Source organism: Hyla sarda, chromosome 1, assembly GCF_029499605.1.
Source record: "Hyla sarda isolate aHylSar1 chromosome 1, aHylSar1.hap1, whole genome shotgun sequence".
In the NCBI taxonomy this organism is placed as follows: domain Eukaryota; kingdom Metazoa; phylum Chordata; class Amphibia; order Anura; family Hylidae; genus Hyla; species Hyla sarda.
The window spans coordinates 326,762,237-326,834,325 of record NC_079189.1 but is presented as its reverse complement, the minus strand read 5'-3'; the positions used below and the strand labels follow the sequence as shown (position 1 = coordinate 326,834,325).

At 45.1% G+C, this 72,089-nt stretch overlaps 1 protein-coding gene across 1 annotated transcript; it reads left to right on the top strand.

The window, feature by feature from the left end:
- Window positions 1-16,696: 16,696 nt before the first annotated feature.
- On the top strand, window positions 16,697-36,619 carry LOC130273088 (thioredoxin-like). The gene is made up of 5 exons (XM_056519321.1): window positions 16,697-16,986; window positions 31,154-31,258; window positions 34,212-34,271; window positions 34,687-34,752; window positions 36,359-36,619. The coding sequence occupies exons 1-5, from the start codon at window positions 16,963-16,965 to the stop codon at window positions 36,425-36,427; spliced, it is 324 nt and encodes a 107-aa protein (XP_056375296.1). The 5' UTR covers window positions 16,697-16,962; the 3' UTR covers window positions 36,428-36,619.
- The last annotated feature ends 35,470 nt before the right edge of the window (window positions 36,620-72,089 follow it).

Genomic DNA, 72,089 nt, shown 5'->3' with positions numbered 1-72,089 from the left:
CCTCAGACCCTGATACAGGCGGTACCTATTCAGGGACCTGAGGCTCGAGAGCTGGCGGAAGAACCCCGCAACCCGCTTCTTGAATATCTCCCACCACTCTGACTTACTACTACAAAGGTCCATTAAAGGTAACTGACTCTGAAGAAAATCCTCAAAGGACTGTCTTATCTCCACTTCCTCCAGGAGGGACAAATTCAGCTTCCAATAACCTTTACCCATCCGGGGGGTCTCTGAAACATTCAGGGAAAACAAAATCATACAGTGATCGGAGAATTCCACCTCAACCACGGACACTGCGGAAGAGACGGCTTCCTCCTTTAAATAAAACCTGTCTATCCTAGACCTGCAGCTACCTCGATGATAGGTGAAACCCACGTGGCCTGAGGGGCTCCGGATGTGGGCGTCCTCTAGGCGAGCTTCCCTAACTATATTATTGAGGGCCACACTATCGTAAGCCAGCAGACCATTGGAACCTCTCCTATCTTGGGACCTCGTGACATTATTGAAGTCCCCTCCAAAAATAACTTGCCGGCTAGTAAAAAGGAAGGGCTAAATCCTCATAAAGAGATCTTTGCGGCCCCACTTGGTATGTGGGGCGTAGATGTTAATGAGCCGGAGCTCTTGCCCCTTCATGAGGACATCTAAGATCAGGCACCTCCCCATTTCTAACTCAATAACCCGCCGGCATTCAACCGGAGCGGTAAAAAGGACCGCCACCCCACTATACAGCTCAGCCGCAAGAGACCAATGGGAGGGCCCGCGCCTCCACTCTCTTCTGGCTTTAACCAGAGAGGCTAGATCTGACAACCTGGTCTCCTGTAAAAAGAAAATGTCGGCTTCAACACGGCCGAGAAAATCAAAGGCTGCGAATCTAGCCGTATCCGACTTTATACTGGCACAGTTAATGGGGTGAGTGCCGCCATCATGGGTGATTGAGTTAGACGGCCTCACCTTTATTTTTTCTTACCCTCCTTCTTCGTCCCCTCATCCCCAGAAGAAGAAAGGGCAGGACCGCTTTTACCTCTTTTTTTGGACTCGCTCTCGTCCATATGGTCCCCGTCCGACCCCAGTCTAGCCCTGCCCTTCGAGGAAGGTGTCTTAACAGGGCAGGGCCCAGTTTCCCCCAGAGGCTCTTTCTCCCTAGGCACCTCGCCCTCACCTTCCCCCTCTCAAGGACGAGGTACCGGTTTGAGAGGTCAACCAGAGGGGGGGCAGTCAGGCTTCCGTTTTGGACCCGGCCCGCAGTACGAGGGAGAGAGGGCTTGGACCTCTTCTTTCTCCCTTTCCTTTTGCCCTTGTTTTTCTTTTTGGCCTTCTCTACACTCTCCTCATCCACACTTTCATAGTGGGAGGAATCGGAAGAGTCAGCCATATTGCCTTCCTCTTTGCCCAGTCTCCTGATCGCATCCAGCACGTCCTCCTCCAGGGCTTCAGTAATTTCAGGGCCAGCTTCAGGAGCAGGGGCCGGAGCTACCCCCGTCACTTGGGCACTCTCCAGCTCCCTATTCCTCCTCTGATTTTCCTCCCGCCTTAGTTTGGCGGGGCCCTTCCTCCTCACTAGCCCTGGTGCGCCCCCATCCCTGCTCGTACCCTCTCCAGCCGAGGCAACTTCACAGCTCTCCCTAGCCGGAGTGGCCGCCGCACGGGCGAAGGCCATAGGACAACGACTAAAAGGGTGCCCGAGGACACCACACAGATGGGAGCGGATCTGCCTAAAGGATGCGGCCAGATGACCCACCCCACCACACAAAGCACATACCTGTACAGTACAGGCTGCGCTAAAATGGGTGGGGCTACTGCACCTGTGACAGGCCTTAGGCTGCCCCTGGTAGAAGACCTGGATCCTGTCACGTCCAAGGAAGGCGGCTGACGGAATGTGGGCAACCGTACTCCCTGAACGCCTGAGTTTGACTGAAAACGTCCAGGCCACGGACCAGATCCCGTGCTCATCAAAGTTTTTCTTGGGCATGTCCGTCACATCCCCATACCCACCGAGCCAGGTCATGATGTCATAACAAGAAAGTGACTCGTTACGGGTCAAAACGGTCACCTTCTTGACTGAGTTCTGACGGGAAATCGCCTTTACTGCAAAATCCCGCCAGCCGGATTCGTTCTTCGCCACCTCGTAGTTTGACCAGAAGGGTTCGAGACCCTCTGGCCGAACGAAACTGATGTCAAACTCGGACGAATCGTAGGGGTGGATCAGGGCAAAGATGTCACTCGCCCTGAATTCCATCTGGAGGAGGAGCTCAACCACTTTAGCGCGAGGTGGGCACGCATCCTAACCCCTCCAAATCAGACAGACCACATTCCTGCGGTTATTGTCCTGCCCGGTTGTCGGGAGGGACCAGACCACCTCCCCATTCCGCTCTCGGAAAGCCCCCAAACCGTGCCTCTCTATCCAGAAAGTCAGGTCAACCTCACCCCTTCCCTGTACCTAGATCGACCTGTCGCCCCTACGCAGAGCCTCCAGGAGGCGCTGTTGCAAGTAACCCCCGGGGCCGGACAGAGACGAGGACCCCCCTGGACCCCCGGCAGCGACATTAGCATAGCTCCTAGGAGCAGTCACTGCCGGGGGGGCAGCCAGACCAGACCCAGAACCACCATTCACACCACCACTCACATCATCCTTTTTTCCATCCATACCAGACTTCCCATTCGTACCACTACTCCCACCAACATTCACTCCACTGACACTCCTCTCATCCACAACACTACTACACTCAGCATTCTCACATCCTGCACTCATACCCTGCCTAACTGATTCTGGGCTGGCTGGGAATTGTTGTACCGCTGGCTTAACAATTTTTTTTTCCGGTTTGGCTGCTGCTGGGGTCAATGCTGCTGACTATGGCTCCTCCTGAATAGGCAATGACGCCTCCTGAGTCTGGGGCTGCCCCACCGAGCGCACCCCAGCTCCTCCCATGGCGCCATTGCCGGACACTGATCCCGGCACCGGGACACTCCCCCCCCCCCCCCCCTCACAGGGGAGTGCCCCGCAGTGCCCGCTGAACACACTATACTCGGGGGACCGCCCCCCGAACACATGGACCCAACGCTCTCCGGCGCCCGGACACTCCCCCCCCCCCCCCCCTCACAAGGGAGTGCCCCGCGGCGCCAGTAGTCCCCACAGTACTCGGGAAACCGCCCCCCGAGCACACGGCAGCGCAGCTTGCCTCTGGCACTTGGACACGCCCCCTGCCACCCTGGGGTGGTCCTGCAGTGCCAGAGCTGCCCGGCATGAGCCCATCCTGCCCTTCCCTACCAACAGGATGGGTGGGCTTCACAACTATTGTGCCCTCAGTCTTTTCTGACGCCATACTGTACCCCCCATGCTGGCCCCGCTCCTCCACAGGAACGGGGTCTGGCAGTTTGGGGGACTCCGCAGCCTGAACCAGCTTTGCGGCTGGCCCAGACTGCTGGAAAGGGACAAATACATATTGCACCGTCTCCTTGGTCTTCCGTTTCTTGGACCTCTGCTGGACCACCACATCCTCACACTCATCGCCCCCAAAGGTGAAATTCTGGAGGTGGGCTGGGGACTCTTGCATCACAATCGCCCTCAGTAGACCCCCAGCCTCACCCTCCACGTCATCCTCCTCACTCTCACTTGGTGGTAGTGCCACCTGTCCAGCCTCAATGTAGCTGTCCTGGGTCTTTGTGTCACAGGGAGTAGCTACAACTTTCACACTTTCCTCCATCTTCTCCTCTTCCTCCTTTACATCTTCACCACCATCCTCACTATCTTCACTGCCACTACTCTCCCCATCATCCACCTCCACCTTACCTGGGGATTTCATGGTGGCAAACCGATCGCTGTTGATCAGTTTCTCCTTAAAGAGACCGCTCCCCTCCAGTATCTCCGCTCTCCTCGCCTCCAGCTTCACAATCTCGTCCCTCAGCGATGTTATCCTTTTCTTTTAGTTCTGGCTTGCTCTTTCTGGATCCGCACGCAGCCGCACGCAGATCCTCTCTGGCCATCCTCAGTTCCCTGCCACACTGATCATACTCCGCAAACCTTGCGGCCATGCGGGAGCAGTACGTGGAGCTGGATTCCCTGGGCCCACTCTCCGACCACATCTCCACACTGCTTTTCCGTGCCCTTCTTCCACCTGTGGATCTCTGGCTGGCACCCGTAGCCTGAGAAGCAGAGCCTGCATTGCTGCAGACTCTGCCAGATCTTCTCCCGGCCAGAACAATGGCTGTCGAAGTTTTCACTCCACTCTCCGCCAGCCTAGAACGGGAAGTGGAGCCATGAGGCTCCATTGCAGGAGGCTCCTCCCCAGGAATCTGCCACCTTCCTGGGAAAGCCGGTGGAAAAAATCTGCCTCTCTCCTCTGGAAGTCTGGAGTCTCAGGAGCTCAGAAACAGACAGACACACCTAGTGACCACACCCTCCAGAGCTGTACTCACTATTCTGCTGGTGAGGTCACTGTGTACATACATTACATTACTTATTCTGTACTGAACCGGAGTTATATCCTGTATTATACTCCAGAGCTGCACTCACTATTCTGCTGGTGAGATAACTGTGTACATACATTATATTACTTATCCTGTACTGATCCTGAGTTATATCCTGTAGATCTTTTATAAAAAAAAATATAAAACATTACAAAAAGAACAAACATCACCATAACAATAATACAAACAACATACACCTGTATAATATATACAAAAATGAGTCAATATTAGTCCAAAAATGTCCAACCAAGTATCTCCTGGTCCAGCCTCATTCTCACCAAACACACCGCTATAATAACAACAACTACTAAACACTCTACAATAATAATAATACTTACAGTAATAATAATAACAACAACAATAATAACTAAAAACTGGTCCGGTTGCATTTCCCCACCCAAAATAATAAATATGTGTCAAACCACCAACAAACACCGCAAACAGAAAAACAGAATACACGTTTTTTTTTTGGCCCTGAGCCGGTCCCGCATCCCATGCCCCCAGTACATGATAACAGACGTCCATGAACCAGTCCAGGATTTTCTTTTTTTTTTAAATAAAAAGTCCCACACAGAAACCCCCCTCCCCCCATCTACCCACCACCCAACCTAACACTAAACCCCAACACAACACAACCCCTAGAAAAGAATACAATATATATATATATATATATATACATATATACACATACACATAAATGTACAAACAAAACAAATATATACAAAATAATACAAACTATACAAACCAAACAACAATAAGGCTTTTCAATCACACAAACCCCTAAAGCTCAAGTTCAGTGCCTGCAAGCCCTATATCACCATATATCTACAGCACAAAACAAAAAGACTAATGTGCCAGCATCAGCCCACCACCAGGGGGAGACAACAGGCTAAGGCACTTTAAAGGCAGAGCCCCTCCACAGACGAGAGGCCCTGCCAGCACCAGAGAACGCACCTTCATCGGGTCACCGAGAATGTTACTAACCACCTCACCCACAGGGAGGATTTTACGCTGCGTCGACACTAAACACCGTGCGTTCCACGTGTAATACCTGACCACTGAGCTGACTAGGAATAAAGTGCACAGGTCCCAGCCTCCAAGGTTTCTGAATGCCCCATAGGCCCATTCCGCATAGGAGAGACTGGCCAGCCGAGGCCAACCAATGGAAGCGCCCACCCTGTTGTAAACCTCTGTGTTAAAGGGACAATGAAGCAGAAAATGCTCCATGCTTTCCAGCATGCCTCCACACTCTTCGCGGGGACATCCCCGGTCATCAGAGCTCCTGCACTTCAGATTGTCCCTCACACACAGTTTCCCATGGAAGCAGAGCCAAGTCAAGTCCCAAAACTTCAAGGGGATCCTGATAGAATTCAAAAGCTCTAAACCCACCTCCAGATCCCGACTTGGGCAGTCCTTGAGCGCCAATGGACTCTGGAAATGAGAAGACAGGACCCTCTTGTCAAGGAATTTCCTTGACAGAGTCCTAATCTCCCACATCCCCAGACCCCACCGACGAATAACCTTCAGAACCAGGGTAACATAAGCCGGGAGATGTCCGTGTGGTGTGCGAAGATCCTTCACTTGCCCTCCTTTCTCCCATTCCTGGAAGAAAGGCCGAAACCATCCCCTACAGGAGGATATCCACGGAGGAGCCCTCTCTGACCAGAGGTTTGCTATATTGGTCTTAAGAAAGGTATTCACTAGGAACACCACAGGGTTGACCATACACAACCCCCCTAGTCTCCTTGTACGGTAAGTAACCTCCCTCTTCCCTAGGTTCAGTCTATTCCCCCATAACATTTGGAAGAACACACTGTAGACCCGGGTCCAAAGAGGTTCTGGCAACATGCATACACTGCCCAGATATATCAGCAAAAGGAGCAGGAAAGTTTTCATCAGGTGAACCCTTTCCCGGAGGGTCAAAGACCAACCCTTCCACTGATCCACCTTCTGAGCGGCGATCTTAAGCCTACTTTCCCAGTTTTGTTTGGGGTAATCCCCTTGACCAAATTCGATGTCGAGGACTTTTGCGGATTCCTGGGGCTCTGGAAGGGCGTCCGGGAGATCAAAATCAGGATCTCCCCCTCCCAGCCAGAGACTCTCACACTTATCCTGATTGATCTTGGACCCGGATGCCTCCGAGTAGCGGTCCACCTCTGACATCACCCATCTCTCCTCCTCTTGTGAGGAGACAAACACGGTGACATCATCAGCGTACGCTACCGCCCTCAGAGCTGAATCCGGCACCACCAGGTCCATTCTCACCCCCGCCAACGGTCCACAATCAATCCTTCTAAGGAAAGGATCGATTGCAAACACGTACAGCAAAGGGCTCAAAGGACAACCCTGACGGACACCAGACCCAACCTCAAAAGAGCGGCCAATCCAACCATTCACAAGCGAGAAACTCTCTGCCCCTACATACAAGGTCTTAAGCCAATCAACAAACCCCCCTGGCAGACCATATCTCAGAAGGACAGACCAGAGGTACTCATGGTTAACCCGATCAAACGCTTTTGCCTGATCCAAGGACATCAAGTACCCCTTCCAGTGGCCAGCCCTACCCTGCTCCACAGCCTCTCGGACATTGAGCACAGCACTGAATGTACTGCGGCCCGGAACAGAGCAATGCTGAGCCCCCGAAAGGAGTCGGGGTGCAAACTCCACCAGCCGGTTAAACAGCACTTTTGCCAGAATCTTTCTGTCCGCATTGAGAAGTGCTATGGGACGCCAATTCTCAATGTGGGACTGGTCTTTACCCTTTGACAGGATGATCAGCGCTGATCTCCTCATTGACTTTGGCAGAGTGCCCGAGGATAGACACTCATTAAAAACCGCGGTCAAGAGGGGAACCAAAGTGTCCTTAAAGGTCTTATAGAACTCAGATGTTAAGCCATCCGGACCGGGTGACTTCTTGAGGGCAAGCCCATCAATAGCCATCCTGACTTCCTCTTCCCGGATCATCTCTGTCAAAACGTCAAGAGAGGGGTCTACTCCTGGTTCAGGGACGGTTTCAGCCAAGAAAGCCGATACCTTATCTCGATCTAGATCCTTCCTTCCCAAGAGGTGCGAGTAGAAGGATCTGATGACCTCCAGGATCCCTGATCTGGACCTTTTCAAGGATCCCGTACTATCAATCAGTCCTGAGACTACTTTACTATTCACTGACATCTTGCAGTTTCTGTAAGGGTCGGGCGAGCGGTAATTCCCGTAATCCCTCTCAAAAACCAAAGATGCGTGCCTATCGTACTGGCACTTCATCAGCAAGGACTTCACTCTGGAGATATCATCACGACTACCTCCAGTCGAGACAAGGTTCTCAAGTTTCTTCCTCAGGCCCTGGTACAAGCGGTACCTGTTTAGGCTTCTGAGGCCCGAGAGCTGGCAGAAGAATCTCGCAACCCTTTCCTTGAAGATCTCCCACCACTCTGACTTACTGCTACAAAGGCCCAGCAATGGTACCTGGCTCTGAAGAAAATCCTCAAAGGACTGTCTTATCTCCGCTTCTTCCAAGAGAGATGAATTCAGCTTCCAATAGCCTCTGCCCATCCGGGGGGTCTCTGTGACATTCAGAGAAAACAAAATTAAACAGTGATCAGAGAACTCCACCTCAACAACAGACACTGCTGAAGAGACGGCTACCTCCTTTAAATAAAACCTGTCTATCCTAGACCTACAACTACCCCTATGATAGGTGAATCCCGCGTGGCCTGGGGTATGCCGGATGTGGACATCCACCAGGCGAGCCTCACTCGCTATGCTATTAAGGGCGACGCTATAATAAGTCAGCTTGTCTCTGGCACCTCCCCTGTCTTGGGGCCTCGTGACAGCATTAAAGTCCCCTCCAAAGACCACCTGCCGACTTGTAAAAAGATAGGGCTTGATCCTCATAAAGAGACACTTCCGGTCCCACTTAGACTGTGGGCCGTAGATGTTAATAAGGCGAAGTTCTTGTCCCCTCATGAGAACATCTAAGATCAGGCACCTCCCCATTTCTAACTCGATAACCCGTCGGCATTCTACCGCTGCCGTAAAAAGGACCGCCACTCCGCTATACGGCTCGGCCCCAAGAGACCAGTAGGAGGGCCCATTCCTTCACTCTCTTTTAGCCTTGTAGATAGATGACATATCTGTTAGCCTGGTCTCCTGCAAAAATAAAATATCAGCATTAATATGGGCAAAAAAATCATAGGCAGCAAAACGAGCTGTATCTGACTTAATGCTGGCGACATTAATGGATGCGAGGGTGATTGAGTTAAACAGCTTTCTTTTTCCCACTCCCCTTCTCACCCTCCACATCAGAAGAACTCTTCACCCTCTTTAGAGAAATAGAAGTGTCCATCTCACCAGACGTCGTTTTACTTTCCTCGTCTCCTGATTCTAGGCCAGTCCCTTCCCCTGAGGACATAACCTCCCCAGGGGAAGAGGACTCGGCGCACCCTGGAAGCCCCTCTGCCACCTCCCCCTCATCCTCCCCTTCCGAAGAAGAGGAGGAGATGTCCCTGAGGGGTTGGAATCGATTGGAAAGGCCAACCAGAGGGGAGTCAGTTTTGCCTTCCTTTGGCACCTGGACCAGGGTGGGAGAAGATCTTAAATATCCCTTTTTTTTTCTACTTGTACCCCGCTTTCGTGTCTCCTTCTGCCATCCCCCATCATCCTCCTCCACGCTATCTGAGGAGATGGCACCTTCCTCATTCTGGATCCTCCTGACCTCCTCATTCAGCTCGCCATCCCTCAGGGTCTCAGTAGCAAGGTTGGCCTCTGGGACAGAATGAGAGGTCGTCCCAGTAACCCGGGCTTTCCCCATCACCCTATCCCTTTGGCGTTTATCAAGACGTCTTAGTTGGGCTGGTGTCTTTCTCTTGCTGTTCCTCACTGACCCCTCAGTTCCTCCACCCCTGCTAGTCCCCTCCCCAGCAGATTCCGGCTCGTGATCTTCACCCGCTGGGGACAAGACTGCATTAGCGAAAGAACGAGGACAACGACTGAATGGGTGACCTAAGTCACCACACAGGTGACACCTAATCTCTGCACAAGATGCGGCAAGATGGCCTACACCCCCACACAAGGCACATTTCTGTACCGTACAGTTTGCACTGAAGTGTGTGGGGTCACCACATCTGTGACAGAGCTTCAGCTGACCCCGGTAGAAAATCTGGATACGATCCCTACCGAGAAAGGCAGAGGATGGAATATGGGTAACTGTATTTCCTGAACGTTTAAGTTTTACCAAAAACGTCCAGGCTCCTGACCAGATGCCAAACTCGTCCCTGTTCTTCTGCGGGACCCCCATTACCTCGCCATACCGTCCTAACCAGGTGATGATGTCAACACAAGAGAGTGATTCTTTACGGGTTAAAACGGTCACTCTCTTGATTTCGTTTTAACGAGACAATGCCTGTACGGCAAAGTCTCGCCAGCCGGGCTCATTCTTTACCAATTCATAATTCGACCAGAAAAGCTCAAGCCCCTCTGGCCGAACAAAACTGATATCGAATTCAGGAGCACCGTAGGGATGTATCAAGGCAAAGATATCAACTGCCTTGAAGCCCATCTTTAGCAAGAGCTCAACCACTTTGGTCCTTGAAGGACACATATCTTCGCCCTGCCACCGAAGACGGACCACATTCCTACGGTTACTACCTGCCCCGGCTGTTGGGAGGAACCACACAGTATCGCCCCCTCTTTCCTCTCTTAAGGCAGAGAGACCGTGTCTCTCTATCCAGAAGGACAGATCAACTGCTCTACCCTCTACATTAATCGACCTTTCCCCCTTTTTCAGAGGCTCCAGGAGACGTTGCTGCAATAAACCGTCCCTAGAGTCAGGAGACGAGGAAAGTATTCTACTTCCCCCAGTAGTGACATTGGCATAACTCCTATGGTCTGTCACCACTGGGGGAGCAACCGGACCAGACCCTACACCTACACCACTTCTAATGACAACATCCCCACCACCCCCAATGACAACATTAGCACTTCCCCCAACAACATTGTTTCCAATAACATCATCTGTCCCATCACCACCCCTAATTTCAGCAACAGCAAAATCACCTACTCCAATAACATTAACCTCCATCCTCTCCCCAGTCATACACCCCGTACCCCCATTTACCTTCTCATTTACACTGGCTGGACCAGAAACAGATAATCCGGCAAACGATGATGAGGATGCCATTTTTTCCCGTTTTGCCTCAGCATCACGGGGCACTAGGGCTGGGACAACCTCCGCTGGCCCTTTAAGGGACCGGGCAGCATGCTTGCCCGGTCTAGAGGAAGCCCCAGCCCTGTTCTTATTAGTGCCCTCCGCCTCATCAGCATCATCTCCAGTGTTTTCATGGCGCCGCTGATCAATGGGATCAGCGGCACCAATGCAAAACAAACGTTTTTCTTCACTTTTGGGAGCGTCCGTTATGCCCTTTACTACCTCAGGCACTGAGTCCCCCCCCCCCCTCTCCCACAGGGGAGCGAACTACAGCACCGGAGTCTGCCTCTCTGCCCACTGCTGGGCCGCCCTCACTGTACGGCCTTGCGGACGATGCCTTCTCTGCTCCATCCCTGCTACTGCAAACAGGCATGGAGCTCTGCGCCCTTTTAGTATCTGTACTCTCCCCGCACCTTTGCACCGAGTCCACCACAGAACACGGGCGGGGCTGGGTAACGGGGCTTGCACAATGAGCTGACCCTGCGGCCGACTCAGGATTTACAGGGAGGGGGGTGTAGATGTAACTCACCACTTCTTGCTACTTTGGCTTGGCCTTCTTTTTCTTCTTACCCCCAGGTGCCTCATTTGGGAGCTCATCTCCAAATACCAGATTCTGAGGACACACTGGGGATTCCAGCATGCGGATCTGGGCCATTAGCGCCCCTCCCTGGTAGCTGCTGTCACTGTCCTCCCCTGAGTCGGCAGGTGATAATGCTGGCTGCTGTGCAGTGGGCCCACTGTACGGGGCCTGCTGCTGTTGCCGCAGGCCACCAGGTGGATCTGGTTGTAGTTCTTCCTCCATCTCCTCTGCATTATCCACCTGGCTCTCAGGTTGAAGCCCCATCAACCTTTTATTTTTTTTCTTCTGTCATCCTGAAGCGCTCCTCATTTTCCAATTTTTCTTTAAATGGCCCACTCTTCTCCAGTAATTCTGCTCTCCTCTCCTCCAAAACTTGCATGTCAGCCATAAGTCTTTTTATCTCTGACTGGATCTCAGTTTTTGGCACGGGCACAGCGCAGTTCCTCTCGGAGCCTCCTGATGGTCTTACAGGCGTCTTCATACTCACGGAGGTGACTTTTTACCCGGGAGGTATAGGTGGAAATAGACTCCCGGGTCCTCAGCACTCCCCACCCTTCCTCACTGAGGTCGGCTTCACCTCCGCGAGTACTCTGCCTTCTTCCGGACGAACCCAGCTTTCCACTGGCAGCACCCAGCTTTCCCAAGGAGGATCCCACCTTGGAGCTTTTCGCCTCTGTGGGGGGAGTTGGAGCAGCATTGCTGCAACTCCTGGTGGAATGCCTCACCCCCAAATCCTCTGATGTTCCAGCTGCTTGCTGGCTTCTACTGCTCCCCTGCGGCCTAGTCCGAGGAGCAGAAGCCTGGGCCTCGCCTCCCTCACTCATGCCTGGAAACCCACTCCCTCCCTGGGGAGGAGGAAGCAGGCCCCAGGCGGAACAGGTGGTAATTCCCTGGAGCTCAGGAGACACAGCAGACACACAGCACAGCTGAAGCACGACCACACCCACAACTGATTGGTCAGCACTCCAGAGCTGTGCTCACTATTCTGCTGGTGAGGTCACTGTGTATATACATTACTTATCCTGTACTGATCCTGAGTTATATCCTGTATTATACTCCAGAGCCGCCATTCATATAACAGAAACTGAGGAGCATCACAACAGTCGAATCTCAAAGTTTCCTTAGGAGACGAGGTGAGTGACCTGCTGCTTCCACCATAAGTAATGTAACGTGAGCCTTCATTTATTGCAATAGTAAGATTTTGCACAATGGGTGCAACCCGTTGTACAAGATGTCACTATTGCGGTGAATGTAGGGTCACTTTACATTACTTATGTATTGATTTATATCCTGTATTATACTCCAGAGCTGTACTCACTATTCACTAGACTGTCCGGGAATGCTGGGAGTTGTAGTTTTGGACCACCTGGAGAGACACTGTTTTGAAAACACCTCCTTAGTCAGTATTTTCCAACCTGGGCTCCTCCAGCTGTTGCAAAACTACAACTCCTAGCATTCCCCGGACAGTCTTTAGCTGTCCAGGCATGCTGGGAGTTTTAGTTCTGCAACAGCTGGAGGTACTCAGGTTTGGTAGGTAGGTCCTTAGTCCATTGTTTCCCAACCTGGGTGCCTCCAGTTGTTGCAAAACTACAACTCCCAGCATGCCCAAACAGTCAAAGCCTGTTTGGAAAACACTGGACAAAGGGCCTACCTACCAAATGTTACGTGGCTACCCACCTACCAACCAAACTTATACCTGCCTACCTACCTAGCACCAAACCTTTTACCTGCCTTCCTACTAACTGAACTTACTAACTGCCTAAATATCTTGCAAATTTACTACTTGTCTACCTACTTAGAAAATGTTCTACCTACCTTACTAGCAAATGTACTACTTGCAAACGTACTACCCGCTTACCTAGCAAACATATTACCTGTGGGGGGGGCAGGCATACTCTTTGCACAGGGGCCCTCTGCTGTCTGTGTCCGCCCCTGGAGGTATACATGCTGTATAAATGACGTATATAGATATACATAAGGTATAGAGCTGTACATGTTGTATAGAGGTATACATGCTGTATAAATGATGTATATAGATATACATAAGGTATAGAGCTGTACATGCTGTATAAATGACGTATATAGATATATATAAGGTATAGAGCTGTACATGATGTATAAATTATGTATATGGATATACATAAGGTATAGAGGTGTACATGATGTATAGAGGTATACATGCTGTATAAATGACATATGGATATACATAAGGTATAGAGCTGTATATGTTGTATAGAGCTGTACATGCTGTATAAATTATGTATATTGATATACATAAGGTATAGAGCTGTACATGCTGCATAAATGATGTACAGTGATCCTTCAACTTACAATGGTCTCAACATACAATAGTTTCAACATACAATGGTCTTTTCTGGACCATCGTAAGTTGAAACCAGACTCAACATACAATGTACAGACAGTCCAGATCTGTGATACCTGTCAATGGCCGGAAGAACCAACCAATCAGAATGGGCATTCACTGGCAAAACCCCTGTATTACTGAAGCGTATGCACTGAGAGTGTCTAGTAGCGCCCGCTACAGTACAGGGAGGAATTACATGTTCTGTACACTTTACCTGTATTACTGAAGTGTATGCACTGAGAGTGTCTAGTAGCGCCCCCTACAGTACAGGGAGGTATTACATGTTCTGTACACTTTACCTGTACCAGGGTTAGCTGCTCCTTTGGACACCAGGTGAGGGTGACTCCATTTCTTTTTAGGACACTATGTACTGTACAGGACCCTGAAGAAGCTTCTGTCCTCTACATAGACCAGTGTTTCCCAAGCCGTTGGCTGTCCGGGCATGCTGGGAGTTGTAGTTTTGCAACAGCTGGAGGCTCCCTGCTTGGGAAATATTGACATAGACCGTGATTTACAGCTTCCAGCAGATCTTTATGACTTTTATATGTAAGGACTTGCTTTATCTATATTAGTTATCTACTTATTTTTCTTTAATTCTCACTTTTTCCAATTTTTGGATGACATTTTGGTGCCTTTAGAACCAATTACCAGGTTTCCATAGAGTTATGGTCTCAACATACAATGGTTTCAACATACAATGGTCGTCCTGGAACCAATTAATATTGTAACTTGAGGGACCACTGTATATAGAGATACATAAGGTATAGAGCTGTACATGATGTATAAATGATGTATATGGATATACATAAGGTATAGAGCTATATATGATGCATAAATGATGTATATAGATATACATAAGGTATAGAGCTGTACATGATGTAGGGGATGAGTAGGGATTGACCGATATCGTTTTTTTAGGGCCGATACCGATAATCGGTGGAGGTTAGGGCCGATAGCCGATAACTTAAACCGATATTCCGGTATAAGTTATCGGCTATTTATCCCCCCGCGACACCGCTGCAGATCATTGATTTAAAGCGGGCGCTTTAAATCAATGCACTGCAGTGGCTTTTGTGGTGCCATAGGCCGCCGCCACCACCCGCTTTTCTCCCCCTACCTGTCAGGGTGGTCCAGGCCATCCATCCTTCCTGTAGTGTCCGGCGGCATTCCGGGTGGAGGGTGAACCGGTCCGGGCTGTCCTTCTTCTACGGGGGTGCTCTTCTCCACTCCAGGCAGGCTCCGGCCTAGTAACGCAGCATAAACGCCGCTGCGCAGTGACGCCCGTGCGCAGCGACGCACCTGACGTCATGGCGTCTATGCAGCGTACTAGGCCGGAGCCTGCCCGGAGTGGAGAAGAGCACCCCCGGAGAAGAAGGACAGCCCGGACCGGTTCACCCTCCACCCGGAATGCCGCTGGACACTACAGGAAGGATGGATGGCCCGGACCACCCCCATTACGGGTAAGTTTAATTTTTTTTTTTTTATTGACTCGGAGGGTGGGGGAGGGGCCCGACCGGTATAGGCAAAAATCCATACCGTGGGAGAAAAAAACGGTATCCGGTTCATACCAGTATACCGGCCAGCACTACGGTGGGGGGGTGCGATGCGGTGGGTCGGGGGCGGTCGCGGTGCGGCGGGTCGGGGGGGCAGTCGCGGTGGGGGCGGTGCGGGGCATTATCGGCAAGGTAATTGCCGATACCGATAATGCCCAAAATCGTGATTATCGGCCATACCGATAATCGGTCGATCCCTAGTATAGAGGTATACATGCTGTATAAATGACATATATAGATATACATAAGGTATAGAGCTGTATATGTTGTACAGAGCTGTACATGCTGTATAAATGATGTATAGATATACATAAGGTATAGAGCTGTACATGCTGCATAAATGATGTATATAGATATACATAAGGTATAGAGCTGTACATGCTGCATAAATGATGTATATAGATATACATAAGGTATAGAGCTGTACATGCTGTATAAGTGATGTATATAGATATACATAAGGTATAGAGCTGTACATGCTGTATAAATGATGTATATAGATATATATAAGGTATAGAGCTGTACATGCTGTATATAGATATACATAAGGTATAGAGCTGTACATGCTGTATAAATGATGTATATAGATATACATAAGGTATAGAGCTGTACATGCTGTATAAATGATGTATATAGATATATATAAGGTATAGAGCTGTACATGTATAAATGATGTATATAGATATACATAAGGCATAGAGCTGTACATGCTGTATAAATGATGTATATAGATATACATAAGGTATAGAGCTGTACATGCTGTATAAATGATGTATATAGATATACATAAGGTATAGAGCTGTACATGCTGTATAAATGATGTATATAGATATACATAACGTAGAGCTGTACATGCTGAATAAATGATGTATATAGATATACATAAGGTATAGAGCTGTACATGCTGTATAAATGATGTATATAGATATACATAAGGTATAGAGCTGTACATGCTGTATAAATGATGTATATAGATATACATAACGTAGAGCTGTACATGCTGAATAAATGATGTATATAGATATACATAAGGTATAGAGCTGTACATGCTGTATAAATGATGTATATAGATATACATAAGGTATAGAGCTGTACATGCTGTATAAATGATGTATATAGATATACATAAGGTATAGAGCTGTACATGATGTATAAATGATGTATATGGATATACTTAAGGCATAGAGCTGTACATGCTGTATATAGATATACATAAGGTATAGAGCTGTACATGCTGTATAAATGATGTATATGGATATACATAAGGTATAGAGCTGTACATGCTGTATAAATGCTGTATATATGATGTATATGGATATACATAAGGTATAGAGCTGTACATGCTGTATAAATGCTGTATATATGATGTATATGGATATACATAAGGCATAGCGCTGTACACGATGTATAAATTATGTGTAAAGCTGTACATGTAACAGGCCAGCTCCCTACGTCAGGACGTTCGCGCCATTTCCTCACAGCTCCCCCACCCTTCACTCCTTTTTCCTTCTGTCATGCCCGCGCCACAAACTACAAGAAATGGCTTCACTTCCCGTAGTTGCACATCCTCAGCCCACCCTGGCCTCCTATAACCCCGCCCCAGCAGCCTCCCCTAACCCAACGGTTCTCTATGCGACCATCAGTCTGCTGAACAACTGCCACGCCTACCCCCTTACACACGACTTAGTGGTAGCCCCGCCCCGTCCCCTGGTCACGCCCACTACACCCATCCTATTTACTGTCCGTACGGCCGCTTTCTATCACTCTTCTTGCCTGTCTGCTCCCGGTCATTGTCACCATGGTCCGATTTATCGAGAGTCTGGTAAGATGGGGAGCGGTTGGATGAGGTCATTGATCGTTGCTCACGTCCCGGCATCCTGTGCCATGTGACTGTGGCCATGTGGGGGAAGCCGGTCATTGCCGTGCAGGGCTCCTCAGACTGTATCCCCGTTGTAGTGTCTTCTTATGGGAAAGTTGGGGCTGCACAGTACTGACCTGCTACAGTCAGCATAGTGTCCACTTACGGAATGGTTGGGCAGATGTAGCAGAGCGGAGTTCGTTGTGTAGTTCTGCATGTGGACTTTGTACCTTCTGATAAGTGTGCCTGTGTATACAGGTGAGTGGTGTAGCCTTTATGCCAGTGTTTCCCAACCAGGGTGCCTCCAGCTGTTGCCTTCGGCTGTCTGGGCATGCTGGGAGATGTAGTTTTTCAACAGCTGGAGACACTCTGGTTGGGAAACACTGCTTTATATACATGAGGTGGGTAAAGGTGATCTAGGAGTAGTAGTGTGCTCTAGTGCCCTCCATTCTATAGTGTCCTGAGTAAAAGCTCTCTCCAAGTTTACTACTTGTGTAATCTTCAGCCTGTGTTCACACACAGTATTCTGGTCACGAGTGGATCCAAAACACAGACAAACATTAAAATCTTTAGAGGTTTTCTGTCATTTCCACTCCTAATACTGCCTAAATGTACTAGTGTGAAGTAGCTGACATGAAGTGACATGCAGGGTAAGGATGACATGAAGTTATATGCAGGGTAAGGATGACATGGAGAGATATGCAGGGTAAGGATGACATGAAGTTATATGCAGGGTAAGGATGACATGAAGTTATATGCAGGGTAAGGATGACATGGAGAGATATGCAGGGTAAGGATGACATGGCGTGATATGCAGGGTAAGGATGACCTGGAGTGATATGCAGGGTAAGGATGACATGGAGTGATATGCAGGGTAAGGATGACATGGCGAGATATGCAGGGTAAGGATGACATGGCGAGATATGCAGGGTAAGGATGACATGGCGAGATATGCAGGGTAAGGATGACATGGCGAGATATGCAGGGTAAGGATGACATGGCGAGATATGCAGGGTAAGGATGACATGGCGTGATATGCAGGGTAAGGATGACATGGAGCGATATGCAGGATCGACAGATTATCGGTTTGGCCGATATTCACGAATTTGGACATTATCGGTATCGACAATTACCTTGCCGATATGCCGATAATGCCCCGGCCAGAGATGATCATTGCCGCCGCTGCCCCATTGCCTCCCCCCATCCCCGGTGTTATAATTACCTGTTCCTGGGGGTCCGCGATCCTTCTGGCTCGTGCGCTGCGTAATGACGAGTGACATCCCCAACGCGACGTCACCGTCAGTGCGCACAGTGACAGCGCAGGACGCCGACGGAGCCAGAAGGATCGCGGACCCCCGGGAACAGGTAATTATAACACCGGGGATGGGGGGAGGCGATGGGGCAGCGACATGTGGCCAGAGGATGGGGGGAGGCGATGGGGCGAGGCGATGGGGCAGCGACATGTGGCCAGAGGATGGGGGGAGGCAGTGGGGCAGCGGCATGTGGGCAGAGGGGGGAGGCGATGGGGCAACTGTGGTGGTTAGACTCAGGACAGGCAGGGGGAGAGAAGCGGGCAACGCGGCGGTCTCTGGCACAGCAAAAGCCCTTGCAGTTCATTGATTTAAAGCGCCCACTTTAAATCATTAATCTGCAACGGCTTCTGCCCCACTGGGGGGGTGGGGAATAGCCGATAATTTATACCGGAATATCGGTATAAGTTATCGGCCTGAAAGGTGACAGATGATCGTATCGGCCCTAAAAAATCGATATCGGTCGATCCCTAGTAAGGATGACATGGCGTGATATGCAGGGTAAGGATGACATGGCGTGATATGCAGGGTAAGGATGACATGGAGTGATATGCAGGTTAGGGATGACATGGAGTGATATGCAGGTTAGGGATGACATGGAGTGATATGCAGGTTAGGGATGACATGGGGAGATATGCAGGTTAGGGATGACATGGGGAGATATGCAGGTTAGGGATGACATGGGGAGATATGCAGGTTAGGGATGACATGGGGAGATATGCAGGGTAAGGATGACATGGAGTGATATGCAGGTTAGGGATGCCATGGAGCCATGTGCAGGGTAAGGATGACATGGAGTGATATGCAGGTCAGGGATGACATGGAGTGATATGCAGGGTAAGGATGACTTGGCTTGTCTTGGTCTCCTGGAGACATGATCTGTGTGTTCTTCCCTCTATCTAGAGTTGCTTTTGAGGTTTCTAGGTCATAATGAATCATAGCAGTTTATGGAGGAAGCCGGGTTTTCCTCTTGTCCCAGCCCTGATTGACTGTAAGTGAATTAAGGTCAACCTTCCAACATATAATATTCTCTCCAGCTGTTTCAGAGCTACAACTTCTTGCATATCTGTCCAGGCATGCTGGGAGTTGTAGTACTGCACAGTTTGGAGATCTTGGCAGCAGATTACAGTGATCCCTCAACTTACAATGGCCTCAACACACAATAGTTTCAACTTACAATGGTCTTTTCTGGACAATTGTAACTTAAAACCAGAGTCAACATACAATGCTACAGACAGTCCAGATCTGCGATACATGTCAATGGCTGGAAGAACCGACCAATCAGAATGGACATTCACTGGTAGAACCCCTGTATTACTGAAGCGTATGCACTGAATTCCTGTCTGGTCGCGCCTCCTACAGTACAAGGAGGTATTTACATGTTCTGTACTACTCTTTACCTAGGCTAGGGTTAGCTACTCCTTTGGACACCAAGAAAGGGTGGCTCCATTTTCCTTGTGTTTTTTTTTTTTTTTTTTTGGACATTGCGTGTACCGTACAGGACCCTGATGAAGCTCCTGTCCTCTACATAGACAGTGATTTACAGCACCAGCAGATCTTTCTTACTTTTATATATAAGGACTTGCTTTATCTGTATTAGTTATCTACTTATTTTTCTTTACTTTTTCCTATTTTTGGATGACATTTTGGTGGCTTCAGAACCAATTACCAGGTTTCCATAGAGTTATGGTCTCAACATACAATGGTTTCAACATACAATGATCGTCCTGGAACCAATTCATATTGTAACTTGAGGGACCACTGTACATTTAGAAGAAGTGTTGTCATCCTACGCCACCGATCACTGTTCTTCCTGGTGATTTAAAGGGGGGGGGGAGAGATTCTATTCTTCAGCAGATCATGTACATGTGAGTAGACCCTTAGGGCTCATTCACACAGATGGATTTCATTGCAAGTTAGCAGCGTGTTTCCCGCCGGGAGGTTGAATCGGGGTGGGCTCTCCATGGCAGTTTTTCGACAGCGGAATTCCCTGTTGAAGGAAATTAGGTTTGTAGTGAAGTTTCGGCTGCGGAGATTTGAGCCCCTAGGATGTATTCACACATACCTGATCCACAATTCCAAATCCTGTGTGTGTGAATACACCCCTATTGGTCTGTAGAACTGTGACCTAACCAGCTCATCCTGGTATATGCGTCCCATTGTAAACAGCCATTCTGTTGCTTTGGTAAAGCTAGCTGTACGCATACAATTGTGGCCAAACCTGCTGACTGGCCACCAATCTATTGTGAATGGAGGAGTTCTTACTCTCCTGTGACAGCAGATGAAAGAGGCTGGACGGGTTTCCACTCTCCCTACTAAGAACACATGCATTCATGTTTATGGGAAAAAGGGGGCTCAGGAGGAATCTAAGTGCCCTATCACACAGAGCAGTTATAGGCTGGCCTTCTTAAGGGTGCGTTCTCGCATGCGTATTATGTTTCACACTTGCAGCGATTTTCCCAAAGAGGCATGTTGTCAGCAGCAGAATCTCCACGGCTGGAAATCCGCCACAAACCCCTTTTGACTTCAATGGGGTCTGCAGCGAATTTTCCCCAGTGGATATTCTGCAGTGGAAAGCCTGTCCCTTTTAAACTCTTAGCGGGACATACGCTGTAAGTTTAAAGCATAATACGCTCACGAGTTTGAAGCAAAATACGCTTGTATGAACGCACCCTTAAAAAATGTTTTCATTGACTGCACATCTCCCCATGTAATAGGAGGCAGCACGACAGTAAACAGGTGCCATTTTCCAAAATCAACATTCATTTACTGAGGCTGTGTAAGGCCCCTTTCACACTGCCGGTATGCTCCGGCAAATTCAATTTTAGCTAAAACCATTATTTGGTGCAAATGTTTCCCAGTGGCTTTCTTTTGAGGTTAATAGATGGGTATTATTTTCTGTTGCCTATCTGTGTACTAAGATGAGTTATCTACATTCTAACGCTGATATAGGGGAACCTCCTGAGATGGGTATGAATACATATACATCTGGGAGGCATGAAACAGACCATATTTAGTAGTAAATTGTTGTCCACCTACAGCACTCGATCACTGCTGTACTTGTGAATGGGAGATTCCACTGAAAGACGTGAAAACTACTGAAGGTAGACGGGGCAGTGATGGAAGGAGCTCTGTAGCCTATTTGGCAATAGGACCCACACCCCTAAAAATGACCTGCTCTGTGAAAAGAGGAACTTTCCCATTAAAGGAGAAATACAGTGCAAAACTTTTACGTTTCCCTGTGTCCGGGCTGTAAAAAACTAAAAAAACAAACAAACTTAAACTCCCCTTCCTACGTTCCCCCGATGCGCCGGTATCTGCGTCCCGTTCCTCTGGCGCTGCTCTGCTCCCTGCTTCTTATCCTCAGAAGGTCAGCATATCTCCGGCCTGAGCTTCTTACATGGCAGTGCACTCAACCTATCACCAGCCGAGGCGGGACATCGCTGCGGCTCGCGATACACTGACTGCTGTGTGACGTTCTGAGCCTAAGAAGCAGGGAGCCGGGCCTGAGGAACGGGACGCTGATACTGGCACAATGGCGGAATGTAGGAAGGTGAATTAAAGTTTTTTTTTTTTTTTTTTTCTATCTTCAGAATCTGCTGAGTGTGGATTTTTCTGTGCAGATTTTGACTTCTGCCTACAATAAATTCCACAAATATGGGGCGATTTATCAAAACCTGTGCAGAGGTAGAGTGCTGCAGTTGCCCATAACAACCAGATTGCTTCTTATATTTTTAAAGAGGCCTGGGAAAAATGAAAGATGAAATCTGATTGGCTACTATGGGCAACTGCACCACTCTTCCTCTAGACAGGTTCTGATAAATCTCTCCCACAGATCCTAGTGTTATGCATTCTCATGGATCCCCAGAAAAATCCACTAGTGCTAACTAGGGGTATGAATCGCCAAGAATTTGGCGATTCGATTCGAATCGCGATACCAGTGTGGCGATTCGATATATCCCGATATATCGCGATACCATCTAGGTGACGATACATCGCCCACCTGGGAGCATTCATAGATCCCAATAGAAGCCGCTGTCAGCTTTGACAGCGGCGATCTAGTAGTCCGGTGCTCACTTTTCTCATGTTATCCCGTCCGGGCTGCAAAATAAAAGAAAACGCACTTTATCTTACCTGCCAACGAGCCCCCGTAGCTCCGGTACAGGTGTTCGGTCCCCGGGCTGTACTCTTCTTACTTCCTGTTAGCCCGGCACGTCACACGGAGCTTCAGCCTATCACCTGCAGAGGCGGGACATCGCTGCGGCCAGTGATAGGCTGAAGCTCCATGTGACGTGCCGGGCTAACAGGAAGTAAGAAGAATACAGCCCGGGGACCGAACACCTGTACCGGAGCTCCGGGGGCTCGTTGGCAGGTAAGATAAAGTGCGTTTTCTTTTATTTTGCAGCCCGGACGGGATAACATGAGAAAAGTGCGCACTGGAGTACTCCTTTAATAGCATGCTGGCTATTGGCGGCGGCCCCCGGCTACTGAAATCAGCCGGGGGTCGCATAGTACGGAGCGGGCACGAGTCGGAGCCCGCTCCATACACCCAGAGCGACGCCGTGTCAGATCCGGCCTGCCCGGCTCCACAAATGTGGAACTTTTATCTCCTGATGCCCAGGACATGCTGTTCCGGGCGTCAGGAGATAAAAATTCCACATCCCCAAAAGAATCAATTCAAAAAATATTTTGAATCGATTCAGTATCGGCAAATGAAAAAATCGCGATTATCGCGAGAATCGATTTTTTTTCTTACATCCCTAGTGCTAACAAAAGTTTAAGGGTGTGTTCAATTCTTCAGAAATACTGTTCAGCAAATCTTGCTGAGTGGATTTGCGGAATTCCACCAAAGTTGTGGCGGAAATGCAGTGGAATTATGTGTTCTCTAAAGTTTTATATTTTGACAGAATGCAAAAAGCAGTATTCCCACTGTGCAATGCCCACTGCCTCAGTGGGACTTCGGAATCTCATTTTTAAATCAGTTTGCGGTAAAATACACCTGTCGCACCAGCCGACCTTTTGCTCAGCGCAAGCGCTGCTCTACAGACCCATGCTCCCCTGCACTCCATGGGACCAGTACGTGCGGAAAATTTTACCTGTTTCCGCTGATTACTCTACCGCCTCCCCTCTATGATGCCCGCTCCTCTAGATGCCTGCTCCTGTGGGTGCACGCTGCTCTAAGGATCAATCCAGCCTGAGGGTGAGTTTGTGGGCAGGCCCTTCTTTGCAGATAGCAGCTGCGCTGACTGTGTGTGTGCGCGCTCCCTGCGCTCCTTCACAGCCAGTGCCTGCCCGTGCATAAGCTGTATCGCATACAGCGGAGATCGCCTATACTGGATACTAGGGATCGACCGTTATTTTTAGAGCCGATACCGATAACCTGTGAACTTTCAGGCCGATAACTTATACCGATATTCCGTGGATTTTAATTCCACCCCACCCCCCACCAATATCCTTGGTAAAATGAGGGTGGGTGGCTGGGTGCACGCACAGGTATACCCTGATAAACTGTTTCTCCGGGCCCTCTAAATCAAAGAACTGCAGAGCCTTTTGCGGGGACAGAGACCGCCGCCACCCGCTTCTCTCCCCCTGCCTGTCCTGAGTCCAACCACCTCCACTGCCGGAGACTGCCGCCCCATTGCCTCCCCCATCCCCGGTTTTATAATTACCTGTTCCCAGGGTCCGCGCAACTTCTGGCTCCTGCAGCGTCCTGCGCTGTTGCTGTGTGTTGCGCAATGACGAGTGACGCCCTTAAAGCGACGTCACCGTCAGTGGCCCAGCGTACAGTGATGGCTCAGGATGCCGCCGGAGCCAGAAGTAGCACGGACCCCGGGAACAGGTAATTATAAAACTGGGGATGGGGGAGGCAATGGGGCACCGGAGGTGGTTGGACTCAGGACCCCAGGACAGGCAGGGGGAGAGAAGCTGGTGGCAGCATCGGTCTCTGGCAGCGGCGGTGGTTGGACTCTAGACCCCAGGACAGGCAGGGGGAGAGAAGCGGGCAGCGGTGGCGGTCTCTGTCCCCGCAAAAGCCACTGCAGTTCATTGATTTAAAGCGCCTGCATTATCGGCAAGGTAATTGCCGATACCGATAACTTAGAAAATCATGAATATCGGCCAAACCGATAATTGGTCGATCCCTAGTTTGAACCTCTAATACATGCTGCCAAAACACATCATGTCTGTTCCTGGCTGCATTCACACCACGTTTTTGCGATACAGTTCCCATATCAGGTTTTTGATGAAAAACAGATTCCTCAAAACCTGACTAAACTGTATCAAAATGTGTGAACAAATTTCAACCCGTATAATGTCCGGTTGCATCAGTTTACGGAAAAAAATTATACACTTTTAACTTTTCACTCCATTTTGAATAAAATTTCACTTGTTTGATTGAAATTCCAAGAAAAAAAACTGCAAAGTCAAAAAACGTATGGTGGTCAGAGCTGGCACGATCTTCAGTTGATCTTTGTACAGCAAACTGTAAACCATTACATAAAACTGTAAACTGTTATGGGCGGTCTTAATATAATTTCACAACAATAAAAGCTTCCTTTCCTTTAGTGATCCCCAATGCTAGCAGATTTCCACATAGGTGTTGTGTTCTTGCTATTTTTTTTCTCTAAAAAAAAAAATGTTCTGAAAGAGAGAAAAAAAACGCCTCGAAGGGGTAAAAAATGCTATCTGTCTGCCATTTCATACTCCCAGCTAACATCTGGCAGCAGTGATTTAAATTAAAATGCATCTTTAGGGTAGGGTCACATGTGCCATATCTTGCTGGGCATTTGCTACTGCTTATTTTCCTACCCATTGAGGTCCATGGGTAGCAAAATCGGCTGCAGAAAATATGCAGCAAAATATGGCATGTGTGTCCCTACCCTTACGGATGAAGAGCATCACAGTGGCATGGTTCCGTGGCTAATGCCGACATCACCGATCCAACATTGACCTCCTTACACTCCACAATCTAAGTTGATCACTTTTTTTTCATTTATTTTATTTTTTTTTATTTTGTGATGAAATTATTGATATCATTACAAAGCAAAATTGGCGACAAAAACAAGCCTCTTATGGGTCTGTAGGTGGTAAACCTGAAAGCATTTTGTTTTTTCCACCTCACCTACTAAAAACCATAAGTACAAAAATGAAAAAAAAAACTGTCTTGAAGGTGGTTAAAGTAATAAAAAAAATAAAAATAAAAAATAAATCTAAACTTTTTGCTGCAGTGGTCACGTGACAAAACCTGTCACTTTTGGCTAATTTGACCATTGGTTGTTTGTGAAAATCACATCCTTGGGTACAGTACAACAATGGAGTCTTCAAAGAGCAGAGAGTAGTTTAACATTGGAGATGTTTGTTCTTTAAGGGGTTAAGTGCTGTGCTCAGGACAAAGAACAATTCTCAGGACCTGGGGATAAAGTGACAGCTCTGTCATTGTAACAACTTCACAACCAAGCAGGTTTTTTTTTTTTTGCAAGTCATTGACCGACCATTGAGAGATCTATGATATAGATATAGACATGAAACAGCTGAGGGAGTGTATAGGTGTGTCTTTCTAATCCCCGATGCTTTATTTTACAGATGACTATATGATATGAGCATTATGAACTTTACATAACACTTGCAATAGGATGCCATGACATTTTCATCTTTTAACATTTAAAACTTTATTAAAAATGTAAAACAATGGATAAGAAAGTATACAGCTGGTGTCACTCGCTGCCACTGCAGTTCTGGAGCTGAAAACAGCAGTGGATCTATCAGGAAGATGTCCTTACTTTACAGGGATTATGAAATCCTTTCATCCGGGCAGGTGAATTTTTCAGACCTTTAGCCCTGCTTCAGGCAAGCAGAGCCGGGCCTGAAAGCCCCCGGCAAGTACAGCGGCACTCTGTGTATGGAGTGGGCTCCTGACTCTGCCCCCGGCAGATTTCAGGAGGGCTTACTTCTGCTCCCCTAGGGACTGTGGCTCTGTCATTGATATTCTGGCTGGACAAGGCTTTATCAATGCAGCGCAGAGCGCACAGATCAATGAAGTTCAATAGAACTGCTTTGATCTGTATGAGGAATCTAATGGTTCCTCCTAAAAGTCTCCTAATGGGACTAATGATGTGTAAAAGCATAACAAAAAAAAAAAAAACTTCCATTTTAAAAGTTCAAATCACCCCTTTTGCTATATAAGAAAACATGTAAACATAATAAAAATATATTAGGTATCGCTGTGTGCGTAATTGTCCAAACTATTAAAATATAACATATATCCCATACAGCAAATAATGTAAAAAGAAAAATACCAAACCCCAGAATTGCATTCTTTTATACCAGAAAATATAGTAAAAGATTAAAAAGTCAGATCAATACCAAAATGGTACTGATACAAACAACAGATCACAGAACAAAAAATGAGCTGTCATTCAGCCTGGTTAACGTGTAATATAATATGGTACTAACTAACCTACTGTGGATCATAGTGGAAAGTATGAAAGAACGACATGAACATAATACATGTATTTTTAGCCTTGCATTTAAAGGAGAATTCCGGGATAGAAAAATGTATATCCTATCCTGAGGACACAATCTTCTGTACTGTGCCTCAACTCTCCTCCTGAATGGGGCGTGTCTAGCATTGCACTGCACTGTGACAGACACGCCCCCTCCATGCATCTCTATGGGAGAGCCGGAGCGCTCCACTTGGGTTTCTCTGGCTCTTGCATAAAGGGGACTTGTCGACCACAGCTTCGTTTGGTGGATGACACAGTGTGTGCAGTGTTCTAGCCTCCTATAAAAAAAAAAAAAAGTGTAAATAAAAATAAACGTATATGGTATCGCCGCATGCGGAAATGTCAGAATAATAAAAATATCATTACTTAAACCGCATGGTCAATTGCATACGTGCAAAAAAAATCCAAAATAACATATTTTTTCTTCACTTTTTATATCATGAAAAAATGAATAAAAAGTCTGATCAATACAAAAATAGTACCGCTAAAAACTTCAGATTATGGCACAAAAAAAGGGCCCTCATACCGCCCTGTACACAGAAAAATAAAAAAGTTATAGGGGTCAGAAAGATGACAATTTTAAACCGATACATTTTCCTGCATGTAGTTATGATTTTTTCCAGAAGTACGACAAAATCAAACCTACATAAGTAGGGTATCATTTTAACCATAAGGACCTACAGAATAAAGATAAGGTGTCACTTTTACCGAAAAATGTACGGTGTAGAAACGGAAGCCTCAAAGTTACAAAATGGTGTTTTTTCTTCAATTTTGTTGCAGAATTATATTTTATTCTGTTTCGCCGTAGTTTTATGGGTAAAATGACTCATGTCGTTACAAAGTAGAATTGGGGGCGCAAAAAATAAGCCATCATATGGATTTTTAGGTGAAAAATTGAAAGAATTACGATTTTCTTTTTTAAAGGTAACGAGGAAAAACGAAAGTGCAGAAAATCGAAAAACCTTGAGTCCTTAAGGGGGTTAAAAAAATTGTGGGTTTAAATTGAAGAAAAAAGAAATGTATTATTATTCTCCAATATTTTTTATTTATTTATTTTTATTATACAAATTTTAGTCCAGGAGACTATTACAAGGAATATTTTTATTTCTAATTCTATGCTATTGCATTTGTAAAAAGTTGTGCAACAAGGAAGTCGCCATACAACATGGTGTACTGAAGTGTCATTTAGGAAGAATGTGTACTAGCCCCATATTTTTCCCATGCAACCATTTGTGCACCTACACATTACCACCACATAAATCTCCTACACCACCCATGATAAATTCCCCTCATGTCCTAACTCTGTTGCTTCCTCCTTTTAATAGGTTTAAACTCAATATGCAAATTATCTATTGTGCAAAGGATTAAATAAACTTTTCTTCCTCCTCAATAAATAGTTTATATAACATGACTTCCGAACAATTCCGTGTAATTTTATGTGCGGCTCCACCTTAACTTGACTCACAGCGAAAGTCATTTGATAAAAAGTGGCCTTCTGAACAGGCCCTAAAGGTTCCCATTCACATAAGGCATGTGTCTGTCAGACATGGCATTGTTTGGAAGGACTGGCTGACAATCCAGGATGTATTGTGGGCCTCTCGGCAAGTAATGTGAGGGGTGGGGGATGTGTTTGCATTTTAAGTGCCTGATCCTTTTCCTCCTGGGGAGGTGGGCTGCCACTAGATCAGTCGTGAATCAGCTCTACTGCTGAAACTCCATAGTGTGCATAGCGGCATTGTCATTTCCAAGCAGAGATCCTCTGCTCTGAAAATTTGTAGTGTGCATGGGCCTATAGAGCACAACCTCCGTGTAGCCCTGGCTTAATTGGCATGTGCCAATATTTTTGCTCTAAACTTGACGCAGTTACTTTCTAAGTACCGTAGGCGACTTTCTCAAAGTTGTATAGGTATGTCAAAATCGGCTTTTTTTTTTCCTTGAGTAAAAAAGTTGCAAATTGCTTTCCATATCACCATTTAATAAATTTGGCGCATGTACACATTCATACCACGTAAAAAGGCATGGGGGAAAAAAGTTCACAAACACCAACAGTGATAAATTCCCCCAATGTCTTTGTGGCCAATGCGGGGTCTCTACACGGCTTCTATCACCTCCAGAGTTCGTTTACGTTTTCCTCATCACTTCAGAGGCTTCCAGTTACAGTGCTGAAAGAACGGTCTTGTGTAAGCATACTGCTGAGTCACTATGTGTAATCTGAAATCCTGTTGTGGTGTCTTTCCTGAGGTAATGCAAGTAGCTAGTCAGATGATGAAGACAGACTAGTTTAACCCTTAACTCGAAATGACAGAGACTGTGCAGAGCTGCCGAATGTGTCTCTTGCACCAGTGGACTTGAGCCGCCTATGTATTTAATGAAAGGCTGTTTATCTGAATGGTTACCATGTAATGTTAGAAGGAACACTTGATCATTTGCTGTGGCTCCCATATGAGAATGCGTTTACACATTAATCCATTCATGACCCAGGGTTTTTCCGTTTTTTGCACTTTCGTTTTTTCCTCCTCACCTTTTAAAAAATCATAACCCTTTCAATTTTGCACCTAAAAATCCATATAATGGCTTATTTTTTGCACCACCAATTCTACTTTGTAATGATGTTAGTCATTTTATCCAAAATTCTACAGCGAAACAGAAAAAAAATTCATTGTGCGACCAAAATTGAAAGAAAAAAAGCCATTTTGTAATTTTTGGGAGCTTCCGTTTCTACGCAGTACATTTTTCGGTAAAAATGACACCTTAACTTTATTCTGTAGGTCCATACGGTTAAAATGATATCCTACTTATATAGGTTTGATTTTGTCGTACTTCTGGAAAAAATCATAACTACATGCAGGAAAATTTATATTTTTAAAATTGTCATCTTCTGACCCCTATAACTTTTTTTATTTTTCCGCGTACGGGGCAATATGAGGGCTCCATTTTTGTAATGATCGGACTTTTTGATCGCTTTTTATTTTTTTCATGGTAGAAAAAGTGACCAAAAATACACTATTTTGGACTTTAATTGGATTAACTATATATGTTTATAATTCAGACATTTCCGCACGCGGCGATACCACATGTTTATTTACACTTCTTTTTTTTTTTTTTATGGGAAAAGGGGGGTGTTTCAAACTTTTATTAGGGAAGGGGTTAAATTGCCTTTATTCCCTTCTTATTTTAATTTTATTTTTTTGCAGTGTTATAGCTCCCATAAGTGGCTATAACACTGCACACACTGATCTTTTACATTGATCATTGGTTTCTCACAGGAAACCAGTGATCAATGATTCTGCCGCTTGTCTGCTCATGCCTGGATCTCAGGCACTGAGCAGTCATTCGGCGATCGGACAGCGAGGAGTCGGGGAGGGACCCTCTGGCTGTCCTGTAAGCTGTTTGGGATGCCGCGATTTTCGCCGCGGTGATCCCGAACAGCTCCCTGGGCTAACTGGCATTAGTTTACTTTCATTTTAGACACGGCGTTCAACTTTGAACGCCGCGTCTAAAGGGTTAATAGCACGCGGCACCGCGATCAGTGCTGCCCGCTATTAGCCACGGGTCCCAGCCGTTGCTAGGTGCCGGGCTATGGCCTTGCGTTATAGAATGGAAGCCGACCCATGACGTACATGTATGTCATGGGTCAGGAAAGGGTTATGGGTCTATACAAACGTATGGTATTCTGCGCAGATTTGATGCGCAGGATTTCAAGTTGTGTTCAGTCATTTAGTTTACATTGAAAACTGCAGCAGAAAATCCTGTGCATCAAATCTGCGCAGAATACTGTACGTGTGAATAGACCCTAAAGGGGTACTTCGATTTTAGGAAATCAATCGACAGGGTAGGAGATGGGAGAATCAGAGATAGTAGAACACTGTATTTGTGTATCTCTGGCTCTCCCATAGAGAGGGGGTTTGTCAACCCCTGTTCTGTGTACAAGGAGAGTAGACTATCCTGTTGATAGGAGAAAATAAATAAAATACTGGATTACCCTTTTTTAATAGTAATTATTAAATGCAAAGCCAGGAATAGATTTGGAAAGAGAAGTCTCAGTCTTTCCCTTATTTGTGTCTCTCATTTAGCTTCTGGCTTTGTACTGAACAAATGCAATTAAAACCCTGAATGTGTGAACACCCCCTCAGAGTAGTTGTGGAAGTAATTGGCTCCAGGGTAATGCATTTGACATTTTGTGCAAATAGTTTGCACATTTTTAACATCCCTGTATCTCAAGTGATTTTTGTAAAACTGACTTGGTAGTTGTTCACTGGTTATGCATGCAGTATGTTAGAAATGGTGTGCATTTTATTTAATGCCTTTACTCTCTTACAGGAGGAATTCAAAGCTGCCCTGAAAGAGGCTGGTGACCAACTTGTAGTTGTTGACTTCACAGCCACATGGTGTGGGCCCTGCAAAATGATTGGACCTTTCTTTGATGTAAGTAATTTGTCAATCTGAGGGTCATGTGATATAGGACCTTGCCATAAAAGAATTTAAAGGGAATCTGTCAGCTGTATTTTCTGCTAAGAGAGGCAGGCCATGTTGGATCACTGTCATGTTATAATTGTGCATCCTTAATGGGGGGTTGCCAAACTCTTCTCTTTGCCATCCAGGTGTTAAGAAAGTATGGCAGAGCTGCTCAAGTGCCTCAGCCTGGCACTACAGTTTACTCACCCTTAGCCCCTCCTTAACCTCTTAAGGACTCAGGGCTTACCTGTACGCCCTGAGCCCGGTCACTCCATGACCCCGCATCACACCGGGTCGGTCCCGGCTATCGATAGCCGGGACCCTGTGCTAACAGCTTGCGGCACCGATCGTTGTGCCGCGTGCTGTTAACCCTTCAGACGCGGCGATCAAAGTTGACCGCTGCGTCTGAAAACGAAAGTATATGCTTCCCGACAGCTCAGTCGGGCTGATCGGGACATCGCGATAAAATTGCGATGTTCCGATCAGCAGGGACGCAGGCGGAGGTCTCCTTACCTGTCTCCCCGGCGTCCGATCGGGGATTGATTGCTCCAAGCCTGAGCTACAGGCTTGAGCAATCGAGCCCCTATCTGACTGATCCCTGCAAAGCTATGGCTTTGCAGGGATCAGCATAAGAGATCAGTGTGTGTAGTGCTATAGGTCTCTACGGGAGCTATAACACTGCAAAAAAAAAGTGAAAAAAAATAATAATAAAGTTAACAAAGGTCATTTAACCCCTTCCCTAATAAAAGTTTGAATCACCCCCCTTTTCCCATAAAAAAAAAAAACTGAAAATAAAAATTTACATATGTGGTATCGCCCCGTGCGTAAATGTCCAAACTATAAAATTATGTCATTAATTAAACGGTCAATGGCGTACGCGCAAAAAAAAATTCCAAAGTCCAAAATAGCGTATTTTTGGTCACTTTTTATATCATAAAAAAATTTATAAAAAGTGTTCAAAAAGTCCGATCAACACAAAAATGGTACCGATAAAAACTTTAGAACACTGCGCAAAAAAGGAGCCCTCATACCGGCCCGTACGTGGAAACATTAAAAAAGTTACAGGGGTCACAAGATGACTTTTTTAAACATATACATTTTCCTGCATGTAGTTAGGATTTTTTTCAGATGTGTGACAAAATCAAGCCTATATAAGTAGGGTATCATTTTAATCGTATGGACCTACAGAATAAAGATAAGGTGTCATTTTGACCAAAAAATGCACCGCGTAGAAACGGACCCCCCCCCCCCAAAAAAAAAGTTACAAAATTACATTTTTTTCTTCAATTTTGTCTCACAATTATTTATTTTTTTCCGTTTCGCCGTGGATTTTTGGGTAAAATGACTAATGTCACTGCAAAGTAGAATTGGTGGCGCAAAAAATAAGCCATAATATGGATTTTTAGGTGCAAAATTGAAAGCGTTATGATTTTTAGAAGGTGATGAGGAAAATATGAAAATGCAAAGACGGAAAAACACTGAGTCCTTAAGGGGTTAAAGGACATACAGGGCCTTGTACGTTGGTCAAGGAGGAGCTGAGAGATAAAGGTAAGCGAGTAGGCATGCCAGGCTGGTGTACTTGAGCAGCTCGGCCATGCTTTTTTAACACCTACATGAGAAACGATGAGATTAACTTTGACAGCCACCATCCTCTCCAGGAAATATACAGTTTGCTTTTATGCCCTAACAGCTATCCAATGGTGTCTACAGTTCTCAGCCAATGAGCTGAAAGCTTTCCTGTAAGGTTCAGACCAGGCGTGGCAAGTTATCTTACACAATGTGATGTTTGCAGTGACTGCAAAAGAATAGACGTGCTGCATTAAATTTCATCCAAATTTTTGCCACTTCAGGTTAATGGAATAACCCTATCCACATAATTTACAGTACTTGTACAGTCTAGTAAATTTTACAATGGTCCAGATTTACTTAACAGACTTATTCTTAGGACAACCTTCAAATGCTCCGGATTTGTCAGTGTGTCAGGCTGATATATTTGGAGTATATGTTTGGACCAACTATTAGTTGGCTTACTTTAAATTGTGGCAGATTGATGCCCCTGATATTGAGACCACTCCCTTTTTTTGGACCTGATAAAAGTAGGTAAACTGTCAAATCCAAAAGTGTGGCACAAGTCATGTAAATGTATTTATTTGTTGCACAAAGAGCACCCAAATTTTAGTGCATTTGCAATGGTGAATTTTGGTCAGCATGAGTGGACTGTCAATTCTTGACTTTAAGGTATACACTTGTGTAAGGCTGGGTTCACATCACGTTTTTACCAATACGGGATTTCCACCGCACCTCAAACCATGGTCGTCTACGGTTTTAGGTGCAATGGGAAAACCGCATACAAGGCAAAATTGAGCCGGACGGAGACAGCGTTTCACTCTGGCTGGCTCTTTGAAATGAATTGCATACGGGAGCGCAAGGTTTTGGCTCCCCCCCCCCCCCCCCCCCCCCCCACCCCCCCCCCCACGGTATGCGGTCCCGTATTGGTAAACACGTGATGTGAACCCAGCCTAATCCTTTTTTGTTCAAAATTTTTTGACTTTTCTTTGTTGTTGACACCTTCTCTTCTAAAGGGGTGGGATTTCGGTATTGAAGCGGTATAGTTCAAGTATGAGGGGTTTTTCGCCCTATTTCTTGTATGCGACTTTTTATCTCCTATAATATGCCTGTGTAATATTGTCTTTTTTCTTCTGAGTCTGTTTATGAGACAGCAACTTTTTTAAATGGGATACATATGTTGTGATATCAGTAAAAAAAAAAAAAAATAATGATCTTTCATCTATAGGCTATCTTTATGCCTATGATGTAAAGCAGTTTGCATAAATGTGTGAATCCTGTTCCATGTCTTAGATGGATGTACCAATGGCCATAAATGACTTCACATCTTCCTCATTCTTCTGTTATCTGTTTCCAGGAGCTGAGTAAGAAATACACCAATGTTGTTTTTCTTAAAGTGGATGTGGATGATGCACAGGTAAAGTCTTTTTCTTTGTTCTATCTGTTTTTATCCATCTATTGGATTTGAGTCATCACACCTCAACGTCATTTTGTAGCATTATTATTTTGAAGTATAAGTGACAATGAAACTTGGTGCTTCTTGATACTAGACCATGTCAACCTGCCTTGTAGTTTGAAGAAGCAAATATAGATAGTACTCTGAATTTTACTGTGGAGACATACACTGGTTTCATGCTCCATCTCGGGTCATAGCAGGAAGGTTGTCTCCATTAGAAGCATTGCTGGAGACCATGCAAATGAAATGATTATTATTAAGTTTTGCATAGTATTACTGCACAGGTTCCTGTATGTACTATGGGAAAAAAGTATGTGATTGTAGGCCTAGAAATACCAGATACCTGACTTTATGTGAAATATGTTCTTTTATTCAGGATGTAGCTTCCTACTGTGATATCAAGTGTATGCCAACATTTCACTTCTATAAGAAGGAAAATCGGGTATGTATTTGTCATTTATAAACCTTTCACAACTTAACATTTAGTTTGTAACCAGTAGTACTTGATAGATGATAAAGCCACAAGCTTCAGTGGTTTTGCTGGTCACAGTGGTGCCGATTAATAACCAAAGTTTGACATCGGATTAGCTCATAAACTCTTATTGGATAGACTGTCTCACATCAGCGGGCACACTAAGGCCATGCTCATATGGCAGAATTCCGGAGCTGAATCAGCTGGAAAAACTAAGCTCAGAAATTCCGCTTCATCAATTTCAATGGGATTCTGCTGCACTGTGCACACAACAGAATTTCCAGATGATTCTGCAGCAGAGATCCCTTGTTTCAGTGGATGTCGAAACTGGAACAGGTTTCTGCAGATTGTGCTTGGAAATACTTTGCTGTCTATGAAGACGGCACATTTCCAGGCAGGCATTCGCCATGTTTCCTGCTCGGTGAACAAAGCCTCTGAATTTTTTGCTACAGTAATGGATAATTTGAATGGAATCAGCTGGGTACTAACTAAGCAAAATAGCTTTCCTAGCTAACATGTCTAGTTGATGTGGATTTTGCATTAAAGTCATTGGGGAAAATATTAATCATGTTCAATTCCCACTGGTCAGTTTCCATGCAGATTATTTCCATGGTGAGAGAGATTTCGAAAAATCATATCTCTTGTTCTATAATATGCCACAGCATTGTATTGTGGAAGATCCGTAGAGTTTCCAACCCATGTGAGCTATCTCGGCTAGCTTTTACTGAGTTTTTAGGCACCCCAAACCCTGCACTGTCCTGAAAGATGTTGTGGAACCTCCTTTCCACACTCCAACACACTTCCACAGCCCTTTTCCTGGATTGTCTCATACCAGAGGAAGGTAAATGATGCTTTCTCGATCGGTTACATCCTAAGTATCCTATCCTGTGGCATGAACCTGCCTTTTAGTAGCTGTACTGCTACTGTTGGTCATGAATAGAGATGAGCGAACTTACAGTAAATTCGACTCGTCACAAACTTCTCGGCTCGGCAGCTGATGACTTTTCCTGCATAAATGAGTTCAGCTTTCAGGTGCTCCCGTGGGCTGGAAAAGGTGGATACAGTCTTAGGAGACTCTTTCCTAGAACTGTATCCACCTTTTCCAGCCCACCGGAACACCTGAAAGTTTAACTAATTTATGCAGGATAAGTGATCAACTGCCGAGCCGAGAAGTTCGTGACGAATCGAATTTACTGTAAATTCGCTCATTTCTAGTCATGAAGTAATTCCCACAGACTTTTACAATGACATCAGCTGTTCAAGTGATAGACTCCAGTTCAGTAGATTAACTAAACATGACATAATTTGTCTAATTGTATTGCATGAATCTCCGCAAATAAGTCATACTTATTTTAAAAGTTCTCATGAGAAGAGATCATTTTGGGTATACTTTCTGGGATTTATTCCTAACACTTGGGGCAGGTTGCCTGAGTCTTGCCTTTACGTCACCATAGGACTTTTCACTTCAACATATTAGGGAACCCAAGTATAATGGTCCATAGATATTAATATAATGTACATTCTGTTCTATTAATGGTTTGGGCAATATTTTTTATTATTTTTCTCTTCCCTACAGGTGGATGAATTTAGTGGCGCCAACAAGTCTAGTTTGGAGGAGAAGTTGGTACAACTGAGTAAAGCGTAATGGCGGTCTGTGTGTATTCATTTATCTTCTGTACATTAAGACCACATAAAAAAATAAAAAAAATACTTATATATATATATGAAGGAAACTGTATCTATTCCTCGCTAGCATTTCAGTTATTCCTTTTATTGTACTGTAAATGGAGTGGACCCAAGGACATGAGTTAAATAAAATGGCTGCTAGACTCCAATATCCTTTTCTCAAGTGTGTGTGTGGTTTGTTTTTTATTCTAACAGTGCAATTTCAGAAAAAAGAGATGTGCTGTGATTGGTTGCTATCTGTCTGATACATAAATCAGAGAATTTAGGCTCATGGGGGGGGGGAGATTTATCTAGGGATTTAGTGTGGGTGTTTTTTATTTTATTTTTTTTTCCTTACAAAAGTTGCTCCTGCGTCTTAGCAATTTAAGTTTTTGTGACTTTTGGCTGTAAGCAAAAAACTACAAAAGAGTTTTCTAAAGTAAATTTCAGTTTTCACTTTGCAGTGGTCAGAGGTTTATCAAATGTGAAAGTCACACAAAAATTTGCAACCGCCTTCACATGTAAGCCAGCCTGGACCTGGCTTCCAAAACTTGCGTTGGAGAGCAGGATTTCATATTTCCCAGCTGATTATGGCTGCCGGTGGGAAATATGAAATTACAGCCATGATATGAACAAAGGAGCCGGGCTGGTATCACTCCGCAGCCACCTGGGCTCAGTGTTATTCCGGTCCTGCTACCCTCTATCACTAGGATGGGGACACTGTTTTTAATCTCCCTCCCCTAACTTTTTATACCATTAAAAAAATGAATATAAAGCGATCGAAAAGTCCAATCAAAACAAAAATGGTACCGATAAAAACTTCAGATCACAGCGCAAAAAAAATGAGCCCTCCCACTGCCGCATTCGTGAAAAAATAAAAAGTTTATAGGGGTCAGAATTTTCGTGCATGTAGTTATGATTTTTTCCAGAAGTACAACAAAATCAAACCTATATAAGTAGGGTATCATTTTAATCGTATGGACCTACAGAATAAAGATAAGGTCTCATTTTTACCGAAAAATTTGCTAGTTAGAAACGGAAGCCCCCAAAAGTTACAAAATGGCATTTTTTTCTTAATTTTTGTCGCACAATGATTGTTTTCATTTCGCCCTAGATTTTTGGGCAAAATCACTGATGTCATTACAATGTAGAATTGGTGGAGCAAAAAAAAGCCATCATATGGATTTTTAGATGCAAAATTGAAAGAGTTATGATTTTTAAAATGTAAGGAGAAAAAAATGAAAGTGTAAAAATTTGAAAAATCCTTAAGGGTTAAACATCATAATATGATGGCTAGTTTTTTGGCACGACCAATTGTACTTTGTAATGACACCTTTTATCTTACCATAAAATGTACAGCACAACCTAAAAAATATTAATTATGGTAGGAAATTGAAAAGAAAACTAGAGATTAGCGAAGTTACGGTGATTTGATTCGTCACGAACTTCCCGGCTCGGCAGTTGCTAACTTTGGCCTGCATAAATTAGTTCAACTTTCAGGTGCTCCGGTGGGCTGGAAAAGGTGGATACAGTCCTAGGAGACTCTCAAAAAAAAAATATAGAAACCATAAAGAACATTAAGTGGGGGACACAAATACAGACAAAGAAGACAATGGGGGAGAACTAAGGAGGTAAGCTGTCGATAGAACGATCTCAGGGTCCCCGCACAGAGGTAAAAACAGGAACAGAATTACATAAAGATGCAGTGAGAGATTCTAGGGACCAAGGAGGAGATTCATCAAGGTCTGTGCTGAGGAAAAGTTACCCATAGCAACCAATCATATTGCTGCTTTTATTTTTCAGAGGCCTTTTCAAACATGAAAGAAGCGATCTGGTTGGTTACTATGGGCAGCTGGTTGACCTTTTCTCTGCAAAAGGTTTGAATCTCCCCTAGAGATCTCCAATACGCGTTAGGAGGTCATGCCCTACTCTTCCCGAATTTTGCAATCAGGGTCTTAGCAGCCAGTAGTATATGTAGAAGTTTCTTCGGTCCCTGGGTAAGAAACAGGTGAGATAGGTATAGATGGGATAGACAAGGGGATTAAGAGGAACAGGGAAGGCAAAAAAAATAAGTCAGACAGTTAACATACAACTTCCTACCAATACCCACCAAATAATGAGCAGGACCAGAAAATGTGATGGGTCCACTGAACCACCATCCCACAATGCCAGCTTAGTGGGAGGTTAGCTGGGTTCAGTGGGAAGCAATTGAGGTGTATGATAACAGCTTAATAATAACTTAAATTGGGTTTCCTTGTGCAATATAAGTCAAGGCTTTTGAGGCCCATTCCCATTTAATTTCCCACTGCGCTAGGGAGATTCGGGTATTCAGAATCTCTTCCCAATGGCTCATATATATGTGAGAGGAAGCTCTGCCATCTACCGGGGTGCTCAATATAGAGTAAATATCTGGCAGCAGGCCCTGGCACCAAAGTTGCTCAAATTTCGTAGGCAAAGACACCATGGTCAAGCCCAACTTTGAGGTTTTGTTGTGGGACAATTAAGTATAATGCAGCCGTTTGGTGGAGGGAGGCCCGTATTTGGTCATCAGCTGGTCAAAGGAAAGGAGGGAGCGAGAGGAAACATCAACCACATCAGCATAACAAAATATCCCCCTAGATTCCCACGGCCCTACCATACTAAAGGTAATCTAGCAGGCAAGTCAGTGTGGTAAAGAAAGGACTGTAGTGGGGAGGAAGGGGGGTGAATCCTATACTTTCTAGGACAGTGGGGGAGATTTATCAAAAGTAGCATAGTAACCAATCAGATCGCTTCTTTCATTTTGCAGAGACCTTGTTAAAAAATGAAAGAAGCGAGCTGATTGGTTGCTATGGGCAACTTTTCCTCTGGACAGGTTTTTATAAATCTACCCCAATATCCCCAGACATGCTTGGTAAAGGCCATGAGACCTAAAAGAGGACCTACATAGATGTTAAGGCGCGAAGAACTACAGAGGAAAATGTTCTGGGAACAACAGCTTCCCTCTTTCCATCCATTTACTATAAGCATTCTCACAGACATAGGCAGTCAGTGTCTCTTGGTCTCCCAAATAAATTGGGAATGGGGCATCCACACTGGGAGAGTTTTAAAATGAAAGAAAAAGTTTAGGAAGGATTATCATCTTAACCGCCACAATTCGACCGAAGAAACAATGCGCCACTGCTCCATGAGGGCTCTAAACTCATGGAATAGAGGAGGGAAGTTCATCACGTAGAAGGAAGTATAACGAGGCATAAGATGAACTTCCAGGTATTCAATAGAGGAAGTGGACAACTTAAAGTGAAACTGTCATGGATATTGTACCCACCTGACTAATACAATGATAGTATAGACCAGGGGTCTGCAACCTTTAAGACAAAAAGAGCCACTTGGACCCGTTTCCGAAGAAAAAACAAAAAACTGGGAGCCGCAAAAACCCCCTCACCTCTGATGCCCTGGTTGGGATACACTGGCATACACACACAAAAGGGACTACAACTCCCAGCATGTGTTATTCAGGAGTCTTCAGTCTGTGGTATAACAGCAGCATGCTGCCTCTGTAGTCTCCTGGGAGTTGTAGTTCACCAACACCTCTATTGTATCTCAGTAGTCTCCTGGGGGTTGTAGTTCACCAACACCTCTATTGTATCTCAGTAGTCTCCTGGGGGTTGTAGTTCACCAACACCTCTATTGTATCTTAGTATTCTCCTGGGAGTTGTAGTTCACCAACACATCTATTGTATCTCAGTAGTCTCCTGGGAGTTGTAGTTCACCAACACCTCTATTGTATCTCAGTAGTCTCCTGGGAGTTGTAGTTCACCAACACCTCTATTGTATCTCAGTAGTCTCCTGGGGGTTGTAGTTCACCAACACCTCTATTGTATCTTAGTATTCTCCTGGGAGTTGTAGTTCACCAACACCTCTATTGTATCTCAGTAGTCTCCTGGGGGTTGTAGTTCACCAACACCTCTATTGTATCTTAGTATTCTCCTGGGAGTTGTAGTTCACCAACACCTCTATTGTATCTCAGTAGTCTCCTGGGAGTTGTAGTTCACCAACACCTCCATTGTATCTTAGTAGTCTCCTGGGAGTTGTAGTTCACCAACACCTCTATTGTATCTCAGTAGTCTCCTGGGAGTTGTAGTTCACCAACACCTCTATTGTATCTCAGTAGTCTCCTGGGAGTTGTAGTTCACCAACACCTCTATTGTATCTCTGTAGTCTCCTGGGAGTTGTAGTTCACCAACACCTCTATTGTATCTGAGTAGACTCCTGAGAGTTGTAGTTCACCAACACCTATATTGTATCTGAGTGGTCTCCTGGGAGTTGTAGTTCACCAACACCTCTATTGTATCTGAGTAGTCTCCTGGGAGTTGTAGTTCACCAACATCTCTATTATACCAGTAATCTCCTGGGAGTTGCAGTTCATACACCAGTGTTTCCCAATCAGGGTGCCTCCAGATGTTGCAAAACTACTACTACCAGCATTCCCTGGTTGGAAAACACTGGCATACACACACATAAGAGGGACTACAACGCCCAGCATGTGTCATTCAGCAGTCCCCGTCCCCCCATCATTCCCAGTATGATATTTATTCCCCTGCAGTCTTTACATCCCCAGCCTGTGTAATATGTCTCCTCACACATAGAAATCTTCCCCTGCAGTGCAGTATGTCTCCTCTCCCCTCACCCGCTCTGTGTTTCCCCTGTGCAAACATGAAACCTCCCCGTGAAAAATTAGGTCCTGTCTGTACAGAGCTGGGGGAGGGGAGGAGCTTTTCCCCCATGAAAACATGAAACCTCCCTGTGAAAAATGAGTTCCTGTCTGTACAGAGAAGGAGGGAGGACCTGTGTCCGTCCTCACTCTCCCACTGTCTCCTTGTATTATGCAGAGCTGCGCTCTCGAGCTCTCCATCCTCCGTGAGGGGCGTGGCTTAATTATCTGCAGACGTGCGGTGAAAAAATCAAACCCATGGCTCTGCCCTCGATCCTCCCCGCTGTAGCTTCAGAAAACTTGCCCCTCTCTTATTCACCACACACCGGAGCCGCGGCAAAGGTGTAAAAGAGCCACATGCGTCTCCGGAGCCGCGGGTTGCCGACCCCTGGTATAGACCATGACACTTGTAATGCAGCTATACCTGGCTGTTCTCACACTTTATCAGCAGGAAAATAGTTTTATCTTGCAGTCAGCAACAGTCGGATGGGCGTGGCTGGGGGTGGGGCATTACAACCCCCCGGCCACACCTATCCCCTGTAAGTGAGCACTGGGACCGCTGTGTGCTTGACACACAGGTCCCCAGCGTTACTCCACTGAGCCTTTACATATTATGTGCACCTTTATGATATACAGTGCCTGTTCTCCTGGTGCCGGAGACACACGGCTTCTGCTTTCCCTAGAGGCAGAGAGCTCGCTCCCTGCCTCTAGCACTGCACAGGCGCACTGAGCTGGTGGCAGACAAAGTTCTCTGCCTCTAGTGAAAGCAGAAGCAGCGTGTCTCCGGCACCAGGAGAAGAAAGAAGAGGAGAACGGGCACTGCTTATCATAAAGGTTCACATAATATGTAAAGGCTCAGTGGAGTAACGTCGGCCCGCACATCACGAAAATCAGCGCTGGGGACCTGTGTGTCAATCACACAGCGGTCCCAGCACTCACAGGGGATAGGCGGAGCATTATGAACCCTTGGCCACTCCTATCTGACTGTTGCTGACCGCATGATAAAACTATATTTATGCTAATAAAGTGTCATAAAGAGCAGCCAGGTATAGCTGCATTACAAGTGGCATCATCAATACTATCATGGTATTAGTGTGGTAGGTACAATGGGGGAGATTTATCAAAACCTGTCCAGAGGAAAAGTTGCCCATAGCAACCAATCAGATCGCTTCTTTCATTTTACGGAGGCCTTGTTAAAAATTAAAGAAGAGAGCAGATTGGTTGCTCTGGGCAACTTGGCAACTTTTCCTTTGGACAGGTTTTCATAAATCTCCCCCAATATCCATGACAGTTGCACTTTAAAGGAAAACTTTGCACAGAGGAGGGCAGACAAGGAGGAGGGGAGGTTCAATAGCATCGCCTCAGTTATAGTTAAATTGACTCTGTAACTGGAAACAACTCCATAGAACTGTAGAACCCTAAACAGACATGGGAATAGACAGAAGGGGGCGGGTAAGAGTAAGAAGAACATCATCTGCAAATAAGTAGATTTTAAATTCTCTGTCATGCAACTGTACTCCAGAGATATCTGAATCAGAGAGGCCAAAGGTTCAATGCAAAGATCAAGAGGGAAAGCGGACTTCTCTATTGATTCGTTATGGAGGGGGGGGACATAATATGAGAGTTTGATGGAGGTGGTGGGGCTTGGTTATAGACACCATAGGGCAAGTAGTAATCGGCTTAAGATTCCAAATTTCGAAAAGGGTAGCGAACATAAAGGGCCATCTGAGTCTACTGTAAGCCTATTTGGCATCTAAAGTAAGGATAAGGGCCTGTTCCGATTGACAATATCTTATTACTCCAAAAAGAAACAGAGCCTCTGTTACGCTACTATCCAAATGTGCAGTGTACACACCAATAAAGATTACCCCTAATAAGAAAAACTACAACAGATTGTAATCAGAGAATATATCTTTATTGAAAATTCCAAAAAGCAATAGAAGTTATTTTAAAATGGCACCATATCCAATCCCTTCCAGGACACACAATAATAAGGTAGGTAATACAAGAACAGTGGTCCCTCAACTTACAATGGCCTCAACATACAATGGTCTTTTCTGGACCTGACTCAACATACAATGCTACAGATCTGCGATACATGTCAATGGCTGGAAGAACTAACCAATCAGAATGGGCATTCACTGGTAGCACTGACTGGCTGTCTGGTAGCACCCTCTACAGTACAGGGTGGTACTACATGTTCTGTACTACTCTTAACCTATGCCACTGTTAGCTGTAAGTAAGGGCAGCTTCATTTTACTTTTTTAGGATATTGCGTGTACTGTACAGGACCCTGAAGAAGCTCTTACTCTCTACATAGACAGTGATTACAGCTACCAGCAGATCTTTCTTACTTTTATATGTAAGGACTTGATTTATCTGTATTAATTATCTACTTATTTTTCTTTAATCCTCACTTTTCGTATTTATTTTATGACATTTTGGTGGCTTCAGAACCAATTACCAGGTTTCCATAGAGCTCTATATTATACCATCAAGAAATATACTGTACATAAAAATACCATATAAATAAAGTGCATCATGCAAATAATAGTAACAATACCAGAGAGAGGGAAATAGGGTAAGAAAAATACTGATATCTCACATGAACGCAAGCCTTACCTTGGTGTGTGTACACCCCAACATATGTTTCGCTCGACTGAACTTCCTCACAGAAGAAGAAATCAAGAGAGTGGCGGGGGTAGGTGAGGGGATCTATGGCTGCTATCTTGGATAATCGGATCCCCGCGGCCGATCTGATCATCCATTCAAACTCCCGCATTGCTGTAGATACCTTGATCTGTATTGATCACGGCATCTGAGGGACAGACAATGGTGGACATCAGCGCCATAGCTGATGTCCACCATTACTGGTGGATCCCTGGCTGCTGATAGTAGCCGTGAGCTACCATGCATGATATGAGCACCTCTCCGTGCTCGCATCATGTATTACGTCCTGATGCATCAAATACCAAGATGTACATTTATGTCCTGTATTGGGGGTTAAAAAATGTTTAATGTTATAACTCAAGGGACATTTTAAAGGGGTACTCCGCCCCTAGACATCTTATCCCCTATTAAAAGTCCTGCTGGGGACCCCCTGGATCTACCATGCAGGACCCACCTGTAGCGGCTTCCGGAACCGCTGGAGGTCCTTAGCTTGAGTCCATCTTGACCATCGGGACAGAAGATCATGACGCCACAACTCCGCCCCCGTGTGACGTCACACCCCGCCCCTCAATGCAAGTCTATGGGAGGGGCCGTGGCAGCTGTTCCAGCGGTTCCGGAAGCCGCTACAGGGTGGGTGCTGCATGGTAGATCCAGGGGGTCCCCAGCAGCGTGACCCCGGCGATCTGACATCTTATCCCCTATCCTTTGGATAGGGGATAAGATGTCTAGGGATGGAGTACCACTTTAAAATGCAACACATTGATTTCATGTGTACTGACATCCATACTTCACAAAAAAAACTAAATAACTATCAAAGTTAATGTGACATACTGGAAATGATCCCCCAAAAAAACCACAAGTTATATATTTGAAGTACATTCAGATCCAACTTTAAGCCACTTATTCACCATAATGAAGAAACTTTTATTTCCTGCTTTATGCAAATATTATTAATGAGCTCTTGTACACTCTACTTTCGCAATTCCTACAATATTATGTTCTTCATTGTTTCTAGGTGAAAATGGATGTTCTACAGAATCATTTTCAGACTCGACAAATGTGTGCAATGGGGGTCATAAAAGGAAGATCATAAAATAAATTCACAAACAAATATAACATTTAGCTGCCCTGCAATAAAATTAAGAATTTCAAGTAGCTCTTTTGTATTAAGCAAAGTGGGATCATTTGCAATCAAACTCCTTGCATAGCTATAAAATGGTTACACGCTAAACCGTTCCAAAGCTACAGGGATTATGGTTTAGAGCCTAATCAGCTGAGTAATTGGAAGAGTTAAAAGTGCAACTCAAATTGTCAATTAGTGGAGAAAGCGATTCTCATTATCCAAGAGAAAAATATCATTCAAAAAATATGCACATAAACATGAGGTATACAGTAGATACAAATCACATCAGCACAGACCTCTTTATGATGGTCATAAAATAAGAGCAATAAAGCATAGGCCTCTTGGTTGGAAAATATTTTTGTAGTGTACAGTATGCGTCCTGCAAATATGGTGCCTCCTCCATGTCACCAAAACTCATCATACACACTGCATATTTGCCAAACATTTTGGTTTTGGTGGGATCAACAAGCAATCTAATATGCACGGGGGCCTATTACAGCTCAAGGGCCTATTACACAGGGCAATTACCGGATGAATACGCCAATGTTTCCCTGTGCAATAGTTCCAGTGATCAGTTAACAAATGAGCAAATGCTACTTCTTTGGTTGATCACATCGCTTTAGCAGGCTTAAAGGGGTACTCCGGTGGAAAACTTTATTTATTTATTTTTTTAAATCAACTGGTGCCAGAAAGTTAAACAGATTTGTAAATTAAATAGCAGAAGAAGTATGGAAAGAATCGCACTCACCACAATGAAGATCCCAGAAGAAATAACTTTAATCCAACTAGCAGGATAAAGCAGCAAACATAGGAATAGGCAATTCCAAACAAGCGGAGAGAGAGAGAGAACAGCCGCTCTCAGGACGCAGGGGCACACAGGGAGAGTGGCAACTAGTTTCGCGTCAGCCGACACTTCTTCTGGCCAGGTGTCGGCTGACGCAAAACTAGTTGCCACTCCCCCTGTGTGCCCCCGCATCCTGAGAGCGGCTGCTCTCTCTCTCCGCTTGTTTGGAATTGCCTATTCCTATGATTGCTGCTTTATCCTGCTGGTTGGATTAAAGTTATCTCTTCTGGAATCTCCATTGTAGTGAGTCCAATTCTTTCCATACTTCTTCTGCTATTGAAGTTACCTTGGTTGTTTGCCTGTACATGACGTGCCGAAGCCGCACCTCCACCTCCTATCCCTCCCGTTAGTAGCAGGTGTCCGTACATCAGACTTTTCCTTTTGAGCCCATACTCACCCAGCAGTGCCTGGTAGTATCCTTTTTCTGCCTGCAGATTTGTAAATTACTTCTATTAAAAAATCTTTATCATTCCAGGACTTATTAGCTGCTGAGTACTACAGAGGAAATTATTTTATTTTTGGAACACAGTGCTCTCTGCTGACATCACGAGCGCAGTGCTCTCTGCTGACATCTCTATCCTTTTTAGGAACTGTCCATAGCAGCATATGTTTGCTATGGGGATTTTCTCCTACTCTGGACAGTTCTTAAAATGGACAGAGATGTCAGCAGAGAGCACTGTGGTCATGATTTCAGCAGAGAGCACTGTGTTCCAAAAAGAAAAGAATTTCCTCTGTAGTATTCAGCAGCTAATAAGTACTGGAAGGATTAAGATTTTTTAATATAAGTCATTTACAAATCTGTAACTTTCTGCCACCAGTTGATAAAAAAAAAAAAGTTTTCCACCGGAGTACCCCTTTAACCCCTTAAGGACCCAGGATGTCAGGGGACGTCCTGACACCATGGGCTTTAAGGACCCAGGACGTCCTGTGACGTCCTGGCGTATTCCCGTCCCTGCCGCGCGCCGGAATCGGAACGGCATGTCTGCTGATATCCTTCAGCAGGCATGCTGTGCAAATGCCGAGGGGCAAGCGATCTTCGGCGATTCGGGTCACTTGTGACCCGATGACCCAGAAATAAATGGTGATCGGCGGTGTACAATTCACCGCCAATCACCTGCCGTTGCTGGGGAGTGGTGACAATACTGACAAGAGCAGAGTGGCAGAGGAGGGGATAACGTCTCCTTCCCGCTGCTGCACTCGCTCGCTTCGTTCAGTCAGCGGGTGCAGCAGTGAGAAGAAGCCGTGGATCCCCCCTCGGAGCTCCGGAGCCCCCTCAGGAGCCTTAGAATAGGGTCAGCTGTTTGCAGGGAAAGGTAGGAGTAAATCAGTAAAAAAAAAGTTAAATAAAAGTAAAAAAAAATAAAAAGTACCCCCCCCTCTGACCCCCTAATAGGTCCCCAGGGTCCTATTAGGGTCTGATCCCTGACCCCGGGTCCTATTAGGGGTTCAGGGAGCTGCATGCGCCATCCCCTTTTTTTTTTGGCCGCAGCTTTTTTTTTTTCCTATTACTGTTTTACACTTTTTACACCAAGCACCACACAGTACATACTTCCCCCCCCCCCGAACACACCCTCCGCCACTGACCCCCCCCCCCCCCCCCCCGCCACCGTACAAAAAAGGCGATGGCCCGGCGAGCATTTTCGGCAGCGGAGGCTCACCCTTTTTAAGCCTCCGACTCCGAATCTGCCAGTGAGGATGAGGAAGATCCAACTTTTTTGTGTTCTTCCTGGCCCTCCTCATCATCTAGTAGTGTTGATGAGTCCCCTGTATGGCGGCGGAGACGCCGCCAGGCGAGGCCACGCACCCCCCATGAGAGTGACCCAGTGGCCGACACTAGTACGAGTGGCAATGCCGCTCGTAATAGGAGTCCGGCTCCCCAGACAAGTGCATCGGAGCCCCCTTCCGATGACCCTGTCTGGAGCCCCCCAGAGGGTTATCAGCCACGGATTCCTGAGTTTGTTGGCGACTCAGGAATCCGGATTGACGTGGCTGGCTTCACTGATATGGACTTTTTAAAGTATTTTTTCAGTGACAGCCTGGTCAATCACATGGTGGAGCAAACGAACTTGTATGCCCAGCAGTTCATTGCCCACCACCCCGATTCCTTTTTGGCCAGGTCCAATGAATGGCGCGCCATTGATGCAGCGGAAATGAGGACATTTTGGGGCCTCACGCTGCATATGGGCCTGGACAAAAACCAAGTGCTCGTCATTACTGGAGCGGGGACGTCCTCTATGGGACCCTGCTTTACAGTATGGCGATGACACGGAAGCGGTTCAAGGCCAATCGGAAATGCCTGCAGATAATGCGGCATGTCCACCCCCGAGGTGATCCCGCCCATGACCGGCTTTACAAAGTGAGGCCTGTCATCGATCACTTTGGGGCCAAATTTTTGGAGGCCTACGTACGGGACCTCTCGGTAGATGAGTCTCTCATCAGTTTTAAGGGGAGACTCATCTTCCGCCAGTATATTCCCTGGAAGCGGGCACGGTATGGCGTGAAGCTCTATAAACTCTGCGAGAGTACCTCCGGATACACTTGCAGGTTTAGAGTATATGATTGAGGAGATTCCCGTATTGAACCCCCAGATTGTTCCCCCACTCTGGGTGTTAGCGGGAAAATCGTTCGGGACCTTATGGACCCCCCGTCCCACATCCTGGCTGCTATGAAAAGCTCAAGGCCCCTCACTCTCACGCACAGACCTGGTGTGCACCCGCAGAGCCAAAATCATCCAAAAATAAGGTATGTCCTTACTCCAAAGAAATGTATTTACAAATTTTGGGGGTGTCTTTTCTGCTATTAACCCTTGTAAAAATGTGAAATTTTGGGGAAAAACCACATTTTAGTGAATTTTTTTTTTCTTTTTACCTATGCAAAAGTCGTGAAACCCCTGTGGGGTATTAAGGCTTACTTTACCCCTTGTTACGTTCCTCAAGGGGTCTAGTTTCCAAAATGGTATGCCATGTGGGGGCTTTTTTGCTGTCCTGGCACCATAGGGGCTTCCTAAATGCGACATGTGCCCCCCATTTCAGCAAAGTTTGCAAATGTGACTCCTTCTCTTCTGAGCATTGTGGCGCTCTTGCAGTGCACTTGACGTCCACTTATGTGGTACCTCCATACTCAGAAGAGGAGTTAAAAATTTGGGGGGGGGGTATTTTCTGCTATTAACCCTTGCAAAAATGTGAAATTTGGGGGGAAACACACATTTTTGTGAAATTTTTTTTTTTTTAACATAGGCAAAAGTCGTGAAACACCTGTGGGGTATTGTTACATTCCTCAAGGGGTCTAGTTTCCAAAATGATATGGCATGTGTTTTTTTTTTTTTGCTGTCCTGGCACCATAGGGGCTTCCTAAATGCGACATGCCCCCCGAGCAAAATTTGCTCTCAAAAAGCCAAATATGACTCCTTCTCTTCTGAGCATTGTAGTTTGCCCGTAGTGCACTTCAGGTCAACTTATGGGGTACTTCCATACTCACAAGAGATAAGGTTACACATTTTGGGGGGTATTTTCTGCTATTAACCCTTGCAAAAATGAGAAATTTGGGGGGAAACACACATTTTAGTGAATTTTTTTTTTTTTTTAACATAGGCAAAAGTCGTGAAACACCTGTGGGGTATTAAGGCCCACTTTATTTCTTGTTACGTTCCTCAAGGGGTCTAGTTTCCAAAATGGTATGCCATGTGTTTTTTTTTTTGCTGTCCTGGCACCATAGGGGCTTCCTAAATGCGACATGCCCCCCGAGCAAAATTTGCTCTCAAAAAGCCAAATAGGACTCCTTCTCTTCTGAGCATTGTAGTTCGCCCATAGTGCGCTTCAGGTCAACTTATGGGGTACCTCCATACTCAGAAGAGATGGGGTTACAAATTTTGGGGGGGCATTTTCTGCAATTAACCCTTGCAAAAATGTGAAATTTGGGGGGAAACACATTTTAGTGAAAATATATATATTTTTTTTTAACATAGGCAAAAGTCATGAAACATCTGTGGGGTATTAAGGCTCACTTTATTCCTTGTCACGTTCCTCAAGGGGTCTAGTTTCCAAAATGGTATGCCATGTGCTTTTTTTTTTGCTGTCCTGGCACCATAGGGGCTTCCTTAATGCGACATGCCCCCCCAAGCAAAATTTGCTCTCAAAAAGCCAAATAGGACTCCCTCTCTTCTGAGCATTGTAGTTCGCCCGTAGTGCGCTTCAGGTCAACTAATGGGTACCACCATACTCAGAAGAGATGGGGATACAAATTTTGGGGGGTATTTTCTGCAATTAACCCTTGCAAAAATGTGAAATTTGGGGGGAAACACACATTTTAATGAAAAAAAAAATATATTTTTTTAACATAGGCAAAAGTCATGAAACACCTGTGTGGGTATTAAGGCTCACTTTATTCCTTGTTACATTCCTCAAGGGGTCTAGTTTCCAAAATGGTATGCCATGTGTTTTTTTTTTTTTTTTTGCTGTCCTGGCACCATAGGGGCTTCCTAAATGCGACATGCCCCCCGAGCAAAATTTGCTCTAAAAAAACAAATAGGACTCCTTCTCTTCTGAGCATTGTAGTTCGCCCGTAGTGCGCTTCAGGTCAACTTATGGGGTACCTCCATACTCAGAAGAGATGGGGTTAAAAATTTTGGGGGGTATTTTCTGCTATTAACCCTTGCAAAAATGTGAAATTTGGGGGGAAACACACATTTTAGTGAAAAAAAATATGTATTTTTTTAACATAGGCAAAAGTCGTGAAACACCTGTGGGCTATTAAGGCTCACTTTATTCCTTGTTACGTTCCTCAAGGGGTCTAGTTTCCAAAATGGTATGCCATGTGTTTTTTTTTTGCTGTCCTGGCACCATAGGGGCTTCCTAAATGCGACATGCCCCCCAAAAACCATTTCAGAAAAACGTACTCTCCAAAATCCCCTCTACTGTGCCCGCCGAACAATTTACATAGACATATGAGGTATGTGCTTACTCGAGAGAAAGTGGGCTACAAATATTAATATACATTTTCTCCTTTTACCCCTTGTAAAAATTCTAAAATTGGGTCTACAAGAACATGCAAGTGTAAAAAATGAAGATTGTGAATTTTCTCCTTGACTTTGCTGCTATTCCTGTGAAACACCTAAAGGGTTAAAACACTGACTAAATGTCATTTTGTATACTTTGGGGGGTGCAATTTTTATAATGGGGTCATTTGTGGGGTATTTCTAAGATGAAGACCCTTCAAATCCACTTCAAACCTGAACTGGTCCCTGAAAAATAGTGAGTTTGAAAATTTTGTGAAAAATTTGAAAATTGCTCCTGAACTTTGAAGCCCTCTGGTGTCTTCCAAAAGTAAAAACACATCAATTTTATGATACAAACATAAAGTAGACATATTGTATGTGTGAATAAAAAAATTTATTTGGAATATCTATTTTCCTTACAAGCAGAGAGCTTCAAAGTTAGAAAAATGCTAAATTTTTAAATTTTTCATAAAATTTTGGGATTTTTCACCAAGAAAGGATGCAAGTTACCACCAAATTTTACCACTATGTTAAAGTAGAATATGTCACGAAAAAACTATCTCGGAATCAGAATGATAATTAAAAGCGTTCCAGAGTTATTAATGTTTAAAGTGACAGTGGTCAGATGTGCAAAAAATGGCTGGGTCCTAAGGTGTAAAATGGCTGGGTCCTTAAGGGGTTAAACACATTTTTGCTAGATGTATCCACAGTGGACATGTGGCTGACAGGGAAGAAAGTAACAGGCTGCACCAAACCCTTTGGCTTTACCCCGCGATCAGACATCTTATCCTTTGAATAGGGGATAAGATGTGTTGCAATGGAGTACCCTTTAAAGGATGCAGATGTCAAACTTATCTGAAAGGGTCCTCTATAGCACGTTAGGAGGACAAAATATTGGGCTAGATTTAAATATGACCTTTCTGTTTACTGGATATTAATTGCTGCCAGTAGTGTCTAGCAGTGGTTATCTTCCTACAAAAAAAATAATCAGCAGGGCTTTTTATGGCCTGGTCCCTGCTTGACTGCTCTGCAGCACACACAGCGCTAGTGACATGGAGGGACATTTATCAAGGGATATAGATGTATATATTTTTTTGCTTACAGAAGTTGCACAAAAAGTCACATGTGCGCCTAAGCTTACAGTAAGGACATGCTGGGAGTTGTAGTCGGCGTGGGCGGAAGATTAGTGTTGCTCGCGAATATTCGCATTTCGAATTTTATTCACGAATATCGCATATTCGGGAATTTGGGAATATTCATGAATATAGCACTATATATTCGCAATTACGAATATTTGTTTTTTTTTTCACATAACACATCACAGTGATCATCCCTCTCTGCTTCCAGCTTTGCATATTCAAATTTTTGCATATGCTAATTTTCTATATGCAAATTTTCGCATATGCAAATTTTCGCATATGCGAAAATATACCACGAATATTACGAATATGCGAATTTAGTGAATATATGACGAATATTCGTCCATATATTCACAAAATATCGCAAATTCGAATATGGCCTATGCCGCTCAACACTACGGAAGATGTGCGGGCGGGTGACAAGCTTGTCACCCGCCTGCACATCTCTCGCCCACGCAGCACGACTACAGCTCCCAGCATGCACTACAGTAAGGACATGCTGGGAGTTGTAGCCATGCAGCGTGGGCGGAAGATGTGCGGTCGAGTTGTAGTCATGCATTAGGGGCGAGTGACAAGCTTGTCTCCTGCCGCTGCTGCATGACTACAACTCCCAGCATGCCCTTGCAGTAAGGGCATGCTGGGAGTTGTAGCCGTGCAGCGTGGGCGGAAGATGTGCGGTCGGGTGACAAGCTTGTCACACGCCCCTGCTGCATGACTACAACTCCCAGCATGCCCTTGCAGTAAGGACATGATAGGAGTTGTAGTCCTGCAGCGGGGGCGATTGACAAGCTTGTCACCTGGTTGCACATTTCCCACCCACGTAGCACAACTACAACTCCCAACATGCCCTTCAGTAAGGACATGCTGGGAGTTGTAGTCCTGCGGTGGGGGGCGTGTGATAAGCTTGTCACCTGCCCCTGCTTCACGACTACATCTCCCAGCATGCCCTCAAGGGCATGCTGGGAGTTATAGTCGTGCAGCAGGGGCAGGTGGCAAGCTTGTCACCTTCCTCTGCTGCAGGACTACGACTCCCAGCATGTCCCCTTACTGCAAGGGCATGCTGGGAATTGTTGTAGTGCAGCAGAGGCAGGTAACAAGCACATCTTCTGCCTTCCCATGTCACACAACTACAACTTCCAGCATGTCCTTACTGTAAGGGCATACTGGGTCATGTGGGGGGGGGGGCAGTTTGATACCCGCCCGCACATCTCCCATCCGTGCTTCACGACTATAGCTCCCAGCATGTCCTTACTGCAAGGGGATGCTGGGAGTTGTAGTCATGCAACGCAGGTGGCAGGAGATTTGGAAACAGGTGACAAGCTTATCTAGCTTGCTTGTCACTTGCCTGCACATCTCCCACCAGCCCGCCGTCGCATGACTGCAACTCCCAGTGAAGACATGCTTGGAGTTGTAGTTGTGCGGCGCTGGTAGGAGATATGCGGGTGGGTGACAATAAATGTACTAACCTGTTTTCCTTGGTTTTTTTCTTCTCATTTCAGATACAGATATACTGTGGACTACTTCGGATTCGATGGACTACGTCGATGACCAGCTTTTTTTTTTTTTTGCTTAACCCCTTAAGGATCAAGGATACAGATACACCCTAATGTCCTGGTACGCCCCGTGTAAACCCCTGAGGGGGTCCTGAGACCTCCCCATGTCGGCGATCGCCACAAATCGCCAATCAATTCAGATCGGAGATTTGCAGCAATTCCGGGTCAATTGGGTCCCCAGGGACCCGGAAAAGAGGGTGAAAGGTTCGTCCGAGATAGCACCTATCACCCTTTAGCAGCAGGAGTTACCGGCCGACAAATCAAGCCTTCTGCTGTGAGGGTGTCCCTAACGGCACCCGTTCTGCCCCTATTCCGGTGGGAGAGAGTGGGTGCCAGGAGTCCTCACTTGATGCGGCATATCTAGCTTATCTAGCTTGCTTGTCACTTGCCTGCACATCTCCCACCAGCCCGCCGTCGCATGACTGCAACTCCCAGTGAGGACATGCTTGGAGTTGTAGTTGTGCGGAGCTGGCAGGCAATATGCGGGTGGGTGACAATAAATGTACTAACCTATTTTCCGTGTTTTTTTTCTTCTCATTTCAGATCTATATATACTGTGGACTACTTCGGATTCGGTGGCCTACATCGATGACCAGCGTTTTTTTTTTTTTTTTTGCTTAACCCCTTAAGGATCAAGGATACAGATACACCCTAATGTCCTCGTACGCCCCGTTACCGGCCGACAAATCAAGCCTTCTGCTGTGAGGGTGTCCCTAACAGCACCTGTTCCGCCCCTATTCTGGAGGGAGAGAGTGGGTGCCAAGAATCTTCACCTGATGCGGCATAGGCAGCGGGATCGGGCCCCCGGAGCTGAGATGGCAGCAGCAGGCAAGAGGTAAGGCTGGCCTCCTGCTGTTGCTTAGCAACAACTCCCAGCATGCACAAAAAATGGCATGCTGGGAGTTGTTGTTATGCAACAGCAGAAGGCACAACTACAACTCCCAGCATGCCCTTTAGTAGTTTGTGCATGCTGGGGGTTGTAGTTATGCAGCAGCTGGAGGCAAATGTTTTCTATGAAAAAGTGAGCCTAAAGCAGTTGCATAACTACAATCCCCAGCATGCACGGATAGCCAAAGGGCATGCTGGGGGTTGTAGAGGTATGCCTCTAGCTGTTTTATAACTACAAGTCCCAGCATGCCCTTTGGCTGTCAGTGCATGCTAAAAGTTGTAGTTTTGCAACAGCTGTAGGCACACTGGTTGCAAAACACAGAGTTTGTTACCTAAATCAGTGTTTTGCAACCAGTGTGCCTACAGCTGTTTCAAACTACAACTCCCAGCATGCACAGAAAAACTTTACATGCTGGAGGCACACTGGCTGTGAAACACTGAGTTAAGTAACAAACTCTCAGTGTTTTGCAACCAGTGTGCCTCCAGCTGTTGCATAACTACAATCCCCAGCATACACAGACAGCCAAAGGGCATGCTGGGAGTTGTAGCTTTGCAGCAGCTGGAGGTTTGCACCCCCCCCCCCCCATGTTAACGTACAGGGTACACTCACACGAGTGGGGGTTTACAGTGAGTTTCTCGCTGCAAGTTTGAGATGCAGCAAATTTTCTGCTGCAGCTCAAACTCCCAGCGGAAAACTCTCTCCGAACCCCCACCTGTGTTAATGTACCCTAAAAATACTACACTACACTACACCTACACAAAATAAATAGTTGGACACTACATATACACATACCCCTACACAGTTACCCCCCCCCCCCCCACCAATAAAAATGAAAAACTGGTGTGGCACTGTTTCCAAAATGGAGCCTCCAGCTGTTGCAAAACAACAACTCCCAGTATTGCCGGACAGTCATTGACTGTCCAGGCATGCTGGGAGTTTTGCAACAGCTGGAGGCACCCTGTTTGGGAAACACTGCCGTAGGGTGATTTGGATATCGGAGGCAAGTGTAATTCTGGCATCCGGGTCCTTCCCTATGCAAATCCCTAACTTAGGCCTCAAATGTGCATGGCGCTCTCGCACTTCGGAGCCCTGTCCTATTTCAAGGCAACAGTTCAGGGCCACATATGGGGTATTTCCGTACTCGGGAGAAATTGCCTAAGAAATTTTGGTGGGCTTTTTCTCCTTTTACCCCTTATGAAAAGGTAAAGTTGGGATCTACTCCAGCATGTTATTGTAAAAAAAAAATTTTTTTTACACTAACATGCTGGTTTTGCCCCATACTTTTCATTTTCACAAGAGGTAAAAGGAACAAAAGACCCCCAAAATTTGTAAGACAATTTCTTCAGAGTACAGAAATACCCCATATGTGGACGTAAAATGCTCTGCGGACGCACAACAGGGATCAGAAGTGAAAGAGAACCATGTACATTGGAGGTGATTTGCACAGGGGTGGCTGAGCCGTTACAGCTGTTCTGACATAAACACAAAAAAAAAAATAACCTCATGAAACAAAACAAGGGGTATAGTGACCCTTAACACCCCACAGGTTAGGTGTTAGTTAAAGTTGGACATGAAAATTAATTATTATTTTGTTTTCACTAAAATGCTGGTGTCCTCCCAAATTTTTTATTTTCACAAGGGGTAGTAGGTAAAAAGCCCCTCATAATTTGTAACCCCATTTATTTTGAGTATATAAATACCCCATATGTGGACGTAAAGTGCTCTGCTGGCGCACTACAGGGCTCTGAAGAGAAGGAGCGCCATTGGGCTTTTGGAGAGAGAATGAAGTAAAAACATGTCAACTTTATGACGCCAACATAAGGTAGACATATTGTATATGTGAATCAATATATCATTTATTTGGTATATCTATTTTCCTTATAAGCAGAGAGCTTCAAAGTTAGAAAATTGCTAAATTTTCTAATTTTTCATAAAATTTTGGAAATTTTCAAGAAATGATGCAAGTATCGACAAAAAATTACCACTATGTTAAAGTAGAATATGTCTCGAAAAAACATTCTCGGAATCAAATTCATAAGTAAAAGCATCCCAGAGTTATTAATGCTGAATCTGTTGCGGACCACGAGTGTATGGATATGCCCTTGCATCCTGGTACTTAAGGACCAATGGCGTACCTGTACGCTCGTGGGAATTTCGATCCCTGTCGCTAGCCGGACTGGGATGGGAATGGGATGCCTGCTGAAATCATTCAGCAGGCATCCCATGCAAATGCCTGGGGGGGTCCTGAGATTCACATCGGTGATTCATGGCAATTCCGGGCTGATCAGGTCTCTGATGACCCGATAGCCCGGAAAATAGGGATGATCGGAGCTGTCAGAGACAGGGCTGATCGGCGAATCGCAGGTCAGGTGCGGGGTGAACGTTCATTTCCCCTGCTCTGCCCGCCCCTGGATGTCGGGGCAGAGTGGGGGAAAGATGGCGACAATGTGCGGGGGTCGTGGATGCGGCAGGGACCAGCGGCGCCGGTTACCTGTGTTCATGCGGGGATCAGGGACCGGCAGCTGACAGGAGGCACAGGCAAGTGAAGGCAACGGCGGCGGTGTCCCAGATACAGCAGTGAAGATTGCCGTAAAGTGATCTTCACTACTGCTTCTAGGAGTTTAAAAACTGCAAATACCAGCATGCCCAGACAGCCTTTGGCTGTCTGGGAATGCTGGGAGTTGTAGTTTTGCAACATCTGGAGGGCCACAGTTTGGAGACCACTGTCCTTCCAGATGCAAAACTACAACTCTCAGCATGCCCAGACTGTACAGGCATGCTGGCAGTTGTTGTTCTGTAACATTTGTCCCTTCAGATGTTGCAGAACTGCAACTCCCAGCATGCCTGGACAGTCTCAGCATGCTGGGAGTTGTAGTTTTGCAACATCTGGAAGGGCACTGTTTGGAGACCACTATACAGTGGTGTCCAAACAGTAGCACTCCAGATGTAAATTCAAAGCATGCCAAGACTGTCCAGGCATGCTGGGAGTTGAAGTCTTGCAACATCTGGAGGGCTACAGTTTGGAGACTCCAAATTGTTCTCCTCCAGTTTTTGCATAACTACAACTCCCAACATGCCCTTTGGCTGTCTGGGCATGCTGCGAGTTGTAGCATTGCAACAACTGGAGGCACACTGGTTGGGAAACATTGTCTGTTTCCTAACTCAGTGTTTCCCAACCCGTGTGCCGCCTGCTGTTGCAAAACTATAACTCCCAGCATGCACTGACAGACCATGCATGCTGGAAGTTGTAGTTTTGCAACAGCTGGAGGCACATGGGTTGGGAAACACTGAGTTAGGAAACAGACAGTGGTGCGGAAACACTGCGGTAGTCTGTTACCTAACTCAGTGTTTCCCAATCTCAACCAGTGAAGAGTTGAAGAAGAAAAATAGGACGATTCCCCGTCTGGCACCTGCTCCCAAAAACCAGTGTGCCAAGATTTTGTAAAGTAAATTGGCGTTTTTTGGTACAGATAGGGTGCACCCTATCTGTACCAATAAACACCAATTTACTTTGCAAAATCTTGGCACACTGGTTTTTGGGAGCAGGCGCCAGACGGGGAATCATCCTATTTTTCTTCTTCAACTCTTTACCTCTGCACCGTTCCCTGGAGGTCACGGTGAAGGACGCCGAGGCTGCCGCCCATCTGGAACTACTGACTCCAGCAAGTCTACAGGCATTTCAAGGTGTTGTGCCCTCAGCACAACCTCTCATGGTAAGGTGCATCTAACCGTGCACAGGTCACCCCACCTTAATAATACTCCACTAAGAGCGCACCTCCTTTTTCAATTTTTTTTCAGAATCCCAGCCAGTGTGCCTCTAGCTGTTGCATAACTACAACTCCCAGCATGCACTACAACTCCCAGCACGCCCTTGTGAATGTACCCTAAAAACACTACATTACCCCTAAATAAAGAGTAAAACACTACATATGCAATACACCCTTACACTGTGCCCCCCCCCCCCCCCCCACCAATAAAAATTAAAAACGTCTTGTGCGTCAGTTTTTCCAAAACGGAGCCAGGCATGTTGGGAGTTTTGCAACAGCTGGAGGCCCCCTGTTTGGGGAAAACTGATTTACAGTATTTTTGGTGGAGGAGGCAAGTGAAGCGCTTGCATCCAGGTACACCCCTTTGAAAATCCCTGATTTTGGCCTCAAATGTGCATGGCGCTCTCTCACTTCAGAGCCCTGTCGTATTTCAAGGCAAGAGTTTAGGGCCACATATGGGGTATCTCCGTACTGGGGAGAAATTGTGCTACAAATTTTGGGGGGCTTTTACCCTTTATGAAAAGGTAAAGTTGGGGTCTACACCAGCATGTTAGTGTAAATTTTTAAAAATTTTTACACTAACATTCTGCTGTTGCCACATACTTTTAACCTCTTGATGACACAGGGCATATGCAAACGCCCTGCATCCCTGATCCTTAAGGACCCAGGGCATACCTGAACGCGCTGAGCTTTTCCGGTCCCTGCCGCTCACCGGGCGGCACCGGACCGGGATGCCTGCTGAAATCATTCAGCAGGCATCCTGTGACAATGCCTGAGGGGTCCTGAGATCAGCGATTTGCGGCAATTCCGGGTCAATCGTGTCCCAGTGACCCAGAAAAAAAGGATTATAGGTGCCGTCCGAGATGGCACCTATCATCCCTTAGCAGCAGGAGTTAGGTGGCACTGGTGCCACCTCACGACCGTCCTGATTCTTCGGCCGCTATCGGCCGACAAATCAGGACTCCTGCTGTGGGGCTGTCCCTAACGGCACCCGCTCCGCCCCTGTTCCGGAGGGTGAGAGCGGGTGTCGGGAGCCCTCACCTGAGGCTGGGGCCCCCGATCCCCGGCAGCGGCAGCGGGATGGGGGCCCCAGCAGTGGAGCGACGACGCCAGGCGGATCTTCACTGCGCAGCAGTAGGAAGTAAGGCTGGCCTCCTGCTGTTGCTAAGCAACAACTCCCAGAATGCATACAAGGGCATGCTTGGAGTTGTTGCTATGCAACAGCAGAAGGCACAGCTACAACTCCCAGCATGCCCTTTGGTAGTTTGTGCATGCTGGGGTTGTAGTTATGCAACAGCTGGAGGCACATTTTTGTGCGTCCAGCTGTTGCATAACTACAACCCCCAGCATGCACGGACAGCCAAAGGGCATGCTGGGATTTGCAGTAGTGTGCCTCCAGCTATTGCATAACTACAAGTCCCAGCTTGCGCTTTGACTGTATGTGCATGCTGAGAGTTGTAGTTTTGCAACAGCTGAAGGCACACTGGTTGCAAAACACTGAGTTTGTTACCTAATTCAGTGTTTCACAACCAATGTGCCTCAGGCTGTTGCAAACTACAGCTCCCAGCATGCACTCATAGACCGTGCTGGGAGTTGTAGTTTTGCAACACTGGAGGCACACTAGTTGCGAAACACTGAGTTTAGTAACAAACTCTCTGTGTTTTGCAACCAGTGTGCCTCAAGCTGCTGCATAACTACAACCCCCAGCATGTACGACAGCCAAAGGGCATGCTGGGAGTTGTCGTTTTGCAACAACTGGAGGTTTGCCCCCCCTGTGAATGTACAGGGTACATTTACACAGGCGGGTTTACAGTGAGTTTCTCGTCGCAAGTTTGAGATGCAGCAAATTTTCCACTGCAGCTCAAACTCCCAGCGGGAAACTCGCTGTAAACCTCTACCTGGGTGAATGTACCCTAAAAACACTACACTACACTACAACAACACAAAATAAAAAGTAAAACACTACATATACATAAACCCCTACACAGTTACCTCCCCCCCCCCCCCAATAAAAATGAAAAACATCTGGTGCGGCACTGTTTCCAAAACGGAGCCTCCAGCTGTTGCAAAACAACAACTCCCAGTATTGCCAGACAGACATTGAATGTCCAGGCAGGCTGGGAGTTTGCAACAGCTGAAGGCACCCTGTTTGGGAAACACTGCCGTAGGGTAATTTTGGTATCGGAGGCAAGTGTAATTACATAGTTAGATATAAGTCCTTCAAACAATTTACCCACAATGCAATTTACCCACAATTCTTGCAACTGGGTCCGTCCCCATGCAAATCCCTAATGTAGGCCTCAAATGGGCATGGCACTCTCTCACTTTGGAGCCCTGTCGTATTTCAAGGCAACAATTTAGTGCCACATATGGGGTATTTCCGTACTCGGCAGAAATTGCCTAACAAATTTTGGGGGGCTTTTTCTCCTTTTACCCCTTATGAAAAGGTAAAGTTGGCGTCTACACTTGTATGTTATTGTAAAAAAGAATAATTATTTTACACTAACATGCTGGTGTTGCCCCATACTTTACATTTTCACAAGAGGTAAAAGGAAAAAAAGACCCCCAAAATTTGTAACACAATTTCTTCTGAGTACGAAAATACCCCATATGTGGATGTGAAATGCTCTGCGGGCGCGCAACGCTCAGGAGTGAGAATGCACTATGTACATTTGAGGTCTAAATTGGTAATTTGGGGTGGCTGATATTATAGTGGTTCTGACACAAACGCAAAAAAATAAATACCCACATGTGACCCCATTTTGGAAACTACACCCCTCACGGAACGTAACAAGGGGTATAGTGAGCATTTACGGCCCACAGGTGTCTGACAGATTTTTGGAACAGTGGTCCATGAAAATGAAAAATGTAATTTCTGTCAAACGCCAGTGGGGTGTATGCTCACTGCATCCCTTATTAAATTCTGTGAGTGGTGTAGTTTCCATAATGGGGGAACATGTGGGGGGTCCACTGTTCTGGCACCACGGGGGGCTATGGAAACGCACATGGCCTCTGACTTCCATTCCAAACAAATTCTCTCTCCAAAAACTCAATGGTGCTCTTCCTCTTCTGAGCATTGTAGTGCGCCAGCAGAGCACTTGACGTCCACACATGGGGTATTTTCATACTCAGAAGAGATGGGGTTAAAAATTTGGGGGGGCATTTTCTCCTATTACACCGTGTAAAAATTTAAAATTTGGGGAAAACCCAGCATTTTAGTGGATAAAAAAAATTAATTTACACATCTGACTTTGGGGGGTGTTAAGGCTCACTGTACCCCTTGTTACATTCCTTGAGGGGTGTACTTTCCAAAAGAGTATGCCATGTGTTTTTTTTTTCTGTTCTGGCACCATAGGCACTTCCTAAATGTGACATGCCCCCCAAAAACCATTTCAGCAAAATTCTCTTTCCAAAAGCCAAATGTGACTACTTCCCTTCTGAGCATTGTAGTGCACCAGCAGAGCACATGATGTTGACACATGGGGTATTTCCATAATCAGAAGAAATGGGGTTACACATTTTGGGGGGCATTTTCTCCTATTACCCCTTGTAAAAATGTAAAATTTGTGGAAAAAACAGCATTATTGTGAATTTTTTTTTTCATTTACACATCTGACTTTAATGAAAAGTCGTCAAAAAACCTGTGGGGTGTTAAGGCTCACTGTACCCCTTTTAACGTTCCTTGAGGGGTGTTGTTTCCAAAGTAGTATGCCATGTATTTTTTTTTTTGCTGTTATGGCACCATAGGGGCTTCCTAAATGTGACATGCCCCCGAAAAACCATTTCAGAAAAATTCACTCGCTCCTTCCCTTTTGAGCCCTCTAGTGCACCCACGGAGCACTTTACATCTACATATGAGGTATTTCCTTACTCGAGAGAAATTGGGTTACAAATTTTGGGGGGATTTCTCTCCTTTCACCCTTTGTAAAAATAAAAAAAAAATGGCTCTACAAGAACATGCAAGTGTAAAAAATGAAGATTTATATTTTTTTCCTTCACTTTGCTGCTATTCCTTTGAAACACCTAAAGGGTTAACAAACTTTCTGAATGTCATTATGAATGCTTTGAGGGGTGCAGTTTCTTTAATGGGGTCATTTATGAGGTATTTCTCACAGAAAAGCCCCTTAAATCCACTTCAAATTTAACTGGTCCATGAAAAATTCAGATTTAGAATTTTTTGTGAACATTTTGAAAATTGCTTCTATACTTTGATGTCTTCAAAAAGTAGAAACATGTCAACTTTATGATGCCAACATAAAGAATACATATTGCATTTGTAAATCAATATATAATTTATTTGGAATGTCCATTTTTCCTTACAAGCAAGTTAGAAAAATGCAAAATTTTCTATATTTTCATGATATTTTGGGATTTTTCACCAAGAAATGATGCAAGTAATGACAAAAAATTACCACTATGTTAAAGTAGAATATGTCACGAAAAAACTATCTTGGAATCAGAATAAAAGGTAAAAACATCTCACAATTATTAATGCACAAAGTGAGAGTGGTCAGAATTGCAAAAAAGGGCTGAGTCCATAAAGGAGTAGTCCAGTGGTAAAAAACGTATCCCCTATCCTAAGGATAGGAGATAAGTTTCAGATCACGGGGGTCTGACCGCTGGGGCCCCCGCGATCTCCTGTACGTGGCCCCGACAGCCCGTGGGAAGGGGGGTGTTGACCACCGCACAAAGCTGTGGCTGACACGCCCCCTCAATACAACTCTATGGCAGAGCCAGAGCAATCTCCGGCTCTGCCATAGCGATGTATTGAGGGGGCGTGTCAGCCGCCCATTCGTGCGGTGGTCTACACGCATCTGGCCAGCGAGCCGAGGCCCCGTACAGAGAGATCACAGGGGGCCCCAACAGTCGGAACCCTGATGTTTTTCACCACTGGACTACCCTCTAAGGTGAAAATGAGCTGAGTCCCTAAGGGGTTAATTTTCACAAGCGGTAAAAGGGAAAAAAATACCCCCAAAATTTGGAATGCAATTTTTCCTGAGTTTGGAAATACCCCAAATGTGGACGCATAGTGCTCTGCGTGCGCACAACAAGACTCAAGAGTGAGAGCGCACTATTTACACTTGAGGCCTAAATTGGTGATTTGCACAGGGGTGGCTGATTTTACAGCGATTCTGACATAAACGCAAAAATAAATAAATAGCAACATGTAATCTCATTTTGGAAACTACACCCCTCACGGAATGTAATAAGGGGTATAGTGAGCCTTAACACCCCACAGGTGACTGACAGATTTTCGCTTTCCAAAAGCCCAATATGGCTCCCTCACTTTTGAGCCCTCTAGATCTTTTTACATCCACATATGAGGTAATTCCATACTCAAGAGAAATGGTGTTTCAAATTTTGGGGGACATTTTCACCTATTGACCCTCGTGAAAATGAAAAATTTGGGGTAATATCAGCATTTTAGTAAAAAAAATAAATTTTTCATTTTCACGTCCAAATTCAAAACAAAGTCATCAAACACTTGTGGGGTGTTAAGGCTCACTGTACCCATTGTTTCGTTCCTTGAGGGGTGTAGTTTCCCAAATAGTTGCCATGTGTTTTTTTTTTTTTTTGCTGTTCTGGTACAATAGGGGCTTCCTAAATGCAACATGCCCCCCAAAAACCATTTCAGCAAAATTCACTCTCCAAAATCCCATTGTTGCTCCTTCTCTTCTGAGCCCTCTGGTGCACGCGCAGATCACTTTACATCCACATATGAGGTATTTCCTTACTCGAGAGAAATGGGGTTTAAAATTTGGGGGGTCATTTTTACCTATTACCCCTTGTGAAAATGGAAAATTTGGGGTAACATCAGCATTTTAGTAAAACATTTTTTTTTTTAATTTTCACGTTCAATTTCAACGCAAAGTTGTCAAACACCTGTGGAGTGTTAAGGCTCACTGTACCCCTTGTTATGTTCCTTGAGGGGTGTAGTTTCCAAAATTGTTGCCATGTGGGTGTTTTTCACTGTTCTGGCACCATGGGGGCTTCCTAAATGAGACATGCCCCGCAAAAACCATTTCAGCAAAATTCGCTTTCCAAAAGCCCAATGTCGGTCCCTACTTTTTGAGCCCTCTAGTGCACCCGCAGATCTTTTTACATCCACATATGAGGTATTTCCATACTCGAGAGAAATGGTGTTTCAAATTTTGGGGGACATTTTCACCTATTACACCTTGTGAAAATGAAACATTTGGGTAACATCAGCATTTTAGTAAAAAAAATAACATTTTTCATTTTCACGTCCAACTTGAACACAAAGTCGTCAAACACCTGTGGGGTGTTAAGGCTCACTGTACCCCTTGTTATGTTCCTTAAGGGGTGTAGTTTCCCAAATTGTTGCCATGTCAGGTGTTTTTCGTTGTTCTGGCACCATGGGGGCTTCCTAAATGTGACATGCTCGTCAAAAACCATTTCAGCAAACTTTACTTTCCAAAAGCCCAATGTCGCTCCTTCCCTTCTGAGCCCTTCAGTGCACCCGCAGATCACTTTACATCCACATATGAGGTACTTCCTTACTCGAGAGAAATGCTGTTTCAAATTTTGGGGGGACATTTTCACCTATAAACCCTTGTGAAAATGAAAAATTTGGGGTGACCTCAGCATTTTGGTAAGAAAAATTAAATTTTTAATTTTCAAGTCCAATTTATTGAAAATTCGTCAAACACCTGTGGGGTGTTAAGGCTCACTTGTTACGTTCTTTGAGGGGTAGAAGTTTCCCAAATAGCTTACCATGTGGGGTGTTTTCCGCTGTTCTGGCACCATATGGGTTTCCTAAATGCGACATGTCCCCTAAAAACCATTTCAGTAAAATTTGCTTTCCAAAATCCCATCGTCGCTCCTTTCCTTCTGAGCCCTCTAGTGCACCCACAAAGCACTTTACATCCACATATGAGGTATTTCCTTACTCGAAAGAAATTGGGTTACATATTTTGGGGGGATTTTTCCCCTTTTACCCCTTGTAAAAATAAAAATATAGGTCTACAAGAACATGTTAGTACAAAAAATGAAGATTTTGAATTTTCGCCTCCACTTTGCTGCTATTCCTGTGAAACACCTAAAGAGTTAACATACTTTCTGAATATCATATTGAATACGTTGAGGGGTGCAGTTTTTATAATGGGGTCCATTATGGGGTATTTCTAACATAAAGACCCTCACTTTAAAACTGAACTGGTCCCTGAAAAAGTCTGATTTTGAAATGTACTTGAAAAATTTGAAAACATGTCAACTTTATGATGCAAACATAAAGAAGACATATTGTATATGTGAATCAATATATAATTTCTTTGTTCTGTCTATTTTCCTTACAAGCAGAGAGCTTCAAAGTTATAAAAATGCTACATTTTCAAATTTTTCATGAAATTTTGGAATTTTTCACCAAGAAATGATGCAAGTATCAACGAAAATTTACCACTAACATAAAGTAGAATGTGTAACGAAAAAACAATCTCTGAATCAAATTCATAAGTACAAGCATCGCAGCGTTATTAACGCTTAAAGTGACAGTGGTCAGAATTGCAAAAAATTTTCTAGTCCTTAGGGTCAAAATGAGCTCGTTCCTCAAGGAGTTAAAGTGACAGTGGTCAGATGTTCAAAAAATGCTCTGGTCCTTAAAGGGGTACTCTATATTGTGTAAATTTTTGTAAATCAACTGGTGCCAGAAAGTTAAACAGATTTGTAAATTAGTACTATTAAAAAATCTTTACCCTTCCAGTACTTATCAGCAGCTGCATACTACAGAGGAAATTCTTTTCTTTTTGAATTTATTTTTTGTCTTGTCCACAGTGCTCTCTTCTGACACCTGATGCCCATATCAGGAACTGTCCAGAGCAGGAGAAAATCCCCATTGCAAACCTATGCTGCTCTGGACAGTTCCTCACACAGACAGAGGTGTCAGAAGAGAGCACTGTGGACAAGACAATAAAGAAATTCAAAAAGAAAAGAATTTCCTCTGTAGCATACAGCTGCTAATAAGTACTGAGAGGATTAAAATTTTTAAATAGAAGTCATTTACAAATCTGTATAACTTTCTGGCACTAGTTCATTTAAAAAAAAAAAAGTTTTCCACCGGAGTACCCCTTTAAGGTGAAAATGGGCTTGGTCTTTCAGGGGTTAATGTTAATAAAATGGTTAACGAGGGCTTGTGGGGGAGTTTTTTTTTTTTTCAATAACAATTTTTTAAATGTGTTGTGTTTTTTTATTTTTTATTTACTTTACAGGCTTAGTAGTGGAAGCTGTCTTTTAGACAAAGTCCATTACTTAGCCGGGGCTTAGCATTAGCCCCAAAACAGCTAGCGCTAACCCCCAATTATTACCCCGGTACCCACCGCCACAGGGGTGCTGGGAAGAGCTGGTACCAACAGGCCCGGAGCGTCAAAAATGGCACTCCTGGGCCTATGCGGTAAAAGGTTGGCATTATTTAGGCTGAGGGCCAGTAACAATGGTCCTCGCCCACCCTGGAAATGTCAGGCTGTTGCTGTTTGGTTGGTATCTGGCTGAGAATAAAAATACAGGGAACCCTATGCATTGTTTGTTTTTTAAATATTTCATTAATTATGAAAAAAAACGTGTGTGGTTCCCCATATTTTGGCTTAAATATTGGCTTATGTTTAGTCATAATGGATAGGGGGATCAGCTACATAGAATAGAGGGAACATCTTTACAGGCAAACTACACCCAGAAGATGATGTCCTATTGGTATACCCTCTTCTGGGTCTGCTTGTGGAATTACAATAAAAGTATATTAATGCAATTCATACAAGTGCTTCAAGTTGTTTTAGTACAGTGGTCCCTCAACATATGATGGTAATTGGTTCCCGGAGGACCATTGTATGTTGAAACCATCATATGTTGAGTACATATCTCTATGGAAAACTGGTAATTGGTTCCTGAGTCGTGATCAAATTTTTGTTTTGATCGGACTTTTTGATCACTTTTTATACATTTTTTTACGGTATAAAAAGTGACCAAAAATATGCTATTTTGGACTTTGGAATTTTTTTGCATGTACGCTATTGACCATGCGGTTTAATTAATGATATGTTTTTATAGGTCGGACATTTACGCATGCGTGGATACCACATGTGTTTATTTTTATTATGTTTATATATTTTTTATATGGAATTTGGGAAAGGGGGTGATTTAAACTTTTAATAAGGAAGGGGTTAATGTGTGTGTTTTTAAACTTTTTTTTTTTTTTTTTTTACACTTTTAGGAGGAATCATTGGGTTCCTCATACAGATCAATATGGTTGCATAGAACCATATTGATCTGTGTGCTCTGTGCTCGATTGATAAAGCCTGGCCTTGCCAGGCTTTATCATTCAGAGCACAGCAGCCAGCATGGAAGCAGAGGTAAGCCCTCCGGCTACCTCCACAGTGGATCGCCCCCCGCAATCGCGCTGCGGGGGCGATCCACCCCACTGGACCACCAGGGAGCATTCAAAGCTTCCTTTAGACGTCGCTGTCAGCTTTGACAGCGGCGATCTAAAGGGTTAATAGCCGCCCGCGGCTATTGACGCCGGCCCCCAGCTACAGATCAGCTGGGGGCTGGCTGGTATGGCGCGGGAGCCCGCGCCATACCCCGTTAACGGCACATGGACGTGTATACACGTTCATGGTCGTTAAAGGACAACTGCAGCGGTATGACACTTATCCCCTATCCACAGGATAGTGGATAAGTGTTTGATTGCGGGGGGTCCGACCGCTGGGACCCCCCTCAATCTCACTAACGCTAGCGCTCATGGTGACGTAGCGTCGACCTAAAGTTCGACGGTGACGCCCCATCTCCTCCCCGTCCCCATACAGTTCTATGGGGGAGACGGGGAGGCACGAACGTTGCCTCCCCGCCTCTCCCATAGAGATGTATGGAGGAGGCGTGCCGGCTGAAACGTCATGCTGCGACTGGCACGCCCCCTGCACGGGACAGCCGCGGCCCCATACAGGAGATCACAGGGGGTCCCAGCGGTCGGACCCCCCGCTATCAAACACTTATCCCCTATCCAGTGGATAGGGGATAAGTGTTAATCACGCTGCACATGTCCTTTAACAGGTTCAGGGGTTATTGTGCATGGGGGTTAATGCGCCGGGGAGAGGACTCACCACTCGGCCCGCAGCAGACAGTCACTACGCGTTAATGTCATGTGACGATGTCATGTCACATGACATGCCCGCGAGATTTCAAGCTCCGCTCCTCCGCGATTGAAACAGCCTGGCGCGGCGGCATGGCAGCAGCTGCAGCAACCAGCGCCGCCAGAGAACCGTTTATTTTCATGATGGCCCGACAAAAAGTATTGTATGTTGATAATGCTTTCAAGATACGATGGCCTCTGAGAGGCCATCGTATGTTGAAAATAATGTATGTCGAGGCCATCATATCTCGAGGGGTTACTGTATACTGAATCTTCCTAGTACCCATGGTAGGAGTGGCATACAGGGTCTTTTATGTACCTAATCTCCTTTACAGGAAAGTATATTTGAGAAGTACAACCACGGACCACAATCTGATCTGAAAGAAAATCTAATTCTGCAAAACTCTAACAAAATACACCTGATAATAAAACCTCTAACATTAACCAACATATGCCCACACAAATCACAAAAAGTTCTGAAAAGTTTTAGAACAACACATTTATGAAGGCTGCATCACTAAGAAATAGCATAGTTCATTACCCACTGTAAACATTTCAACATCTCAATTTCAATCCGTATGGTGTCGGTTTGTAACATCCAAATCCATTAAAGTTTTATATGAGATATGATTAAATCTTACAGAATTGGATTTATTCCTTTGTAGCATTCTGAACTAGAAATCTGAAATGGTTTGGCAATATTTGTTTTCAGCTTATTAGCTTGCATTAAGCTTAAGTGTTCCATTATTCTTACATCTTCTTGAAGAAGGCATCTTAACCCCTTAAGGACTCAGCCCATTTTGGCCTTAAGGACTCAGACAATTTAATTTTTACGTTTTCATTTTTTCCTCCTCGCCTTCTAAAAATCATAACTCTTTTATATTTTCATCCACAGACTAGTATGGGGCTTGTTTTTTGCGCGACCAGTTGTCCTTTGTAATGACATCACTCATTATATCATAAAATGTATGGCGCAACCAAAAAACACTATTTTTGTGGGGAAATTAAAACGAAAAACGCAATTTTGCTAATTTTGGAAGGATTCGTTTTCACGCCGTACAATTTATGGTAAAAATGACATGTGTTCTTTATTCTGAGGGTCAATACGATTAAAATGATACCCATTATTACATACTTTTATATTATTGTTGCGCTTAAAAAAAATCACAAACTTTTTAACCAAATTAGTACGTTTATAATCCCTTTATTTTGATGACCTCTAACTTTTTTATTTTTCCGTATAAGCAGCTGTATGGGGGCTCATTTTTTGCGCCATGATCTGTACTTTTTTTGATACCACATTTGCATATAAAAAACTTTTAATACATTTTTTATAATTTTTTTTTTATAAAATGTATTAAAAAAGTAGGAATTTTGGACTTTTTTTTTTTTCGTTCACACCGTTCACCGTATGGGATCATTAACATTTTATTTTAATAGTTCGGACATTTACGCACGCGGCGATACCAAATATGTCTATAAAAAATGTTTTTTACGCTTTTTGGGGGTAAAATAGGAAAAAACGGACATTTTACTTTTTTATTGGGGGAGGGGATTTTTCAATTTTTTTTTACTTTTACTTTTACATTTTTTTACATTTTATTTTACACTTGAATAGTCCCCAAAGGGGACTATTCATAGCAATACCATGATTGCTAATACTGATCTGTTCTATGTATAGGACATAGAACAGATCAGTGTTATCGGTCATCTTCTGCTCTGGTCTGCTCGATCACAGACCAGAGCAGGAGACGCCGGGAGCCGGACGGAGGAAGGAGAGGGGACCTCCGTGCGGCGTTATGAATGATCGGATCCCCACAGCAGCGCTGCGGGCGATCCGATCATTCATTCAAATCGCGCACTGCCGCAGATGCCGGGATCTGTATTAATCCCGGTACCTGAGGGGTTAATGGCGGATGCCCGCGAGATCGCGGGCGTCGGCCATTGCCGGCGGGTCCCTGGCTGCGATCAGCAGCCGGGATCAGCCGCGCATGACACGGGCATCGCTCTGATGCCCGCGGTTATGCACAGGACGTAAATGTACGTCCTGGTGCGTTAAGTACCACCTCACCAAGACGTACATTTACGTCCTGCGTCCTTAAGGGGTTAAAGGGGTACTCCCGTGGAAAACTTTTTTTTTTAAATCAACTGGTGCCAGAAAGTTTAACAGATTTGTAAATCACTTCTATTAGAAAATCTTAATCCTTCCAGTACTTTTTAGGGGCTGTATACTAAAGAGAAATCCAAAAAGAAATGCATTTTCTCTGATGTCCTGACCACAGTGTTCTCTGCTGACCTCTGCTGTCAATTTTAGGAACTGTCCAGAGAAGGAGAAAATCCCCATAGCAAACATAAGAACCGTTTGGCCCATCTAGTCTGCCCAATAATCTGAATACTATGCATAGTCCCTGGGCCTATCTTATATGAAGGATAGCCTTATGCTTATCCCATGAATGTTTAAACTCATTCACTGTATTTGCAGCGACCACTTCTGCAGGAAGGCTATTCCATGCATCCACTACTCTCTTAGTAAAGTAATACTTCCTGATATTACTTTTAAAACTTTGCCCCTCTAATTTAAAACTGTGTCCTCTTGTGGTAGCTTTTCTTCTTTTAACCCCTTAAGGACTCAGAACTTTTTCACCTTAAAGGGGTACTCCACCCCTAGACATCTTATCCCCTATCCAAAGGATAGGGGAAAAGATGTCAGATCGCCGGGGTCCCGCTGCGAGTTCGCTCTATGCTTAATGACAGGCGATACAGGGGACGGAGCAGCGTGACAGCATGGCTCCACCCCTCGTAACATCACGGCCCGCCCCCTTAATGCAAGTCTGTGGCAGGGGGTGTGATGACCACCACGCCCCCTCCCATAGACTTGTATTGAGGGGGTGTGCCATGATGTCACGAGGGGCGGAGCCGTGACGTAATGATGCTCCGGCCCCAGTATTGCCCGTCATTATGCGCAGAGCGTACTCGCTCTGTGCAGTAATGATAACGCGGTCCCAGCAGCGAGACCTCGGCGATCTGACATCTTATCCCCTATCCTTTGGATAGGGGATAAAATGTCTAGCGGCAGAGTACCCCTTTAAGGACTCAGCCCTTTTTTGCAATTCTGACCACTGTCACTTTATGCATTAATAACTCTGGGATGCTTTTACCATTTATTCTGATTCCGAGACTGACATATTCTACTTTAATATAGTGATAACTTTAACATAGTGAAAAATCCCCAAATTTATTGAAAATTTCGAAAATGTAGCATTTTTCTAACTTTGAAACTCTCTGCTTGTAAGGAAAATGGATATTAAAAATAAATTTTATATTGATTCTCAAATACAATATGTCTACTTTATGTTGGTATCATAAAGTTGACATGTTTTAACTTTTTGATGACATTAGAGGGCTTCAAAGTATAGCAGCAATTTTCAAAATTTTCACGAAAATTTCACATTTGGAATTTTTCAGGGACCAGTTAAGTTTAAAGTGGATTTGAGGGGCCTTTCTGTGAGAAATACCCCATAAATTACCCCATTATAGAAACTACACCCCTCAAAGTATTCCAAATAACATTCAGAAAGTTTGTTAACCCTTTATGTGTTTCACAAGAATAGAAGCAAAGTGGAGGAGAAAAATCTAAATCTGCATTTTTTACACTAACATGTTCTTGTAGCCAATTTTTTTAATTTTTAAAAGTGGTAAATGGAGAAAAAGCCCCCAAAACTTGTAGCCCAATTTCTCTCAAGTATGGAAATACCTCATATGTTGACATAAAGTGCTCTGCCGGCTCACAACATGGCTCAAGAGGGAAAGAGCAACTGTGGGATTTTTTAAAACAA

What these genes read in the sequence shown, in the direction of transcription:
- LOC130273088 (XM_056519321.1), top strand. Translation starts at nt 16,963, where the DNA reads ATGGTCCGATTTATCGAGAGTCTG. An exon ending in TCCGATTTATCGAGAGTCTG is followed by an intron (nt 16,987 to 31,153) that starts GTAAGATGGGGA and finishes ACTCTCTTACAG; the next exon opens with GAGGAATTCAAAGCTGCCCT. An exon ending in TGGATGTGGATGATGCACAG is followed by an intron (nt 34,272 to 34,686) that starts GTAAAGTCTTTT and finishes TCTTTTATTCAG; the next exon opens with GATGTAGCTTCCTACTGTGA.